At 39.7% G+C, this 71,865-nt stretch overlaps 4 protein-coding genes and 1 non-coding gene across 7 annotated transcripts; 3 read left to right on the top strand and 2 right to left on the bottom strand.

Annotated features, from left to right (window-relative positions):
* Positions 1-13,530: 13,530 nt before the first annotated feature.
* Positions 13,531-21,779, top strand: LOC141642673 (sphingosine kinase 1-like). 3 transcript variants are annotated; one of them, XM_074451535.1, is made up of 10 exons: positions 13,531-14,022; positions 15,643-15,765; positions 15,861-15,961; positions 17,439-17,511; positions 18,378-18,464; positions 18,553-18,630; positions 18,743-18,813; positions 19,682-19,972; positions 20,427-20,549; positions 21,292-21,779. In XM_074451535.1, exons 1-10 carry the CDS (start codon positions 13,686-13,688, stop codon positions 21,484-21,486), a joined length of 1,479 nt encoding a protein of 492 aa, XP_074307636.1. In that variant the 5' UTR covers positions 13,531-13,685; the 3' UTR covers positions 21,487-21,779. The 3 variants fall into 3 exon arrangements, with proteins under 3 accessions (XP_074307636.1, XP_074307637.1, XP_074307638.1); XM_074451536.1 differs by lacking the exon at positions 13,531-14,022 and adding an exon at positions 14,541-14,635; XM_074451537.1 differs by lacking the exons at positions 13,531-14,022; positions 15,643-15,765 and having other exon boundaries at positions 17,436-17,511.
* Positions 21,780-23,172: 1,393 nt separating this feature from the next.
* Positions 23,173-26,100, top strand: LOC141640714 (sphingosine kinase 1-like). The gene is made up of 10 exons (XM_074449398.1): positions 23,173-23,512; positions 23,958-24,080; positions 24,162-24,262; positions 24,334-24,406; positions 24,590-24,674; positions 24,768-24,847; positions 24,968-25,038; positions 25,144-25,440; positions 25,638-25,760; positions 25,906-26,100. The coding sequence occupies exons 1-10, from the start codon at positions 23,173-23,175 to the stop codon at positions 26,098-26,100; spliced, it is 1,488 nt and encodes a 495-aa protein (XP_074305499.1).
* A 4,010-nt stretch (positions 26,101-30,110) lies between these two features.
* On the top strand, positions 30,111-34,268 carry LOC141640715 (uncharacterized). Its single transcript, XM_074449399.1, has 3 exons — positions 30,111-31,227; positions 31,306-33,526; positions 33,647-34,268. Exons 1-3 carry the CDS (start codon positions 30,111-30,113, stop codon positions 34,266-34,268), a joined length of 3,960 nt encoding a protein of 1,319 aa, XP_074305500.1.
* A 905-nt stretch (positions 34,269-35,173) lies between these two features.
* LOC141642674 (vacuolar protein sorting-associated protein 28 homolog 1-like) lies at positions 35,174-36,630 on the bottom strand. Its single transcript, XM_074451538.1, has 2 exons — positions 36,498-36,630; positions 35,174-36,171 (listed from the first exon to the last, which is right to left on the bottom strand). Exon 2 carries the CDS (start codon positions 36,098-36,100, stop codon positions 35,468-35,470), a length of 633 nt encoding a protein of 210 aa, XP_074307639.1. The 5' UTR covers positions 36,101-36,171; positions 36,498-36,630; the 3' UTR covers positions 35,174-35,467.
* Positions 36,631-59,792: 23,162 nt separating this feature from the next.
* Positions 59,793-59,900, bottom strand: LOC141644513 (small nucleolar RNA R71). Its single transcript, XR_012544128.1, has one exon. It is a non-coding gene; the product is annotated as a small nucleolar RNA R71 (small nucleolar RNA).
* Between the last annotated feature and the right edge of the window lie 11,965 nt (positions 59,901-71,865).

The raw sequence follows: 71,865 nt of genomic DNA on the forward strand, positions 1-71,865 counted from the left end.
ATCATATTAGATTGCGGGCATGCTTCGCAAGTCGAGTTAGGAGAGTGATTTTGGTTACTTTTTGTCAAAAAGATCACTCGGTTCTTTCATTTGAGTGACTAGTGAAAACCGTGAGAGTCAGGCTTTGGTCTCCTTTTGGTTAAAGGTTTGATATTAGGTTGAATCTTGCGTGTGTCATGTCATTCTTGGGAGTATAGCTTCAAACTTCTTCTTTCCCGCCTAGAATTTGTTTCTTAGGCACCCCGTGTTGTCAGTTTTGGTTACTTGAGCTAGAATTAGGGAGACGACACCTTGGTAAAACCAGGAGATGACATCTTCCACTAATGACTTTCTTTGTTCGGTTTTTGAAAACAAAACGGCCGCTTAGATGAGGAAAGCGGTTTGACTTTTGGTGATGCATCTTATATGTTGATTCGTGCTTAAATGATTGGATGTGCCAAAATTTTCCGCAAGCCCCCACTTGCCTTGCATCGGGATACATACCTCATTGTGTTTCGGTGCAAGTTGAAGGGACGGAGAAGGCCCGTTAATTGCCTTTCATCGGATATTACTAGTTTAGATTGTCCTTTAACTTTACGGGTCTTAGCTTAATTAATGAACTTACTCGAGGACGAGTAAGGTTTAAGTGTGGGGAATTGATATCGTTCTAATTTAGGATGATTTATCCCCGTCTTATTCTCCTATTTAACTCAATTTTGCGTGCTTGAATGTTTAAATAGCTCATTTAAATGCTAATTTATACTCCCTCCTATTCACTATATTCTTCCATATTTCCTTATTCGGATTATTCGGGTTTTCTTCCCTATTTCCTTTTTTGGGTTAATTTGTGTGGTCCAAATTAAATTGCATGTGGGGTAGTGTGTTTTGTGTGGTCCAAATTCACTTTCTTATTTCTTGTGCAAAAAGGAAAGGGGAAGAATATAGCGAATATGAGGAAGTAATAATTAGGTGTCTTAGTCATATTTAATCGTATTTTTATTGTAATATTCGTATTGTTATTAATTTACTAATCTATAATTATTAGTCATATTAGTTATATTTAATTATTACTCTGGTTTTTATAATATTAGTATTAATATTATTTCATTGTTTGTAATTTGTAGGTGACACGAGAAAGCAAGGCGAAGCAAAGACGGAAAATGGTGATGCAAGCAAATCAAGACGGGTCAAATAACCCAAACAACAAGTGAAAGTCAAAGGTCAACCTCGACCTTTGACCTTCATCATCATCAACAACAACATCTTCACCATCAACCCGCACTCGCCATTCACCCGCATCACCATTGCACTTTCACCATTTCCATGTTCCTTTGTTTAAAAACCCGTATCAGCAGCAGCAACAACCCAAATTTACCACCACACGCACATCCACGACCACCGGCCACACCTCCATTGCCGCTCACCTCCTCAATCACCATCGATGAACCATCATTAAAGCAACAACAAAAAATTCCCCTACACATCGCCATTATCAAAGCTCAACCATCACCACCATCATCATCACTGTACTCGGCCACCATCTCCCCTGCTCCTCCGACAAGCAACCATGGCTTCCACCTACAGCAATAAACAACCTGCATCAAAGCAACAAACCCAGCAGCTACCATTCGTGCATCAGTGCATCACCAATTCGAGGACCACCGGAGCTCTGCCTCGAATCACCACCGTGCCCCACTGTCCCATCACCATGATCCGTCTTCAACAACCGAGCACCATCAGTGAAACCACCACCTCCTCGACATCAATCTCGCATCCCTGTTAGTTCGTGCTCTTTGTCGGCCAACCGGCAACCGAATACCACTACCGGTAGCCACACACTCTATTCTCCTCTTTTTTTGAAGTGATCGCTGCCGGCATAGCCACCGGCAGTCGACTCGCCGGTACGCAGAATACCTCAATCCATCTCACATCAATTTTGTGCTCCTGTACCGGTAAACCGTCTGCCGGCTCACCGGCACCCAACACACATCACCAACTTTTTCCCCTTTCTTGATATCCCTCGCTGCCGGTCCCTACCCCGGCCGCCGCCTCACCGGCAGGCACTCCCTTGTCTGCGTTTTTGCCTTTTTGGTTTTTTCCCCTTTCCCCTTTTGTTGTTTTGTTATGTTTTGAGTCAAAGTGTCGTTTGATCAGTTTTAGGTTTATTATTATAATTATTATTATTATTATTTTTTTATTATTATTATGAAGGATGCGCGCAGTTATTATTAATTGAAAAACAAAAGTTTACATGAAATTGGTGGGGAGCCGAGAAACAAGCTGGGCTCCCACACCCTTAGCAACAACAAAGCTAAGTCTTGTAAAAATGTAAGCGGCCACCCGAGCCCCCGCATCCTGAGATACCGAGAATTTATGGATCCGCTTGAGCAAAGCAACAGCATCCGAACCCAACTCCCCAAGTGATGAGAAAGAGAATGGAAGGAAACCATAACCCGCTGCCGCGCACAAATCCCCAAACTTAGCACACTTACGCTGAGCAGCATCAGCAACAACCCGGCCAGGCACAAAATTCGTCATCCCAGTCTGAGTCAAAGGAGAAGACCCGGTCAAGTCAACGCACACATCACGCCCCATGTCCCAAGAATAAAGCAGCAAATCCGCAGGACGAAGAGAACCCCCATGCCCGTCAACCAAACCAACATCAACTTCCTTTCCCGCAGAAATACCAGATCTATAGCAGATGTCGAAAAAAGTTTCACGGATGAGGTTATGCCGATGTTTAACGCCCACAGTACCAGTACAAGAAACAGCGTGGTCCCCAAAAACATCATCAGCCAAAACCCGAGAGCAAGCTGGACAGGGCCTAGAGACCGTGAATAACGGAACACCCAGACGATACCCAAGCACACTACGGTACGTCCTCCCGTTCATAGTCTGACCCAACCCCGAGATAAGAACCGCACGGAACCAATCATGGGAGTGGGAACTCTGCTGAGACTGCCACAAAGCAAGCTGGTGAGGTGTCAAAGAGAAAACAGACCCTGAGGCAGCAGCAACCGTCGCGAAATAAATGCCTGCCAATTTCTTCATAAGTTTGGGGGCAGCAATTTCACTAGGGTTACCTAAGATACCAGAGCCTATTTTTGTTATTGTTGTTATTATTATTGTTGTTGTTATTATTATTATTATTGTTATTATTATTATTATTATTATTATTATTATTATTATTATTATTATTATTATTATTATTAGACTAGTATAAAAAGACTAGACATTACAAAAAAAAAAAAAAAAAAAAAAATCTTACATTAGAAACTACATTAGATTAGAATAATTAGTCTCTCATACTCTCTCAATTAGATTAGAAAATTAGTCTCTCCATTATTGTAATAAGAATCCTAATTTTTCTTCCTTTAATCTCTCATGAATAAAAGTTGTAATCTCTCTTTAATTATCAATTTAATTCTTCTTTAATTTATTCATTTCCTCTATTCTCATTAGTTTACATTTAGATTATTGGGTTGTGATTGGAAGACAATAAGAGATTCATCTTCCTTATTTCAACCAAAGTTTCCATCTTTAATTAATGTTGGTATAATTCTCCTCTTAATTTCTCTTTCTTTCATTTGTTTACATGTTTATTGTTGTTTAATTACTTGTCTTTATATTATGCTTGTTCTTCCTATTTACATGATAAAGTTTCCATCTTTTGTTCTCAATTTCATAATCATGTTTGAGTAGTGTATTTTCTAGGATGATGGGGGATCTTATGTGGGTTATTTGTGGTTTGATTATTGGTTTTGATACAAGGGGGAGTCTTTGATTAAAAGCTTTGTTGTTGTGCACACCAAGTGTTTGTTGGAAGGCTTGAATGAGAATTTGAGTTCCTTCATCTTCTTTTGCATGCTTAGGTGAGAACTTAGGCTTGTGTCGAGTTGTGTGTGATAATAGCATGTTAGGGAGGGTTAGAGCGAGAGTTTGACTCGGCCTAGTCTAAGAGGATCGTCTTGCACCGAGAGGTGGAGACCTTCCTTGACCTTACTCTTAGGCTACCCTAGTTATAACCATAAGTCAATCATATCCTACACTAGTGAACCCAAATATCTTAGTTTCCTAATTTATTGAGTTAAATAATCTCTTTAGCCATCATTCGTCTACTTACTTGTTCGTAGTGTAGTTTTGGTGGTTAATTTATCATTTAATTCAACATTCGCTAGAACTAAACTAGGAAGCAAAACAATTAATCTAAGAACCATAATCACCGTCTCTAGGGTTCGACCCTCGCAATACTACAACGGTCAACCGTACATTTGCGGGGTTACAAATATGTCATTGCTTATCAAGTGTCCTTCCAAATCCGTCCATATTTATTGATTTTACGATTAATCCACCTTTCCATTTGCTTTTTAGTTAATGCACATTTAAATCTAACATTAAACCTAGAGTATCAATTTTGTAATGGATTTGTATAGTGTGGTGGTTTTGTATTGCCTTTTAATATAATTTATAGATTACATACTAATTTTTGAAATTTACACAACGGAAAATGCGCGCGGTGCCCTTGAACTTTGATGTTTTGCCCGAAATACCCAATTTTTTGATCCGGAAAAATCTAAGAGGCTATAACTCGTGTTTATGAGCTCAGAAAGTGACGATTTTTTTTCAAATTGATTATCTTTTCGAGAACTACGACTTGAAAAAAAAATTAAGTTTGGAATTCTTGACCAAGAGATATGGTCACTCAAAATTTGTTTGGTAAAAAAAAAGATTTGACGTACAAAAACTCCTAGCCATGGGATCCAAATATGACATTTTTTTTCAAATCGTAGTTCTCGGAAAGCTAATCGATTTGAAAAAAAATTATCACTTTCTGAACTCGTAGACACGAGTTATAGCTTCTTAAAGCTTTCCGGAACAAAAATTGGGTATTTCGGGCAAAATTCGAAACTTCAAAGGCACGCCGCGAAAGTGGTAAACAACCCCCTTAAGTTTATTTCAACGTGAGATTAAGTCCCATAAGTTTGTTTGGAGTAAACAACCCCCTTAACTTTGTTATAAATTAAAGTGACTTCAAGCCCCTTTTATTTTTCCAGCCAAAATCTCACCGGATTTTTCAATTTCTCACCAATTTATCATATCGGTGTACATATTAGGTATAAATTTCACTCCTTATTACTTTATACATGTAGATGTACCGCAATATTTATAGCGTCTTAAAAAATACATGATCATACTCTTGATATTAACAATCAAAATGCCGACTAAAATGCGTGAATGAAGAATAATTATGAATAATTCCAGTAATTGCGCACACTCAATAGTCGTACAACATATTTTTCCCTACCAACACCCTTGAATGATGCTAAGAATAATAGCTGCATCTTGAACAATTTAATTTGTAATTTTGGAGGGGAAGACCAATTTGGCAAACCATGGATTTGATCTTAGACTACCAGGTAAACAACTCGACAGTTTTTGAGGATCATCATCACCGCCCGTACTCGATGACAGGAGCACACAAATGAAAAAGTAAACGTATCCGAGAGAAATTTATACCTAATATGTACACCGATATGAGAAATTGTTGAGAATTTGAAAAATCCGGTGAGATTTTGACCGGAAAAATAAAAGTGCTTGATTTCACTTTATAGCAAAGTTAAGGGGTTATTTACTCCAAATCAAACTTAAGGGGCTTAATCTCACGTAGAAGTAAACTTAAAGGGGTTGTTTACCACTTTCGCGCACCGCGTGCATTTTCCCTTTACACAAACATGTTCTATATAAACAAATTAAACCACGGGATTGCTTTTAAATTTTTTATGCATACTAGTGTAACACCCGTGAAAAATCACGGGATTGTTTTAAATTTTTAAAAATTAAATTTATGTGCTAGATTTGTGAGACTAACGTACTACAGATTTAGTATTTATGTAATCATTATAAACATATACTTCGTGTTAATACGTCTATATATGCACATATATTGTGGTGCCCAAATTCTCAAGAGAGAAGACTCTAATGATAGTGAAATACCTCTCTCACAAGAGATAGTTATCATTTTTTGTTTAAGTTTATCTTTTTCTTTTTTAGTTAGCTTTTAATGTATTTTTTTTATGGAGCTTTTAATGTATTTATTGATTGTCTCTAGCTAATGTAGTGAAAGACAGTCTCTCAAGAGACGTACTATGATTTTGGCGTCCTAGCCCCAATTGACTTATCTATGTTTATTTCGATCACATCAATAAAGCTATTTACTTATAGACCATTTAGCATATGAGCTTAGATGTAGAAACACTTGGGTGCATAAAAGTTGCAAGCTATATTCAATATTAATAAAATAGTCTAGAATCAAAAGTGGAATACTCTTTCGAAAATTGATGCATTCACACAAATAACTCATCAGGAAGAGCCGAAGAGGTATGTTATCACTCTGTTGAAGGTGGAAAGAAGAATATTCATCCAATATATTTTGCCATTTGTCCGAGTTTTCATAGTGCGTAGTTGATTATCCTTTCGGGTAAGGACATACACTGGTTTTGAAGTGTCCTTCCATGGATTGGCATACAACACTTCACAGGTTAAGCCGTTAAGTAAACATGAAACTTTCCTGCCATCACACAAAAACTAATTACGATGAGTAAGATAATTGACTACAAATATTTAATTAAACTGTAATTTTAGTAAGCGAACAACAAGTTGTGAATTTTGTCGTATTCTCCTGCTATGAATCAAGACAAACAAAGCTAATCTCCTATACATTAGTTTCAAATGCATTGCTCTTATATCATTAGTTTCTTTTTAGTTGATTATAAACCCATATGCTAAAGTGGCATGCTGTAACACCCCGTAATTTCGGACCGTTAATATATTGCGGAAGTAATTTATTAATCAAGTAAAATTTGATATTAATGTATTTGAAGTAATAATAATTCAAAGAAATATAATTTTATTATATTTTGAAGTAAAGTATTTATTTTGATAGTTTCGAAATGTTTAAAAATAGTTTAAACCGTGTAAAAACTTTTTATTTCGAAATAAGGGCATATCGGGGAAAAATGACAACTCTTTTGAAAATTGGGCAAACGATTTTGGAAATGGGTCGTATGAGTATTCAATTTTCTTGTAATCTCGTGTTTAAGAACTTTGGTCTTGTCGGAATTTGCATTTGACAAGCGGTTCTAATTATTATCGACACGAGCCAAAACCGACTCGTAAAATCCCGACTAAAACCCGCTCCCTTCCTCTTTTCCTTTCCTTTCCCGCGGCACCTCCCTTCCCCTTCCTTTATTTCTGATTTTTCTTACCAAACACATCTCCTTGAACCATGTTAACATAAACACCATTTTCATCTTAAATCTTAAGCTTTTCTAAGCCAAATTCCACCATAATTTCTTCGTTTCTTGTCCGTTTTTCGCAAAATTTATATTTTCGGAATCCTCTCTTCGAGATCTACATCCTAGTATGTTTTAATTTCAGTTTTCTTGATGTTGATTTAAGACGAATTTGGGCAAATTTCGGTTTTTATACTTATTATTGTGTTTTTATTGTTTATTTAGGTGAAGATTTGGAAGACGAGTTTGGGGACTCGTATATTGTTGAAGATAGTGGCTAGTGTATATTAGGGTTTGGTATTCAAGGTGCTAATTGCTCATTTTCTAGCTTAAGGTAACATATTTCGAGTTACTCGACGAATAATCGTCACATTCTTTGCTTTTTGTATGTTTTTGTGATTTTTGTTTGAGTAGTAAATTTTCACATGATAAAATGGGTTGCATGCATGTCTAATGCTTGTCTTTTGTTAGTTTAAGTTAACATATTAGTATAGGAATGATTAATTAATGCTTCAGACGATGTTAAACTGAACAAAAATGGAGAAATGGAGGGTTGAGGGTGGCGGCCAGCAGGCCCGGCAGGCCCAGGCAAGCCCACGGCTGCCTTGGGGTTGGCCCGGGTTGGTCCGTTGCTTGTTTCGCGGTTTTTCATGCTTTGTTCATCGTTTTAGGTTCATTAATGTTATAGTTAGAATAAGTAACATATGGTTAAACCTTTGAAATGAACAATGTTAGTAGTAAAGATAATGAGGTTGGTAAAATTATGTTTATTTTGGTAGTTGCACATGTTAGGATAGATTATAACATGAAATTGTAATGAATAGGCTCAAAATGAATTTTATAGCAATAATTGCAATGTTTTGATGATTGTGCCGAAAACTGAGCCTTAGTCCCTTTGACTGATTCGATGTCAGTCAATTGTGTGATTGGTCACCGCAATTTAACCCGCACTGCCGCAGATCAGGGTTGCGGGTAAAAATTCGGTTGGATGAAATTTTATATGAATTGGACAATCGGCCTTTTTCTTGTTTTAGGCCATTTATTAAGTTTCAGTTCACATGTGTTGTTGGTTGAATTTAATAGTTTCTTATATTGTAGAAACGGCTCTAGATTCCCTGAAACCTTTAATATTGTTAATATTGCTAGAAATGGTATTGGAATTAAATACTTTTTGCAGGTTGTTGTGTTTGTCATAGATAGGTCTTTATAGTCTTTGACGAGTATATGTTCAGTGCTTAATAGCCTTTGTGTTCCTGACTTGGTGGGATTATATCCAAGTTGGGGCAAGACCTCGTTACTTATTTTGATAGTAAGTGGTCAGCTTAAGTACTAGCCAACCCTTTGGTGGACTCCTTAGGGTACTCACTTTGTTTTAGAAAAATTGTGGGTCTTGGGTGCGGTGGTGTGTATCCGCATGTCTAGGTCTGCGCAGATTTTAGGCTAGGGTTGTGTTGTGTCTTGGCCATGTTTTGATAGAACTTCTGAGCCAAGATACCGGTTCGATTACCTTCCCTACCTCGTGGTATAGACTCGAGTTACAGAGTGACTATTGACGGTGCTAAGAACTTATGCCTGTCTTTGATATATTGCCCTTTCTTGTATGGTGATTTTATGAATTGTAATAGGTGAGATGTAAGCCGGTTACAATTGATAAAGTTTGGATTACTATTTGTTATATGTTTCACATGATAGTTTAATTTGGTCAGTTTAGGGGTCATAGGTTAGAATACTTGATAATTAAATTGTTTATCATATTGTTTACATGTTACACTACATGTTACATTAAATATGACATTTCGTGGCTGGGAGGACTCGAAGTTACTCCCCACTGAATTGTGGCTTTCGTGTTTGTATAAAATGCGATTGACAGGTTGATGATGCTTAGTTGGGGTAAACGGACGAGCTAGTGAGCAAAAGAACCTTAGACCTAGTTTGGCTTTTTTTTGTAGTAAACCTTTTAACTTTTGGTTGTGTATATATTTTGAAGGGACATATGTCTCCCTCTTTTTCTTTGGGTTGTATCACTATAATTCCTTGTCTTTAGCATAGTTATGTAAATTAGTTTATTAGCTTTTGCAGGTTTTGGGCACTCTTAAGTTGGAGATGTTTGTGAATGGTTTAGGAAAGTTTTAAAAATTACAGGTTTTGTCTAGTTGAACCAATTACAAACATATCCTGTCAGTTTTTCTGTAGATTTTACGTGTTTATTTATCGCTAAATTTAAGGGTGTCACACATGCCCCCACAATAAATCAAATAATACTACTCCTAGGCTATAGTCCTATCTAATCTACCGGCAACTTGAACTTGAGTCTTGCAAATTCGTTTCATCGTTCAATTATATCCATCATAGTACCTTCTTTATTACAAAATAATACAATAATTACTACTCATCTTTCTACCATCACCAAAATCGAAGTTCTTCATCTTTTAATTACAATCATCAAAATCAAAACTCTCCACAAACCCCCAAAATCCCAGACTACTACTGCTCCAATTAAAAATCACAAATCATAACATTAATCCTCAAAATCGAAACTTAAGTATTAAACGTCTATTATGAATTGATTCAATAATTACTACATACTTCCAATCACAAATCAGTGAATCACAACATTAATTTAATTTTAGAACAAAGGTTTCGTAATTACCTCAAACAAAAGAAGCTCCGTCGACTGTCGACCGTCTTTAATGGAAGATTTTCAGTTGAAATGGCGACTATCAATCTGACAGCGAGATCGGGAATCGGGGAGGAAAAAATTGAAGATTCCGGAGTAATCAAAGTGCCTTCTTAATAGGAATTAGAATATGCCTTGATTTTCTTGAGAATAAATTCAGTAAGTTGCCTTCTTAATAGAAATTTCGAATATATTTCCCTATATTGTAGAGGTTATTAAGGAAATCAACGTTTTGTATGAAGCATATTTTTATTTTAAGAATTAATAGTAGGAGTATAATTATAATTATATACATCTAATTAATTTTATGGGGTTGCAAATTATTTGTTTCTCAAAACATTTTTTTTTTTGAATGGGGTTGCAATGGCTACCTGTTGCTACCAGGTACCTTCGCCCCTACCGACTTTTGGGGTTTGATTTCTTGGCTTTGAATATATAAAGCAAGCTCCAAGTTCCTCCATTGATGGTTTTCAATTGTAGTTTTCTCTGGGATTTCTATCTCCTCAAGGCTCAAGACATACTTGTTGAATTTTTCCAGTTTCCTCTTTTATAATATGAGATTTTTTTGAATTGTTATGAATTGAAATTTTGTTCTGAGAAGTTAATTGAGTTGCTGAGTTAATAATAATGGGGAGATGATGGGTGGAAGTTTTAGAGTCTTTTCTTTGTGAACCACGCTTCTTTTTTGAAAATTGTAATCTGTATGGTAAAGAGTGCAGACGGTGTAGCAGTGACTTGTGTATTGCAGACGCTTCTTTTTTTAAAATTGTAATTTATGGAAAATTGGGTTCAGAAAGCAATAATTTCACACGGCTGACATGACAGCTGACATGGCAATGGTGTTAGTTTTGATTGGCTGAGAAAAACTGAAATTGTGAGAGTGAAGTAGAGGCCTTGTAGAGTACTTTTATGAAATATGGTTGCGCCACGTCAGCGGTTTTACAAGATTCTTTTATATATAGAATGATGGACATATGGTATTAAGATTGTACACATAACCTTTCTAATTTGTTCCATTTTTATATTTATAAGAATTATTTAGCGATTATAATTCTCTTTTTAGTGGTAACATATATTAGTTGAGTCTATTCATCTGAATATAAAACAGTCCATGAAATTCACGAGTTCAAAACTAGTATTAAAAATTTCTCAAGAAATTTGCTAAATGTTACGAATTGAGTTAATAACACATTGACGAACGGAATTGACGAAGTATTTTTCAATTGATCTGAAACTAGTTTAGGCCCCGCGCAATAAATGCGCGGTATTTGTAGAGTTTTTATTTTTAGAAAAAAAAATTAACTATAAAACTATTCAAAAAATTGAGTAATAACATGAAATGTTTATATTTATAAACAAAATTAATGAAACTGTTTATAATTTTTTTATTAGCATTGTAGCATACAAAGAACGAATTTTTTATCACAAAAATCTTAGAGACAAATTTTAAATAAGAGATTATATCAAAATAAAAAAGTAAATAAGAGATTTTATCAAAATAAGAAGTGTCGTGCTTTTTAACATACGGATTTTACTCTTTCACATACGCCTTTTACAATTATACCCTTGTCATTTCCCCAACTTAATCAATTTTTGCAACTCCCTACCCTTCACCTCCCTCCGTACAACTGTACTCCAACGACCCGTGCTCTGGCCGACCTCGTTGCCTCCTTTCTCCGACTACCCTTGTTCGACCTCCATTCACTCCCCTCTTCCGCGCGCTCCTCCCCTTGTCCGGACCAACCCGCTCCGTCTGACGACCACCCCGTTCTTGTCCTTCTCCGACAACACCTCTCGTAACACAAAATTGCTGGTATTAGTAAGAGGAGCAACAAGTGTTATGACAATCCCTTGATTTTTTGAACTCAGCGTAATCGATGTTTGCCCATTACTATTTGATATCTTCAAGTCACCATTTTCTATCAATTTCGATGATTCCAATGACTCACAACTCACATCTCCTTATACTAAAAGAATAAGAGTTCTCCAAAATTTTCCCGCCTAAATGAATTTGGCTATAATTGGGCTTTTATTATATTATATCTGTAATTGGGCTTTTATTATATCATATCTGTAATTGAGATTTTATTATAGCATATCTCTTATTGAGCTTTCATTATATTATATTTATATCTGGATTATACTAAACTTTCCCTTTCCACTTATTAATACAAAATATTAATAATAAATTAACAACTAACAATTAAATTTCAAATTGAGTTAAATATCATTTTTATTATTATTTTCTTTAATGTTTCTATCTAAAATACCGCGCATTCGCGCGGGATCTATACTAGTTGCTAAACAATTGATAAACAAGTCACCACTTAATCTTATACTAGTATAGCAACCCGTGCTACAACACAGTAATTTTATAAGAGTTAATTCTAGAGATTTAGTGTATTAATATTATTTTAATAAATTGAATATGAATTTAATTTAATGTAAATGTACTTTTATATATAAAACTAACCATAAGAAATATTCCATATATGGGGCATAGTGATTGACGGCAATATTACTATTGATTGTGCAGAATATTGTAGTAGAAATATTCTATATATGGGTTGACTACAATATATTAGAAGGAAATATTTTAGAAGGGAATATTTTAGAAGGGAATATTTCGTATGGGGGAAAGATGAGCGGGAAACTTGAGCGGGAATAACACAAATGTGTTATTCTTTTAGTCTATAGGGGATGTTGATAGGTTTCAAGACGCGACTCGTATCAATTGGTAATTAGTTTAACTAATTAATAAACCCTAATTTTAACAAAACAAATTAATGATTGTTAAACAACAAAATTAATTCACTAATTGAAGAATTATAATCCATTAGTCAAGTTTTTGGAACAATTAGATTCGATTTTGGGGAAAAAATATATATATAAGAGTTAGTGTGTTTAGGTTTTAAGTAAAGGGTATGATGTGGAATGTTAATGGAAAAATATAGGTGAAAGAGTAAATTTCGTAGGTGAAAAAGTAACTCCGAATAAGAAATATAGTTTAGGCGGAAAAACTTGAAACTTTTTCTACTTTTTTTTTTTTGGAAAAAACCCGAAGGCCTTTTATAAAGACGATAAATCAAACAAAACAACAGAGTTCGCGATCGGTGGTAAAACGTTAGACCACTCGAATCGACCCAAAGACCTAGGAACGACATGAGCTAGAGCATGCGCTACGGTATTGTTTACACGACTCGTAAAAGACCACAAAACAGAATTAAAAGAAGACGAAAGTAAAATAATGTCTTGAATAACAAGAGAAAAAAATGCTCCTTCCCGACTTTTGCTTCCTAATAGCTTCGATCACTTGAAGGCAATCACTCTCCATAACAATGTTGAGGCAACCCATTCGCAACGCTTCCTTCAAACCTTCGAGCACCGCCACCGCCTCCACAACATGAGCCTCCCAAGTCCGTTCGTCCACCAGCGTCAACCCCCATAGGACCTGACCCCCCGTATCCCGACATACCACCCCGCAACTTTTTATACTCTTTTAGTAAATAGGGGATTCCGAATGAATAAAGGACCTGAAAAATCAAATAATATGAGGTGGACCCACACGGCCACATCCTCCGTCACCAACTTAAGTTTCTCCACCTAACTTGGACAAACAAACAAAACTAAACTATCCCTCGCATTCCCACCTCCTCCTTCCTAACTTCCTCTACCTCCTCAAATCCAACTATTAACCTTCCCCCTCACGCGCCACTCTCCGCGCGTACTTCACAACCATGAATCAACCACAACTGGAAAATCCGACGATAATACTCTCGGATGACGTCACCACTAACGGAAACCTAACGCCGTTAATCTTCTTCTCAGACGGGACTCTCCGGTGGTCCGACGCCGCCGGCGAGAAACGCTTAATCCTTGAAAAGGAAGTTTTAGGTGTTTCAATGGAAGATTCTAGAATTACACTGAGATGTGTAGTTGAACATGGCGGGAATGGCGGAATTCTCTGTTGCGCGACTACCTCAGCTATGGTGAGGAAGAGCTTCGTGTTTCAGTTACCTGAAGATTCCGTTGTCATTTGGTTTACTAAACTTCGAGAATTTCTTGATTCTCTAGGTAATTATTCAAATCATTGTTTTTTACTCCCTAATAATTACTGTATGATTTATAGGTAGTTCTAAATAGATCATATGAATCAATTGGATGAAGGTGAGATCTTTTAAAAGCTCGTCGTTTTTGTCGTAATTTCCTGTGATTATAACTATGGTCAACGGTTTCCATTTTCAACTGTGATCAGCTATTCTTTAGTTCTGAATTAGGATGCATTTAACATAAAATGACTCGGTGAACTGGCAACACTTTTTTGGGGGTGTACATGAGTACATCCAACTCCTTGTTCATTGCTATGCAGTTTGCGAGGCCTTTGAGGCATTTGAGAAATGTTATTGTTACTATTGCCTCATTGGTCCGCTGTTTTCTGCCATGTTTTTTTTTTTTTTGATCCAATTGAATAACGGTGTTACTTCTGATTATGTGAATTATTAGGATAAAGGTGAGATCTTTTACAAATATATGGTCTTATTTCTCTTTTTTTGTTGTTATTTCTTGTGATTGTCACTATGGTCACCTATCTTCACGATTCTTTGGTGCGGAACTATGATGGATTGAAGGAAAATGAATTGCTAAATTGGCGGCGCTTGCTACTATTATGAAGTGGCCGTCATTCAATGTAATTTTCATTTTGGCTGTGTCTATCCAAAGTCCAAACTCTTTCTCTTATAGTCCAAAATCTATAATGTACTCATTAATGCCAATATATATGTTTGTTTTACATGGTTAAGTAATGCTGAAATTAGTTCAGTATGATAATCTGTTGATCAATCTGTAGCACAAGATTGTTTGATGTTTTGATCACTGATATACATGTTTTAGTTTTTAGTGATCTCATATTTTTGCTTTACAAGTACTACATTCATAACTTTTGATACAAGTACCAAAGGTCGATCGCAACCTGAAAAGGGAATTCTCTGAACAGGATTATCTGTTTATAATTGTTAGCGGCTCAGTTTAAAAAAGTGCGCCTTGAGCGCGCCTTGGATGAGCCACTAGCCAAACGCCTCGGTCCATTTTACCGCCTTTTAGACAAGGCTCGCCTAACAACACTAACTTGTATGCACTTTCCATATCTTTTAGACAAGCTCACAGTTTCTTTTCTCCATTATCCCTAACTTTACTCCTTGACATGTTATCCAACTTGAAAACTCCTAAAAAGGCTATTGTTGCCAAAATTATATTTGGAAATTAGAAATTTGTTATCAAAAATAGGGTGCCTTGTGTCAAAAAGGCGCGCGCCTTCGCCTTGCGCTTTGCGCCTCGTCGCCTTGGTACCTTAGCGCCTTGGTGTGCCTTGCGCATTTTTAAACTAAGGATAGCGGATCGGGGTTGCTGACTGTTGAACTTGAGTTCATTACCTAGAAGAAGTGGCAGGTCTTGAAAATTTCGTTTACAGTGCTCTTGATGAAAATATTGAAGTTCTATTATAAATGTCATGGATTCAAAAAATTTTTAGCACAAAAATTTAGACAAAATACCAAAACTTAGTTTCTCGGAGCCCGCCAGGTTGAGGATTGATCCACTAATGTCTGAAACATATATTAACATGAACTGAGACTTAAGAACTTGTTTGTCGGGTTTGATTTAGATGAAGTGTTGATGTTGTTGCTTATCTGGATGTAGGTCGACCAAAAAGGCTCCTTGTTTTGGTAAATCCGTATGGTGGGCAGAGAACTGCACTGAATATATTTGTCGATATCGTAAAGCCATTGCTTAAGGATGCTGACACTGAAATTACACTCCAAGGTTCACTCACTTTGTAGTCCGTGCATGTAAGTATATGCCCTGCTGCCTAGAGTTATTCGGACTTACAGTTTTTGCTGGTTCTTGCAATGTTATAGAAACAAAATATCAGCTGCACGCTAAGGAGATTGCTTTTGAACTGGATCTTACCATGTATGATGGAGTTGTTTGTGTCAGTGGTGACGGCATCTTAGTTGAGGTATCGTTTTGTTTATTCATTCATGATAGTATTGTACTACTAGATGTACTTATCTTTCTCATGTTCATACGCATGCAATACTCCCTCAATTCATTTGGAGTCACTACATTTTCTTTTTTTGGATCATTCAAATTAGTTACTACATTTTTACTTTGGGCAAAAAATAACCCAGAAAAGTACTCTTGTGTGTAAGTGTGGGCCGCATTATTCTCACATATTTTCCATCTCCTAGAACTTTGTTCCTGAAGCAAATGTAGTGAATTCAAGTGAATGGAGGGAGTAACTATTAAGGTGGGTGTTAGGGTTTGGATGGTAGTTGTTTGTGAGCGGATCATGTGTTGTCTGTCATTTTGTTAGTATGCTGGTAACTTGTTAATTGTTACCCTAAAGCCTAAAGGCATGTGAATAAATATCTAGTTGCTTATATATTGATATTCCTAGTCACCAAAAAAAATATATATTGAATTATTGGTATTCCTAGTCTGTACTAGTTTGAATCAAATTTTAGCCCAGTACATGTTCCATGTACTATACGGAGTTCCGAATTTATCACAGGAAAGATTTACCCTCTTTGATGATGATTCTCGACGTTCTTGATGTTTTCAGTAAAGGTCTTTGCAAGCCTAAATAAAAGCATTTACACATACACAGGACTTGGATTCTATGATTTATCCAATTGCATCTTCATTGAAGTTCAGCTTAAGCAACGAATTGCACTATAACGTGTTGACTGTTGAGAGCATTTGCTGACTTCAAATTAATTTTCCTGGTCACTTTACTCGAGAGGGAAAAAAAACCTGTGTTTTCCGTGGCAATTACACTACCCCAGACTCAATTTCTTAACCACTGAACCAAGATTCTGTTTAGTATATATTTGTTAGAACTTCAATGGCGTGCTTGTAGCTGGAGAAGCACATCTTGTGAATGGCACAAGTTCAATGAGTTATGAATCGGCCAATCTTATGGACTCAAAACCTATGTTGTTTAGACTTGCGTACTTGGTTCAGGCACGGGTATATGTCAAGTATTGGACAGTCCATGACTCAAATTTTGAGACACAGGGACTCTATCCTAAAACAAGTATACAAGGATCAGGAACCATTCTTAAGCAGAAAATTTAGAGGTTTGAAATATATAGAGTTTGTACTTTGTAATGTGAAATAGAGAGATTTATGTGACATAAAGCTTAAAATTGTTTAATTTTATCCTATATGATGCATATACACATCTCTTCCTCTACTTCCATCATGTAATATTATCTTTTCGTAGAAGTGTTGGATTGGTAAGTATCCGATAAAGATTCCATGCCATTATCCTTAAGTGTTGCGTTGGACAAGGGTGAGGCCCCAAAATTAAATAATCGAAATAATATAGCTCATAAACACACGTCTGTTTCTTTAACTCCAAAAAATCAGCCATTAAGAACTCTGATTTTAGACTGCCACATCCAATTAATAAGTATTATATTTTTTAGTAGGTGATAAATGGCTTACTGCAAAGAGATGACTGGAAAACTGCGATTAAGATGCCTCTTGGAGTGATCCCTGCAGGTATTTCACTGCCAATTTTTACGAATGTATTACTAAATCAAGAAGAATTAGAGTTTTGTATGATATTGCTCGAATTTGTGTATGAATTCTAGAGGTGGTTTTGTATTTTCTAACCTCTGAGTGGAAGGGTTCTTTCTTTTTTTATTTGTAGGGACTTGTAGGACATTCTGGATGGTACCATAAAACATTTTTGTGTTCTTGGTCTCGTCTGGAAGTGTAGACGTATCATAGTTTCACAATTTTTGCCTATTTTTTGGTCTAAATTACCCCTCTTTATAGTTTAATTCTGAACTTTGTTTTTCTTTGTTTTCTATTTCTTGACGTATAATATTGACGATTCTGATAAATTTGTCTTGTGAGGAGGCGGCTATTATCTCATTGTTGGTTAAAGAGCAAGAAGGCTAACAAATTATATGACGATAGTAATTAGTTGAAATGATCTTTTTCATTAGACTTCAAACTCGAGGGTTTCAGGCGCTTTTTGTAAGAGAAAATAATAGAAGAGTTGTTCTGAATCATAGTCATATCCATATGTGTAATGTGTTTGTTATTTCCTAATGTACTTTTTGAGAAGTGTCTTTAATTTCTTTCAATTGCGTTTTGCGAAACTACTTCTGATGCAAATGAACAAACTGTCCAAGTAAAATTAGGAGAGAGGAAAAGAAACGGAGATTATTATTGTACCGCAAGACCTTTTGGGCTGGGTTTCTTAAATATTGTGCCACCTTTTATTTGGAAAGAACCATAGGCAGTAGGTTCCAGCCAATGCGAATTTGTCACTTGGATATGTACAACACATTTGCATGCATTCGGCTTAACCCTGTCATAATTGTATCCTTTACTTTTTGAACCATTGTTATATATAGGTACTGGAAATGGGGTAGCTAAATCTCTCTTGGATTTGGTTGGTGAACCTTGTTCAGCGTCTTATGCTACACTCGCCATTCTTCGAGGTTAAGCATAGCCCTGCTTGAAGCAGCTTGCATTTGAATTAACTTCTTATTCTTCATTTAAGAAACTGAATTTTATTTTCTATGACAGGGCACAAACGGTCACTTGATGTTACTACGGTATCACAAGGGAAGACTAGGTTTTTTAGCGTCTTGATGCTTGCGTGGGGTATGCTTCTTGTTACCACACTAATCTGAATGCGATTCATTCTGTTATGAAAATTTCTCCTTATCTGTGAAGTTGTTTTTTTCCCCACTTTCTTGATTGTTCTGTTGTCTAGGTCTTGTGGCTGACATAGACATTGAATCAGAGAAATGGAGGTGGATGGGCAGTGCTCGTTTGGACCTGTATGTAAGTTAACTTTATTTTCTTTATCTCTTATTGCATTATTTTTTTTTTCATTTTTTTCATTTGCAACTCCTCTTTGACATTTGCATATCATCATGTTTAAAGTGATACCATCCTATACTCCTATAGTAAGACGTTACTCGTCAACCCTAAGACTTGAATCGTCACCCTGTCCTCTTGTAGGTTTATCATCTTTTAAGTTTTTATCTTTTGACAAGCCTATCGTAAAGGACTACTTAGTGCCTACAACTTGTGTTTGACAAGCATTTTCATAGCCTCATTCCTTGTATTTTTTTCTCTCTGTTTTATCATGATTGAGAAAATAAAAATGAGATCACTGCGGTTATGTTTGCCGTTTGGTAAGATGCTATCACAACTATGTTGTATGAATCATTGAATTTCATTTGTGGAGGTGGGATGGAAATGAGGAGGATAAAGGGGAGTGATAAGTGTGGAGAAATTGCTCAAATTTAACCTTCCCACATTAATGTATTCAATTCAACTTCTTTCCCTTGGGTGTGCGTGCATCCTTTCTGCCTGTTGTTTTCTACCTTATCTTTTCAAATGAGATTCATTATGGTGCAATTTTTTTATAAGTTCACTGACTAAAGCCTTTTTTTTTTATCAAGTTACCTTTGCATGCAAGAAGATTGGTGGTGGCTTTTTGTCTTTTCTTTTAGAGTTATCCTATGCCCTTTTCATCCTATAGTCCTGCTGTTATTGATGCGAAGTTTAATCTTTGATGAATTTGTTCCCCTGCTAACGAGGGTACAGTGCTACATTAAAAAAAAATATATATACATATAAATTGTGATGGAGTTTTTTGTATACATATTGTATCATTTACGTGATTAATGTATTATTTCCACAGGCGATCAAAAGAATTCTTCATCTAAGAAAATATAATGGACGTATTCATTTTGTCCCTGCATCTGAATCTGAAGACTATGCAAGAAAAATAAGTCAAGCTGTATCAGTTGAAGAATTGCCATTCTGCAGTTCAAGTAATATGCATGTTGGTTCTCAGGAAAACGGCTATGTTGGGCCTAATTTAAACTTGGAGAAGTTGAATTGGAGGACCATTGAGGGTCCATTTATTTCAGTTTGGATCCATAACGTTCCCTGGGGTAGTGATGATGCAATGCCAGCTCCCAATGCCAAGGTAAGGATCTATGGGAATACAATCTAAGTTAGAGTCCGGTGTTGTCTTCTTGCCTCGTTGTTTAGCTCTTTATGGAGAGCATAAATTGTTACTGTTGGTCTGTGAAATAACTCATGTGAATACATCTGAGGGTCACTGTAAGGATCCATGTTTAGATTTGCCTTTAGATTTATTGGAGATGGATGTGTAGTCTATGTGAGTCATGTCTCTTATTTGAACTCAAACACCCATCCTCTCAAATACAGTGTAACAAAAAGTCACAAAGGAAGGTCTACTGCTTTTATTGGTTTTTAGCAATGTTGATTTGACACAAATTTCAACAACACCGAAGTAAATTGTAATTAATTTTGTGGCTGAAACTCTGAAAGAGAATTTCTTCACCGCTCTGTAAATTTCAACAACAGTTTCTTAACATTTGTAGTTGCCAATTGTTCATAAGGTGCTTGATGTGTAGTTTTCAGATGGGTATGTAGATGTAGTGATCTTCAAAGATGGCTCAAAATTGGGTTTGCTATCGTTGATGACGGAACTGGGAAGTGGAAACCATGTCAAGTCACCTCATGTCTTGTACTTCAAGGTAAGCTCATTTTGCTTTGTGCGTACATAGTTTGCACTATACTTATTTATTTCATCTTTGATTCTTATCTCTCGGGTGTTGACAAAAATACCACGTCGGTAACAGAAAAGTAAAAATTTCCCCCTCGTCCCACACTCAACCCAGGCTTTATGACATTCTCATCGCCCCCCATGTTTGCAGCACATCGAGGTTGTCGACCAAAGCACAAATGACCCATAAAAAAAGTACGAAAATAGTTTTGATTGACTACTAGGTCATAGTTCACGAAGTGTCGATAGTTTTGTTATCAATTTTGATTTATTCCAGCTTACTTTAAGGCCAAAAAAATAACAAATCTTTGTTTCTATTGGAAATAGAAATTAAACTTATATTCTACGTTTATAAACGCAGAGAGGTTGGTTGTCTCCTGAATCCTGATTGCCCATATTATGAAATTGCATCCTAAAAAGTCTGTTGTCTGCTAGTTCATAATTTATGAAGCATAAATAATTAACTTGGCCGTTATGATTTAAGCCGTTATATTTCAGATTTCTAAAAAAGCGGATCTTTTGCTCTACTGCAATTCAATAGAGAAGAAACATAATATTCTAAGATCTATAGCCTGGCCAATGCCGAACTGAATCCAAATACCCTTTTGACATTCATGGAAGACCTTATGTCCTTATGCAAGGAACCAATAAACTCTGCAGCACTTGCAGAGTTGCAGTAACACCTATTCAATCTGTTTGACATCAATTTTCAGGTCAAGGCATTCATTTTGGAGCCAGGCACACGCACTACTGACTCGACAAAGGGAGGAATCATAGATTGCGATGGGGAGGTGCTGGCGAGAGGTAGTGGTGCATACAAGTGCCATGAAGACTCATTGATGTCATATGACAAGATGCAATTGACAGTTGATCAAGGACTAGCTACCCTTTTTTCACCTCCAACATAAGCAAATCGGCTTCTTCTCTTGTGATTTTTATTCTAAAGTATTTTGACCTTTGCCTAGTGAGTCTATGACATTTTTGCTATTGTTAGGGAGTGCAAGGTTATGTGCATATATTACAGTAGTCCCACAGGAAAGCATTCGAGTTATGGTATGGTACATATCTCCACTTATGTCTACAGATGTGATTCATTTCGATGGTGTAATTTGTGTCCATAACAACACAGTTGTAAACTTGTAACATGAATAATCAGTACAGTTGCTCAATTCATTATTACAGGTTGTTCTGGTGTCAGAAACTGTGCAGTTAATGGTGCAATGCCTCAGCCTTCAGTTATTTTTGATAACCCTCCTTTGCAAATGTTTTAAGAGTTCAGGACTGAATAGTTGGGTTTATATCATCTGGAATTATGACGTAATCTCTCGAGTTAAAACATCGGTGATAACTGATAAGTGATAACTAATAACCTTGATTTCTCTCATGCAACAAGTCAGACTCGATTTGGCTTATATCCGAACACAACAACCTAGATATAACCGAATCAAGTTGATTATATCCATTTATCCAACCCTAATACTCAGCACCAAATAATGTCAAAATTATGGAACGCTAAGGAGGTTGTCGTTTTGTCTTTCGATTTTCCAATGTTAAAGATAAGGAGCGTTTAATCAAAGGGCAGCCATGACACTTCGACAAATTTCGTTTGGGCTTTTAATGAACCATTGGAGGGTAAGTTACCTAATACTCTTGGTTCATCTTGTTCCAATTTGGGCATGAATATACAACCTGCATGCATGTATTTGGGCGTACGAATGAAGCGAACCTTGGCCACAATTGGGTAGATTTGTTTAAGCAGATAATAGCCCTCGCCCAAAACTTGAGAGAGGAATTCGTCTTCGTATTCTACATGATATTCGGAAGCCCTTGAAATCGAGTGTCATCATTAAGATGTGGAATGGAATTGCTACAAGCTTCAACGTTAAATATGAATGTATGCCTACTTTTTGGTACGGGTGCGGGATACTTGGTCATGGGGAGAAGGATTGCGACAAAGCACCATACGAGCTAGAAATAAGGATAAAACGTGCGCAACACACTAAGTTATATACTGTTCCAATTGTGTCGTAAAGTTGCGTTACCATAGATAGTATAAGTTATGTTCATGTTTATATTAAATTAAATCCGTGTTTACTTTTCATAAACATGATTGGTAATCGAATGTGTTGGTGAGATCAGTGAGAGACGTGCTGTGGGAAATATTCAAACAAAGATCATCTCCAGTACTCCAACCTCTCCACTACTTTCCAGTGCATTTTAAAGGTCCGGATTTTATTTCAGAACGATCTAACAGTCCACTATATTAAAAAGGTGTTAAGGGAATAATAATTTTATATTGTTGTATTAGAGAAAATGGAAAGAAATGAAGAGAAGAGGTAATGGAGAGGATACATCCTCATAATATTACTAGTCAAATCAACAACATTCCAAGTAGTAGGATTTAAAATGTCCAAGAAGGATACGTGAGCTCCAACAACGTCACCATCTTTACCTAAAACATGGACAAACTAACTCAAACAAATTAACTAACCATCATTCCATTCCCTCCATCTCCTCAAAAAGTCTAATCCAACCCAACTTTCCCGCCATTTTTGAGCGCGTGTTTCACAATCGCCAACCCGAATCACAAAACCATGAACCATCCACCCTTTAAAAATCCGACAATAATACTCTCGGACGACGTCACCACTAACGGAACTCTAACGCCGTTAACCTTTTTCTCTGACGGAACTCTGAGGTGGACTGATGCCACAGGCGAGAAGAGGTTGATATTAGAGAAGGAGGTTCTCGGCGTTTCAATGGAAGGTTGTACAATTATTCTACGATCATGTACTGTTGAACAGGGTGGTAGTGGTGGGATCCTCTGTTTGACCACTACCCAAGTTATGGTGAGGAAGATCTTCGTTTTTCAGCTACCTCAAGACTCCGTTACTGTCTGGTTTCGTAAAATTCGTGAATTTCTTAATTCTCTTGGTAAATACTGCCCTCGTTGCTTTTGATAATTACGACTACTAATTTACTATGCTCAAATCTTTCAATTGTATAACAGAGTCAATCTTTTTTTTTTTTTTTTTTTGAAGAGGGGGTTGAGTCCCCCTTCGGGCCCATGCGTTCCCGCACCACCACAGGGACCATGTAAGCCACCCTTCGGGGGTTGCAGTGGCCAAGTGATCATCGTCCCAGCTGGTAGTCAAACCCGGGGGACATCTCAACTTCCGCATATTTGCTCAGTAATTTAGAGCTGAAAAACGGGTCAATTGGGTCCAGTCTAGCGTCGGGTCAGGGCATATTAGGCTCAGCGCAAAATGTTATCGGGTTGTTTCAAGTACGGGTCATTTATCTCAATTTGATGCGATCAAGTTTGTTTGAGGGGTTCAATGCAGTTGAAATGTTAATGTTGTTGATTATATGGATGTAGGGCGACCAAAAAGGCTTCTTATTTTGGTAAATCCGTATGGCGGACAGAAAACTGCAATGAATATATTGGTTGATATTGTGAAGCCGTTGCTTGAGGATGCTGAAACTGAGTTCAAAATCGAAGGTTTGCACTTTGTAGTCCTTCCCTGTACACAAGTATATGTGACTGTGACTTACAGTTTTTGTTGTCTGTGGCAATGTTTAGAAACCAAATACCAGCTGCATGCGAAGCAGATTGCTTCTGAATTGGATCTTACCATGTATGATGGAATTGTTTGTGTCAGTGGTGACGGCGTCTTAGTTGAGGTATCCTTTCTTCGTTCAACTCCAAAAGAATACCCCATCAAGAGTTCTTAATAGTGTGTATCTTTTTGCAGGTGATAAATGGCTTACTGCAAAGAGATGACTGGAAAACTGCAATCAAGATGCCTCTTGGACCAATCCCGGCAGGTATCTTTACTTCATTTTGCGAATGCACCAGTAGATTAAGTGAATGTGAATTTGTCACATACATGATACATGTGCAGCACGCATTTGAAATAAATAAATATTTTGTCTTCTCGCTCATGTTTTCATACTGCTTACCACAGTGATTACTGTATTCCTTCCATGTTGAACCATTGCTGTATATAGGTACTGGAAATGGGGTGGCTAAATCTGTCTTGGATTCAGTCGGTGAACCTTGCTCTGCTACTAATGCTACACTCGCCATTCTTCGAGATTAACCATAGCCTTTATCGGAGCACCTTTGTATTTGCATTAGCTTCCTCCCTCCTACTTGTCATTTAACAATCTGAATATTTTCAATGACAGGCCACAAACGGTCGCTTGATGTTACTACTATATCGCAAGGGAAGACGAGGTTTTTTAGTGTCTTGATGCTTGCTTGGGGTATGCTTCTTGTCAAAAACACTTAACTGAAATCAATTTGAACTGTGGCAAAATTATCCTTACTTGCCAAGAAGTTATTTATTTATTTTTTAGTTTTTTTGATTGCTCGGTTTCCATTAGGTCTTGTGGCTGACATAGACATAGAATCAGAGAAATGGAGGTGGATGGGCAGTGCTCGTTTGGACCTGTATGTAAGTTAACTAACTATATCTGTCTTCATCTTTTTTCGGTGTTGCTCAATCATGCATTCAATATACTATATGTTTTACTCAATCATGTACACGACACTTTGACAGGCAATCCAAAGAATACTCAACCTGAGGAAATATAATGGGCGTATTCATTTCGTCCCTGCATCTGGATTTGAAGAGTATGCAAGAAAAATAAGTGAAGAAGCTGTATCATCAGCTAAAGATTTGGCATTCTGTAGTTCAAGTAATATCGATGATGGTGCTCATGAAAAAGGGTATGTTGGACCTGATCTAAACTTGGAGAAGTTAGATTGGAGGACCATTGAAGGTCCTTTTATTTCAGTTTGGATCCATAACGTCCCTTGGGGTAGCGAAAGCGCAATGCCGGCTCCTGATGCCAAGGTAAGGAGATTCTATGCCATATTGCCATACAAGCTCAGTCACAGCCTTGTTGTACTCCTAATGTTGGAAGCTCAGTCACATAAGATCGTTTAGGATAATAAATATATACATCTCACAATAAGATAATCATGAGATGAGACCATCTCGTATGAGAATTAATGAAAAACAAAAATTATACTGTAATATTTTCTGTGTAGTTTTCAGATGGGTTTGTGGATGTGGTTCTCGTAAAAGATGGCTCAAAATTGGGATTGTTATCTTTGATGACGGAACACAGCAATGGAAATCACGTCAAGTCACCTCATGTCTTGTACTTTAAGGTAAACATACATAATAATATTCTAAGATTTATAATCATAGTCGATTCCCCGACTGAATCCATATAACCAACCATGTTGACATAGACGACGATATGCAAGGAACAGCTAAAGTTAACGTCTCTTGCTGTTTGGTATGAAATTGCAGGTGAAAGCTTTCATTTTGGAGCCAGGAACGCGCACCAGTGAGTCGACAAAAGAAGGTATTATAGACAGTGATGGGGAGGTATTGGCTAGAGGTAAGGGTGCATACAAGTGCAATCAAAAAACATTGATGTCATATGACAAAATGGTATTAACAGTTGATCAAGCTCTCGCTACCCTTTTTTCACCTCCAACATAAACCCAATTTCACTCTTTGTTTTATCACAATTTATTCTATGTATTTTCTGCATTGCATCCCACATTTTTGCAATTGTTAACGAGTGCAAGGTTACGTGCATCACAAGTAGCACAACTTTCCGACAGAAAAGCGTATTCCTCCAAAGACTACAGATTTGATTCATTTTAATTGTGAAGTTTGTGACTTTGTGTCCATCATTACTTTTGCTTATTTAATGACAATGATGGGTTTGTTCCGATGCCACAATCTTGGCATTGTGACGATGCAATGCTTAGACTTGAGCTTTTTGCTTGGATAGGAATTTGGAGGGAAAGAGAGAATGATTAGAGGGTGACAACTTTTTTAGTTTGGGTAGTAAAATGAGGAGCCCATTTTCTCTCCATTTCCTAAGAAGAAATGGAGAGACAAGTTCCTATTAATGGTCTGGATCGCATTTTGGCGACATCTAACGGTTCTAAATTTACGCATAAAAATAAAGAAAAATGAGACTGATAAGGGTAATTATTATTTAAATAGATTGTGAGAGGAAATGGGGAAAAATGATCCATTTCCCAAAATGAGGGTCACAGAATTGGGAGGAGGGATCATCCTCAAGTTATAGATCTAACAATCGGTTGTAATTATAACCATAACCAGATTGTCTTTAAAATCGAAATTGTAACCTTAACCTTCTACCTAACAAAGTATCTCTCTACTTTTTAGAGAGAGATTTTTCTCTCGTTTTGAGAGTTTTTCTTTTCAATTACTAAACCTCTACAACTTCATTTCTCTGTCTTTAACACTTGTTCGTATACGTATCAAACTTGCTTTAATATTATGCTCTTTCTTTTGGTTTACCCAAAATCTAATCATTGACAAACATCCCTTTCTAATGGTTCAAACCTTTTCGTTCCCTTGATATCTGACAACCCTTTCTCTCCTTTTTCTTTCTTCTTTCTCTATCCTTTCTCTTTAAATTCTCTTTCTCTATTTGTCTTCACCACCATCTTTTCTTTTCTTTCTCTCACAAAACTCTTCCTTTGTTTCTTCTTAAAAAAAAAAAAAGAAAAAAAAAAAAAAAGATGGAAAACAACTTTAATTTTTATAACGAGGAAATCAATCCAACTCTTGAAGATATCTTTCATGACATAAATTTTCGTACTGAGGTTACGGATAATCCGGGACTCCTCAACGAATGGAGGTTTCCCAGAAGTGGATGTGTCGTCTCACCTAATGCTAATGACTTGGGTGACAATATGGCATATTGGAATAAGTGTTTGCTAGGTTATATTGTGGATTATAGGCTTCTTAAGGCTTATAATGTTAATAGGATCGTTGAAGATAATTGGGCTACTCGAGGCTATGTCAATGTTAAAAGAATGGGTGATATATACATCATCCACTTCTCTAACATGCAGGATCTTGAAGATGTCCTTGAAAGAAGTATCCTGGTTGTTGATGGGGCGTTGATGGTTCTTAGACGTTGGCAACCTGGTATGGTTCCCCGAACAATTCGTTTTCCTACTGCAAGGATTTGGGTTCGCATTTGTGGTCTTCCCTTTGAATATCTCAACTTGAACATGGCAAATGTTATTGCTCAAATGTTTGGGGATGGTTCTATTGTTGAAGGGTTTGATAACATACCGGATCATGATTATCTTCGTCTTCGCATTACAGTACGTCTTGGAGAACCCCTTAACCCGGGTTTCTTTCTTGCATGCAGCCATAATAAATTTTTGTGGATTCAGTGTAAGTATGAAGAAGTGTTTAAGTATTGCACACGTTGTGGCAGAATTGGTCACAAGGTTTCTCAGTGTGTGGAGCGGATCCAAGATATTGTTTCTTCCATTAATAGTTCGCTGGAAAGGGTTATTGATCGTGGGTTCGCTGTTTTCCAGACTAGATACCAGTTTACTATGTTCAACTTAAATCTTTGCGCTCTACCATCGACTACCAAATATGTTACTTCTAAAGTCAGGTTAGGTGTTCACAGAGGATCAACGGTTAGGGCGGATCATTATAGTGAGCAAGTTATTGATTTCGACCTGGGCTTGGTTGATGGTGGTCGTATGTATCCTGGCATGGAATTTGCTGTCACAGCTCTTCCCTTTGCTAGTCCGGTGATTTATGAAAGTTCAGAGGCATTTAATGAATATATGCATGCTGAAAATACTGGCCCTAATGCTGATGCGGCTATGGATACAGATCAGCCGACTAACAATCTATCAGTGGAGGCAATGGATGTTGGTAATGTGGGTGCTCCTGAAAATTTTCCTTCCAATGTTGAAGGTGAGCAAAATAGAAATGCCCTACCGAATTTTAACATGCAGGCTAGTGGTGAAGTTCCCCAAAGTGGTCATGCACTGGGTTTTGGTACCATGCAAGGGAATAATGAGCTGCATGGGAATGTTACTGGCTATGAGGTCATGCATGAGATAGGTAGTACCTCTGTTAATGATTTTTCTCAGCATCTTGATCATCAGCTGCCTGATTCTAACATGCATGAAGCTAATTTAGCGGAAAATACTGATCAGCTACCTGTCCTTAACTCGTCGACTACTGATACTCCTATAAGAGTGGATCTTCGTGGGGATGTTGATTTTGTTCCTGTTCCCAATCATATGCACTTATCAACAGTTCCTGAGGATTACCCGGTTCCACTTATGACTCATAAAGAATTTCAACAACCTTCAACAATGATAAATATGAATACTGCTGACGGTATTACAGATCACTCTCACAGTTCTCGTAGTGAAGAGGGGCCTATTGAGGAAACGATTGTACCGGTGGATCTCAACAGCATTGTGGTTCTTTGGGTCAATATTTATACTAATAATGGACCTACAACAGTCACTGACCCGGTTGTTACTTCTGATGGTTTGCTCCATGATGTTATTGCTCCGTTTGCGGACGATTCTATTAATCACTCTCCAATTGCTCAAGCAGGTCCTCCTGCCCAGTCAGATGCTATGCATGGTATGGGTTCTGGTCTTCAGACTCAGAATAATTTCAGGGAGTCCCCTGTGGCAGGTCATTTGAACTCTCATGGTGAAAACAACAATGCATCTCAAGGGCAGCCTCACATAGGGGTAGGGTTTCAAGGTGATCCTTATATAGCATATATGGGACATGGAGAGTTTCAATATGATTATAATGAAGATGAATTTGTTCAAGGTTCTATTGCTTCTCGGGGTGAGGCTCGTACTCATATTGCCTTTCGTGATGATGATGCAAGAGGCTATAATCAATATCTTGATGCGCCAGATTCTATGCATATGTTCTTTTCTGATCCTGATAATGGCAATAATCCTGATAATGAGTTTGTTAATTCTGATCCTTTTGCTACTTCTAATGGCTTTCTGTCTTCTGAGACTGACAGAAGTACCCCAGAGTGGCCTTTCTTTGATTCTTCTTCTTCACCTTCTACTTATGTGCCTTTTTCTAATTCTCTATCGACTGAGACAGGTTTCTTTCAGGATGCTACAGATGACCCAAATGTCCTAATTAATAATCACGATGATTCTGAAGGAACGGAGACCATAAACCCTATCACTGGTGATCCGATTGAAGTTCCTCCCCGGGTGTCCTGTGATATTTTGTCTCAAGTAGCTTCTCGTAATGATATGCTGAATAATCCTTCTACCTTATCTGCTATCTTGGTCCTCCTGTCTTGGGAAGAGGAAAGAATATGCAACTTTTGTATCAAACTCTTAAGTCTTCTGGTATTCGGTCTCCTGAGGCACCTAAACGTCGTGCTTTTTCTGATCCCGGAGTTTCTACCTGCTTTTCTCCGGAGTTGTATAATTATGATGCAGATTATGATGTTCTAACCAACACAAGCAAGAAGGCTAGGTTTTTTAATTCGCTGGAGGTTGGTGACTCTTCAAGGATGGGGGAGGTGGTTTCCATCTTTCTATCACCAGTGATGACATGATAGTTTCCAGTTCTGATTCTGATAAATCAGAGGATGCAGCTGCTTTGGACAATGACGGTCTTGCGAGGATTGGCCATAATCAATCCTCTCCCACGTCATGAAGGCTATTGCTTGGAATTGTAGGGGTCTAAATAATCCGCTCGCCCCTACAATTGTTAAACTAAGAGCGTTGATTAGTAATGATAATAGTTATGACCTAGTTTTTATTTCAGAAACCAAATGTAATGTTTCTGTAGTTTCTTCTGTTTTCCGCCATTATGGCTTTCTTAATGCGGTGGGTGTAGATGCCCTAGATACCAAAGGTGGTTTATGGGTCGGATGGAGGTCTCCTTTTGACATTGAATGTATTGCTAAAAGCCCTAACTATGTAATTCTCAGGATTAATGAATGTAGTAGTAAGTTCTGGTACTTTTGCTGTGTGAATGGTGCGCCGGAAAAGGCTAACCGTATGGATGTCTGGTTGGATTTAGAGGAGCACATTAGCAGATTGGACTCCTACTTCGTTATGTTAGGAGATTTTAATCAAATCGAATTCAAAGAGGACAAAATTGGTGGCTCTTCAGGGACCCCCTTTGGTGCACAAGCTTTCTCTGAATGGATGGTTAGAAACTCTCTTATGGAACTTGCTTATAAAGGTCCAAAGTTTACTTGGTGCAATAATAGGAAGGGGAAGGCAAGAATTTATGAAAGATTGGATAAAGGTTTAGTTTCTTCAAATTGGCTACTTCATTTTCCTAATACTGGAATTAAGCACCTTCCTATTCAAGGATCTGATCATGCACCAATTATTATGGATACTGAATTTTTTGGTAAAGGTCGTAAAAGAAGCTTAAAAATGGAAGCTTGGTCATTCGCTTATACCGAATGCTTTGATCTTGTTAAGAAAGAATGGAGTATCACTGATAATGGATCGTTTTCATACAAGCTTATGAAGAAACTGAAACGTATTCGATTTACAATTATCAATTGGACTGTTAATAAACGAAAAGAATGGAATAAGCAATGGTCTGATTTTGATGAAATTCTAGGAAATGAGTTGGAAGATATCTTCAAAGGTAAAGACGAAATAAACTATGAATCTATTCATGAAAACTATTTGGACTTTAATAGAGTAGTTGCCTTATTTTGGAAGCAACGAGCAAAGAACAACTGGATAAGAGATGGGGATGCTTGCACAAAGTTTTTCTTCAATACTGTCATGACCAGACGAAATCGTAACTTTATTGCTGGGATAAAAAATTCTTAAGATGAATGGGAATTTGATGATAGTAATGTCCGTGGTCTTTTTTAAGACTACTTTAAGGATGTATATGGAGCAAATTTGGCTACTGAGTCCTTTGACTCTTTCTCTAATACTTCAGCAAGTTTATTTAGTAAGATATCATTCCGCTTGAACTATGATCAACAAGATACTTTATCTAAACCCTATACGAGGAAGGAGGTACGAAAGGCAGTTTTTCAACTTGGATCACTGAAATCTCCTGGCCCTGATGGTATTCCTGCTCTCTTTTATCAAAAATACCGGTACCATATTAAAAATGAGGTCACTGATGCGGTTTTATCTATGCTTACGAGTGGGCATATTTTGAAGACTTTCAATCATACGTCTATTGTTCTAATTCCGAAAATCAAAGGACCTGAGAAAGTAGAGCAATATCGGCCAATTAGTTTGTGTAATGTCGTCATGAAGATTGTGACCAAATGCATCTCCAATAGGTTGCGTCCAATTATGCCCTTTTTGGTAGGCGATTTTCAAAATGGATTTATTCCTGGACGAAATATCAGTGACAATGTCCTCATTTCACATGAGCTTTTTCAGCATATAACGAGGAAAACTAAAGGTAAGAAAGGTCTTTTAGCTCTAAAGATTGACATGAGTAAGGCTTATGATCGTCTAAGCTGGAATTTTATTCATAATACTCTTATCCATATGAATTTCCCACCGGCTATGGTCTCCTTAATTATGAATTGCATCACTACTGTTTCCTACGATATCATGATTAATGGGAGTGCTGGGAAGACTTTCAGACCTCGAACAGGCCTACGTCAAGGAGATCCTATCTCCCCATATATTTTTGCCCTATGCACGGAGGTTCTATCACAAATGCTACAGTCTGCTCAACGGAAGCAAGAATTACGTGGAATTAAATTATGTTTGTCGGCTCCTGCAGTTTCTCATCTGCTGTTTGCAGATGACTCTATCTTCTTTATTGAGGCGACCTCGCAATCTTGTCAAGCTCTCAAGAACATTCTTCGTTCTTACTGTCAGGCTTCTGGTCAACAAATTAATAAAGATAAGTCAGCTATTTCCTTTAGTCCTAATTGTACTCTTCGGATGACACGTTTATGCATGAAGATTCTGAACGTCTCTGGTAATAAGGCAATGGGTAAGTACTTGGGCTTACCCACTGATTTTGGTGCGAATAAAAAAGATATATTTGCACTACTTATTGAGAAGGTTCGCTCAAGAATTCTTAGCTGGAATAACAACTTCTTATCACCTGCTGGACGGTTAACTCTCATTTCCTCTGTATTATTTTCGCTGTCTATTTATTCTCTATCGGCTTTCAAAACGCCGGTAAGTGTGAATATAAAGATTGATTCTTTATTATCACATTTCTGGTGGAGTGGTACAAGTAATCGGAGTTGCCTTCATTGGTGTAGTAAGTTGTTCATTCACAGATCAAAGTCTAATGGAGGATTGGGTATTCGGAATATTGGATGTTTGAATCAAAGTCTCTTGGCTAAGGTGGGCTGGAGAATTCTTCATCAACCTACCAGCTTGATTGGGCGTACTTTAGGCTCTAAATATAGGTTGACTCCTACCAATATTATGGCTCCTTTGGGAATAAGGAATGCCTCCTTATCTTGGGGAGCAAGGGGAATACTGTGGGATATTGATTTGCTGCGTTCTTCCTTGTCCTGGGCTATAGGTTTTCCTTCCACTCTTGATGTTTGGCATGACAAATGGATAAGGGGCGCTTCACTTGGACAGCTCCTTCAGCTAAATGCATCTGATTTAGCTCAAAAGCCATCTATGAGTGTATGTCAATTGCAAAATGAATTTGGGGAGTGGAATATGGAATCTGTTCTCGCTGTCTGTGATCAGTCTGTTGCTCCTGCTATTTTGTCAATTACTTCACCAACTGAAGATACCCACGATAGTCTGTTCTGGACGGCCACCAGAAATGGCATTTACTCTGTTAAAACTGGCTATTCAATCGCTTTAAATAATCTCTGGTTGCAGAAAGCCTCAGATACTGACCTACACCGTATGGAGCCTTACGTCTACAATTTCTGTAAAACACGTCTATGGTCTCTTCCTGTCCATGAAAAATGGAAGCTTTTTCTCTGGAAAATTTTATCTAAAACCCTTCCTGTTGGAGAGGAAGGGATGAAGAGAAGTCTGGATTGGAACTACTCCTGCAGTCTTTGTTTGGATGATTCATGTCTGGAAACATTGACTCATCTCTTTCGTGACTGTTCCCTTTCGTCAAGAATTTGGGCTGCTTTGTTTCTGGGTATCCGTGAACAGATGGGGCACAACATTTCTATCCAGGCTTGGATTATTAACTAGATTAATTTCCTTTTCCAAAAATCTGATTATATTACAACTGTTCCTATTTTCATCAGTACACTTTGGCGTATTTGGTGCATTAGAAATAGTCATAAGTTCAATGGTGTTGCTCCTGATCTTGCTCTTTCTATGAACCAAATTATGGATGAAGCTTCTATGGTTACTTCCTGCATAAATCATCGCCTTCCTACCAAATTAAATTTGGACTTACTGACTTCTGATGACCTATCTGCATCTACAAATATTCGCAATTACTTTCCTGTTTTTCTCATTGGTCACACCCTTTGTTCGAATTATGTTCGCCTGAAGTGTGATGCTTCTTGGAAACAAGGGTTCAAGGCTGCAGCTGGCTGGCTTATTCAGTATGCCAATGGTGAAGTTTTTCGACAGGATTCGGCTAGGTTCTGGGCCTCTTCTCCTCTCCACGCTGAATCTATGGCTCTTCTTTATGCTATTAAAGATGCCATCAGTCATGGGTTTCAACACATTGATGCCACGACGGATTGTCTTCAGTTAGTTCTTCAAGTTACAGGGAATATGGACGTCTCTCACGATGCTAAGCTTATTATTCGCTCTATTATTAATTTAATTTCTACTACGCATTGTATCTCGATAAGTTATTGTCCTCGTCAGCTGAATAGGATTGCCCACTCCATTGCACGTTTTGCCATGGATTGAGGGATTCTATTATGTGCTTTCCTCTACAAAAAAAAAAAAAAAAAAAAAAAAAAAAAAAAAAAAAAAACAAATTGTCTTTCATTTAGTTCCTTTATAAAATTATTCCCTCGCCTCAAGCATTTGTTTGCATTTGATTAAAATACTTGAAAGAACAAAAAAAAGGCAAACAAATGATTGGAACCATTTGATTAAAATACTTGAAAGAACAAAAAAAAGCAAACAAATGATTGGAACCAAGGGAGTACAAAACTCATGTACAATATTAACGAGTTTATTTACAGAGTTACTCAGCTAGCTTTGATCCCAAGTAAAATTGCTGCGCTAACTTTGAACTGAGTAACTTTATAAATGATTTCAGCAACATCCATTCGGTTGTAGGTCTTTATTTCTGATCCTTGTACATGACGAATTATATCCGCTACAAATAATTAAAAAAATTAATAGGGAAAACTCTCTCCCTCCACATAAATATCAATCCCAACACCGCAGATCAAACGCAGTTCAACAGTACCCCAGTACTCCAGTTACCGGAGAAATTCTACGACTATAACAAGCTTCACAAATCACAATTCTAGTGTGAACAATTATTATTTTCAGCTAAAAGGCTGACTCACTTTGTAGCCAAACAAGGTTTTCTTCTAAGATATGGAAGAGACCAAATGCCATACAAGGGTAATGTTGTTATACAAGAAATAAGGTTACGTTTGTGCGGGAGAGTAAATAACATGTTGTTCCAATTGTGTCGTAAAATTGTGCCAAGAAGAGGGTACTTGGTCAGCTGATAGATGATGCGACTACATAAACAAATCCGTATTTTGTTCAAGGGGAGGTACGCCTAGCAGTTTTCCGTTAATAAGGGAGTAATGATCCGACCCAACAGTTTTCTACTGATAGAGTGATAGGATACCCCCACTAAAAATGCATAATCATATATTGAACTTAAAAAAATTTACCGTCACAGCGGAATTACAGGCTAGACCATAATTAGTAAGAAAGTGTGTTCAACGTGAGGTTAATAAGGGATACTAGCTACAAAAAAAAACGACATATTTCTTTCGCCTGGTATCATAAGACTCATAAGAAATAGAAGATGCATTTTGGCCATCCAATGAAGAAGGCAGCAACCAAGGGGCAATTATATACAAGAACCAAGCATGGAAAGTTGAGAAACATGAAATCGCAAGCTCATCCTGAAAGAACTAATTCCCGGCATGGGGCAAAGCTGCCATGAAAGAATTATACGAAGACTCCAAATCAAAGTGAAGCTGCCTCGCTTGCTGCTCAGTCAATTCATCAGAAGCTCCCATCTTGGATAACCGACCAATCCAATCTTTCATCTTTGTCTTCCCCTCAAAATCCGGAGGCAATATACTAAGCTTGTTCAACGAAGACGACAGGTCCGACAACAAGGGAAAAACTTGATCAACAGCAACCATATTCAATTTCAACGAATCCATAGCCGTGATAAAGTTCTGAACGCACTCCGCCACCACAGCTGCCGAGGCAGAGCTAGTTACCGAGGCAGTTGCCCTGTGTTCTACAGTAGCAGGCACCCCAGATACAAGCAATCTATTAATCGCAGCAGGGCAATCCATCTTATATACATCCGCAAATCTCTCAATACTAGGGACAGTGTCCTTCAATGTGGAAGATAGGGTTTTGAAATGGGCAATAAGTTTATGGCATTCGGTTTCGTAATTGGAAGGGGTGATTATATCCCTAATGTAAGCCTTTTCTAGCTTCTCAGTAGCCTTGATTATGGCATATAATTCTGCAAAATTCTCATACATTTCTCGTTCACGCTTGTCATTCCATAATTTTACTACTTCCATCTTGTTTTTTAGGGTTAGTTTTTTTAAAAGAACTGAGGGTAAAAATTGGAGAAGGGATGGGACACGCGCAGCTGAAGAATACAATCAAACACAAAAATAAAAGGTCAGACTAATATTATAATCAAAACCCATGAATAATTAACAAAAATTAATGCAATTACACAACATATTCACATAAACATGAACATGAAAGCATAATAAAGAGATTCATTTGGGGAAAAAGAAATTGAAGAAAACCCATGTGGATAAACCAAAAATAAGATGATAAAAGCACAAAATTAAGAGCCAAATCATAGTAAAAATAAAATAAAAGGGAAGAAGAAAAAAGAGGTAAGTAATGAAACAGAAGAGGAGAAAAAAGAGAAGAGAAATAGAAGAGGGAGTGAAATAGACTTACAAAAGGGAGAGAGGGTATTGTATTGTACTCTGTATATTTGTATTGTATTGGGAAAAGGGGAGAAGTTGTTAAGTTGATTAAGCAGCAGCAGGTGAAATAGAAATAGAGAAGATGGGTCGAGTACAGAGAGGTTGCGTATGCTATTCAACCTATTTTATATTTATATTATATGATTACATCATACTCCATAGAGCAAGTACGTCCTACTTTCATAGTCCCATGTCTCGAGGAATTCCGTCTGTTCTTTTTCAATTAAAATCTTGGACTCTCTTTTTTCTTTTAACAAATTCTCGTTTATGACGGTTATATCATTCATAATCTTATAATGGGTTAAATTAATTCTACTTATAGATAAAAATAAGTTATTAGTGATTTCCTAGATACTCCTACTCCTGTATTATCTACCTATGTCGGTAAGATACTTGACCTGTAACAAGTTTGTGACGAATATATCCCGTAAAAAAGGAGACTTATTGTTTTTATTTTATTTTTGGTTATAAGAAGTGGGGTCCAACCCAAAACAAAGAAACGGAAACAATTAAGACTTGTCGACCGCGACGATTCACAAATAGGATTATACATCCAGTTGTATGTAGAGCATTGTACAACCAAGGTATAAGAATCCGAGCTTATACGTATTTTTTGTTGAACTAATTCAAAGTTCATATTTTTAATATGTAATTGAATTAGTTCAGATACTTTCTAATAAAGCTCATATTCTTTAACATAAAGTTCGGATACTTTATTACAAAGTTCGGATTCTATACCGTACAATTGATACAACTGGTTGTATAATTCATGAATTGGGGACAATCCTCGGCCAAGCCACACCACCAATATCCTGCTACATTAACCGAATTAATTAAGTCGGTAAAATATTTGGTTCCCAGATGACCGTTTGTTGAGCTTGCTCTACCCCCGCATTCGCCAACCAATCTGCACAATTGTTAGCTTCTCTGTATAGATTTGTCTTTTTATTTTATTTTTGGTTTTTTAAGATTTGGTGATTTTTTATAGGATAAATCTTTTATTTGTAAAATTTCACTTTTCCAAATTTGGTGAAGAAATTGTATCCTTGAGCAATTATTAAATACTTGTATAATACTCCCCTCAATCTACATCAAAGGTAACAAATCTAACAATTGCTTTTGAGTGATCTTCGAGAGGATACTTTAACCGTATTTTTCTTCATATATACATGCTTCTTTTGTATAATAAATAAAATTTAATGTAACTTTTTCATAACAATTGTGTGTGTATGTGTATAAGTTCCATCTTTCAAAGTTCCATAATTTTAAGAAAAAATTACAAATAACCACCATGTATTTGCGTATTTTTACAAGTAATCACCATGTATTTCCGTTGATGAGTCCATTTTATATACACTTTAACCCCATAATTTAGCTCTATTTTACACGCTAATTTGCACTAATCTTAGTGTTATTGAGCTAATATTTCATTCTAGTTGTATTTGCATGGTTTGTCATATTTTGTAAGTATTTGAGCTTTTAGGAGCATAATTCTACATATTTTGCAAACACTAGAAGCAAGGCTAAATAGAAGAGCATGATGGACCAACCAAGAGATGTTGCATGGATTTGCATGGTAAAAGTTATGGACTAAAATGAAGAAATGCAAAACAAAGCCAAATAAAAGTCAAGCCCAAAATGCAAAGTCCACAAATGCTACTTAGGATGCTCAACTTAGTATGCTCTTTGGAAGGTCTTAATGTGCCTATTAACACATTCAACCGGAGATTAAAGAGGCATTTAGGAGTTGCATTGAGATTCCTCGAGCATTTAATCAATGAATTAAGAAAACAAACTCGGATAACCACGCCCTCGATCGGGGCTGGCAACCCCGATCGGTAGGGCTGAGCAAAACCGTATACCCGATGCGGTTTTGAAAACCGTATCGGGTATACGGTTTTTAAATTCACAATTTTGTCGATACGGATCCGACCCGGTTTAACCGTATACCCGGTTTTCGTATACCCGATTTTTTCGTATATCCGGTTTTCGTATACCCGGATACGGATTTCACTTGTTTGTTATTCAATTTATTGCATACGCGATAAAACAGGTACACCCTAACTTAAATTAATAATAGGTTACATATTAAAATAATCAAAATTTCAATATTCATTATACAAATGTATTAGGGAAAAAGAAAGTGGACAAGTTAAAGTGATTTTGGTTAAATTATTTAGTTTTTGTAAGATATTTTTGGTTTTTTTTATTTATTTTCAAAAACCGTATCAGAAACCAAATACCCGGATTCGTTTTTGGCCGACCCGGATACGATACGGTTTTTTGAAAACCGTATCGTGTATACGGAAATCCATATCGTATATACGGAAATACGTTTAATTGAAACCATATACCGTATCGTATCCGTATATTAAAAACGTTCCGTATATTTTTGCTCACCCCTACCGATCGGGGTTTACCCCCTCTTGAATTCTTACGTTATGCCCCTATTTTCTTATAAATAGATGTCTTAATCCGTCATTAGGGATATCTTCTTACATCTTATTTTACGTCTCTAACAGCCTTAAGCACAAAATTCTCTCTTAGTTTTCATCTTTATTTTTATTATTGTTAAGCTTTTAGTTGATGTTAAACATTTGGTTCTAATTTATTCAAGCATTTGGTTCTCCTTTGTTCTTCCTTGCAATTCAAGTTCTAATTCCTTATTTCGGTAATCTAATTATTCTTTATCTAGTTTACATTTCCATTTAGTTATCACATAATTTTATCATTAGTACTTTTATTATATCACATAGTTTAATCTTATATTTTATGTTTTATCATTTATTATCATTTCTGTAATCATGTTTTTTAGCATTTCATTCAACATAATTTATAATTTACAATTTAATATGAGTAGCTAAATTCCCTTAGTCTAGGGGCTAGGGAAGCCATGTAAAATCAAATATGTAAAATGATAAATTAGGTTGATATAATATTGTCTAATTGTTTATATCACATGTTTGCGCCACACTGTTTAATCTTTGGTTATTGGTCGTAATCGTAGATTAAGTTTATTAATTCATTCTATAAGTTGAGAGGTACGGAATCGGATTAGACTAAGCATGTGTAGTAGGACGACCTAGTCATAAACGAGAGTTTCTCTAGGACCTGGTCTATGGTTGACACTAATATCGTAAAGTGGGTGTCTCTAAGCCTAAACAATTGACAATGTTAATATACCGAGTTTAGCATGAACATATATTTACATTTGCATGTGTGACCCGACTCCCCTAGACTCCTTTTATCATATAGTTTACACCTTTATAATTTATATTTGCTAATCATCAAACCAACCAACAAACCAAACCAAACCAAACGTAATCGACCTTGATAGAAATCTTTCCATAGCATTTCATAACGCACTTCTCGTCTCCTTGTGTTCGACCCCTATTACTACATTAATTTGTGTCTAGGGTAATTATCTTTGCATAGGTGTGCGATAGCCTATCAAATTTTGGCGCTGTTGCCGGGGAGCATGGTTTTATTGCGTACTGATTTGTCGATTTTTATCGTGTTTTCTATTTGTCTTGAGGAACACTTGTTCCTTGAGACCGTTTTTGGAAAGAAGTGAAAGAAGCTGTTTCTCCCGTACAAGTTAAAAGTGCTAGAAAGTCTTACTTAGACGATCTAGAAGCTCTTGAAGAGGAGGAGGTTTCAAGTTCATCATCTCCACCACCACCACCATCTCCAACTAAAAAAATGGTGAAACTTTACGATCACTAAAAGCTCACCGCGACCATGCTTCCGGCCGGTATCACAACTACTCAAATTACCGCGCCGAAATTCGAGATCAAGCCAGCTTTCATTAGCCTTGTGGAGAGGAAGCAATTTGGGGGAAGTCTTTTGGAGGATCCCAATTTGCATGTGCAAAATTTTTGCGATTATTGCTTCATGATCCGACAAACCGGCGTCACCCAAGCCCAAATAAGGGAAATACTTTTTCCTTTCTCTTTGAAGGACAAGGCAAAGCTTTGGATCAAAAGCCTTGACCGCACCGCTATGGGAATCACAAATTGGGAGACATTGGTGTGGACAGCGGGCCGCCCACGGGGGCGCTTGGTGAGAAACGGGACAAGCGTTTGCATTTTGTATGGAGTCGCCACCAATTTTTATGGGAAATTGGAACCGTTCGAATACCTCGTGTCATGTCAAGACACAAAGTAAAGACATGAACACTAAGCAATCGTTACCCTTAGCATTCTATGTCTAGAATGACTCTCGCGGATGCCAATGAACACGGGTGCTCACGGAGATCTGGAGTAAGGGGTGAGGGTACGTATTAGGAAGCTCTTTTGATCGAACACCTAATCCCGCCCGCCTCGATAGCGGCCTCTACTAATGATTAGGGAAGTTATTCGTACTCGATATATCGTCGGCTATATGCATGTAATGCAACATCCATAGATTAAACCTAACATGTGAGAATTTATACTAAGTCGGTTGACACGTAATTAGCACACAATTGGGTCGAAGTTGGATTTAATGCTCATTTACATGTGAAAGCATACAAACAATAAAAGAAATACAATAACTATAAATTACAACGATGAAAATTACAATAATTACAATGGAATAGGCGATTTATGTCGAAAATACCGTTAAAACGGATGATTTGAGAAAAAGAGAAATAAAAGAATAAAATTAAATAAATTAACGAACATGAATTAGAAGGTGATAATACGGATATTAGTTAATTAATACGTAGCCTAATTAATTACGTCAAGGCAGAAAAGGAGTTCAGAGGCAGAACTCATCCTGGAACAGGCGCAGCAGGACTGCGTCTTTTGGAATAGGCGCAGCAGACGCTGCGTCTGTTCCTTGGCTCAGTTCTGGCTGTGAAGCCGTATTTGCAAGCCGTTAATGTTAATTGGTGATTTAATGATGGATTAAAATTATTTACTCGGATGAAAGTGATTAACAGGTTATTTAACATATGAATGGGTCATAAAACAGCAAAACATGAATGAGACGGATGCAAACGGATTAATTACATGACGGAATAATGATAGAAGTGATAAATATTAATGAGTCCTCTATTGAAATCAATTAACTAGTCTAAACATGATGATATATGACGAATATGCGAATAAACAGATGTAAAATATATCAAAGACGAATCCCAGAAACCCAATATGAACAAATTGAATCTCTACAACCCGGAATTGAATTTAATGACGAAAACCCGCAAATATGAATTACTTGGGATTTACGTCGGATTTATGATGAATAAAACATGAGAACAAATGATGAATCATATGATACAATATACATGTGAATTATCAGTGACGGTTATATCAAAGAATTAACGGACGAACAAATAACAAATAAAAAAAAAGCGAATTACAGAGGACGAGGAAGAAGAAAAGAAGCGAGAATCTGCTGGCGGCCTCACGAAGAGGCGCAGCAGGCTGCGCTCCTTCGAAAGGCGCAGCAGCGATTCTTTGCGTCTTTTCTCGACGTCTGTCTACTGGAAATCCGCAAAACAGAGTTTTAAAGCACGGTTTTAGAAATCGGTTCTAATGGTGTTCTCGACATAAATCTTACAATGGATGATCATAAATAAATAAATACAATAAATAAAGAGAATTATACACCCTCAGACTTACATGTTGACGAAACGAGATGAACTAAGATATCGATTAGTGAATGCTCGACGCGAATGCAAAGAGAGTGCCCTCGTAAGAGGAAAACGATTGATTAATTAAAGTTGATTGAGTGTAGTTGGTCAAATTGGTCGGTCATGCAACGGAGAGGCTGGTACCCGGAAAGATCCGAGCTTACGTGGTCGGAAGTCCAAGCACGTAGGCGCCAATTAGTAAGAACGAAGTCTAGAATGCAAAGGGAGAAGAGAAGGGCGGACACTCGCGTGAGAAATATGAGGAGCGAAGGCTCCTATTTATACTAATCACGTGAAGGGAATAGGGTTTCGGAGACTCTTTAGAAGTGAATCTCGGAAAGATATGAAAAAGATACGTAAATCATGCAAAGAAGGGCCCGGGAAAAGGCGCAGCAGCCACTGCGTCTCTTGGAAGAGGCGCAGCACCTGCTGCGTCTATTCCCAGGAGGTTTCCCTGCTGAAGAAAGATTTCCGCGTTTGAGTTATGGTAGGACGGAAATAATTCGATTATCTTATGAATATTACGGGATATTATTTGCCAAAAGATAAAATTTGTGAAATATGGAATAGAAACATCCGGAATATTCCAGAACATTCTGACTCGGGATTTAACAGTTATCAGAAATGGAGACGGTTTTTGACCGGACTCGAATGTACTCTAATTACTCGCCAAAACGACCGTATCAGGACGTAGATGACAACTAAGAGGTAGACATTAATATTTGAGCAAACACTTGACGATAATCTTACGAACTGTCACAAATCGCTCCGCGTATCAAACATGCGGCCCAATCATCACCGGGTGGTTTGCGGGAGGTGCAGAAATGAGGTATCTACAGAGCCCCCACTTTGACTGAGGCTTGGACAAGGCGAAAGTCAAAGTATAGCCATCAGGTCAATCGAAGATTACAACCTGACGACTATGGCGACGCGAGGCGGCTCAAGGGGTCGGAACCAAGGACCTGTCGTCGGGAACATTTTAGAGTCTGTCGACTATCGGGGAGGGTCGTTTAAAGTCCATTAGACTACGTAAGGAGGCTCGCCAGCCATAAGAAGAGACCATACCGAGATACCCCGGGTGAAGCGGGATCGAAGACGCTTCGGCAAAACTCTTTGGTCCGAAGATAACTTGGTGCTCGAAGGCATTAGGGTCTGAGGGAACTTTGGTCGAACTCGCGGGGAAACAAGAAATATTGAAAGCAGCAGGACGTCAGTAGAAACTGTTGGGGAATCCGCTTGCGTCGGTCTCAAGCGAACTTCTGGCAAAACTTAAGGTTGAATCTGCTTGCGTCGGTCTCAAACAAACTCTTGCTGGGGAATATTTTGACGACTAGGAACATCTTGATCGTCGTGGGAGAAATCTTGAGTGAGCGATCTTGCAAAAATACTACTGCGCTACTGGATATAATGATCTTGAGCAATACGCAAAATCTCTGCTGCGCGGGATAAAATGCGGGCCGGAACGAAAGAAAATCATCGAAACGGACCAAAAGAATATAACAGCGTTGAAGAAGAGGCGCACCAAAGATGGGCCCACGAATAATGAACTCATAACGAATTTTTGAAAATCCGTATGGAGGGAACACAAGGAAGAGGCGCAGCAAGAGCTGCGTCTCTTGGAAGAGGCGCAGCGCCTGCTGCGTCTTTTCCCCAATTTGGCTATTTCTGCGTAAAAACGCGAACTCAGAAGGATTGTGTTTCGTTATTTCGAAACATAATTCTTGCATTTCTCTCTCAAATCTTCACCATTTCTATCAAGGTTTGATTCAAAAGCTTGCTTTAAACATGACTAATCGAGGTACGTATCTTAATCTTGCATTAATCTCCTGCATTTGTCGAATTTTGAGCCGCGAGATTTAGGGTTTTCGACCCTTTTGATCGAAAATTTGGGGCTTTTCCCCCAAATGGATTTGCTTTGCCAAATTGATGCTAGAAATGGATAGTAGGTGATGTTAGGAACATAACCATGTGTTTGCTTCGAATTTTCATCGGGTTTTGAGCCTTTGAATGAATTTTGAGACGGTTTTCTGACTAGACCAGTAAATTGCTTCGAAAATAGCCTTAGGATTGCCCATTTGCGATGAAACTTGTTATTTGGGATCCTTGGATGATGGGTAAACTTTATACCATCTCGGAATTTTGGTTTGTGACAACTTTTTCAGGACACCTTTTAGGGCATAATCGCCGTTATAACGAAATGCTGCCGAATTTTCGACTCGAACCCGGAACTAGGCTTTGAACTGGACTTGACTTGACCCAATTTATCACATGAGTGATCGGGTTGGCGGGAATATGGCCAAAGATGGCCAGAAAGGGGGCGATTTCAGGGCCTTGAGGGCTCGAAAACCCCTTAACAAAGGCTTATCGTCGTATGACGCGGCCTGAATTTGCTTTAACGTTGCAGGTGATGAGGCTTCTACTTCTGGGAGAGCTCCCATGGAGATAGACGTTGTTACGGTTGAGGAGGCTTTAGAGCAGGCCTTCACCGCTGCGGTGATGGCTGCTGGAGACGAGACTCACGAGGAGGAGGCTGCCGAGGAGGAGGAGGCCCCGAGACGGGCTAACGTCGGGCGAGGAGGTCGACAGCTGAGAGGAGCTCCTGCGTGGGCTGAGACCTGGGAGCGTAGGCACCTTGTGTGGGCTGCAGAGGGTCACCTGTCCTATAGGACGGTGAAGAGCTTGGTAAATAAGAATTCACTACTCATTACCTATTCCCTTTCATTCTTTTTGTCCAAAGTTCTTTCGAATTTCATTCAAAACTAAAGATAGCTTTGTTTCAAATCATAATAGGAGGCCGGGAACATCAGGTCATTCTCGGGTTACACGACAGCGATGGAGCACTACGAGCGGCTGTCGGCGGAGGAGAGGGCCATGATCGAGCGTGGAGCGTTCGGTCCTCTGGTTCAGGTCTGGAGGGATATCGTGAAGAGGAAGTTGCGGGCCAACCTTAGCCTGGTCCGCGCTTTCTTGGATCGATTCTGGGATACGACTTCCACGTTTCACCTATCTTTCGGTGAGGTGGGAGTTACCGGAGGATTACGGCATGATTTCTCGTGGTGTCCGCCGTGTGGGACCGAGGAGATGGTGTGGCCGGAGAGCGCCATGAGGGCGGATTCGGCCGAGGCGAGGAGATTGATCGGGTGGAACTTATCGCCGAAGGTGTTGCGATCGGGTTTGGTACCCGCACCTACGTCCGAGACTACTTTGCGGGGAAGACCCCGGGCCGGTGACGATCGATGGGAGGGAGACAGCTCCTCCTCCTGTACAACTGGTGAGCAGAGGGCTCGTCCGTGGCTTTGGCGGTTCTGTCTTCGATTTACCTCGGAGACAAGGGCGAGAGGCTATCGACGAAGCTTCTTCCCTTTCTTTCGACCCGAGTTCCCTAGGGCGCTGGGACCGGGTCTTCTGGTTTTGCGGTCCTCATCCGCTTTATGAGGGCCATGGTTCGTCCGGAGTTGATGGAGAAGGGGACTTCTCCCGGCGCTGTCGGACCTGGACTACTGTTGGAGGTATGAACCTTCCTTTTTCAGATCAAAGCAAGTTCCTTTCTTTATCAAATCACGAAAGATCGTCAATGATTATTCTGTTTTACAGGCGTGGGTGTACTCTTACTTCCCGAGTCTCGCGCCCAAGAGGACGGAGCCGCTGGAGAGGGCTTATCCCGTTGTGAGGGATTGGGTCATGTGCCGGACGAAGAGCAAGCGTTCTTCTCACAATGTCTACCGGCGGGACGTGAACGCTCTTCAGCTGAGCAACGTGAGTATCCCATTTGTATTTATTCATACTTCTTGTACTTTGCTTTTAATTGATCATAGGAATGACCTTTGCCTTTATATTGTCGCAGTGGGTGCCCAGACCTTGGGCGGAGTACGCTAGAGCGCCTCCTTTTGTCGCTGAGGTCCTTCGACCTAGGAGCCCGAGTAGGCTGCTGTTGTGGACGTCGATGGGTCCTGTGTGGTATCTGGGCGAGCGGTTGGCTCGTCAGTGCTCTCGGGACGCGTTGACGGTTCCCATCGATCCTCCCAGGACGATGTTTAGGGAGCCTTCTGAGGCTGAGAGGGAGGCGGACTTGGCTGGTGCCAGTGGCGACGACCTTCTTCTGCCTGGCGAGGACTACTCGGCGTTCCTTTACGGGAGGTTGGCGTACTGGCCGGTAGTGGTGAGTATCTTTTACTTTCGTTTGATTTGATTTTAGCGGATTTGCGACGAAAGATCGTCAGTTAACGAGAGCTATTTGTCTTTGCAGGAGGTTGAGGCGGCGGGCATCGAGCCTCAAGAGTACCCCGAGACCCTTGAGTACACTGACGCGACCGGGAGGACGACGATCTCCGAGTTGCGTGACTTTAACGTAGCTGTGACGGATGTTGGCCTAGACGACTGGCAGCATCTGATTCGGAGGGTAAGCTTCCTGTTTATATAACTTTTGTGTAAGAACACATTTGATTGAACTTGTTCAATTTGCTGAGAATTTCTTTTGAAAATGCAGGTTGCGCCATCCCGGTTCGTGGCACTATGGAGGGTGGCCAACCGGCTGCGAGCTACTGCCATCGAGGCACTCGTCGGTGGTCGAGGTCGTCAGGTATGAACCTCATTTGATTTCTTTTGATTTTTGGTTTTTTTTTATTTTTGATCTTGCTTGAATTGATTGACATGAGCCAATTTCTTGTTTACAGGGTGACCGCGAGCTGGAGCGAGAGTTGGCCCAGTCTCGGGAGGAGACGGCTCGCTTGTTGAGGGAGCTCGAGTTTCGGGATGCCGAGAATGCCGTTCTTGCGGCAAGAGTTGCCGAGTTGGAGGGCGCCCAGCAGTAGTTTTGTGTAGTTTTGTAGATTTGTACATTTTGGACATTTGATTTTGAACATATTTTGGACTTTGTTTGGGGCGCAAGCCCCCAGTTTGCTTGTACATTTGTATATATGATGGCCTGAGTGCCCTTGCTGCTGGGTTGTGTTGCTTGTACCTGCAGGTTAGTTCTTGAACAGGTTTGGTAGACAACGGTTTACGCCGTCATGCTGCCGAAATTTACATGGAAATCACACCAAAACATACATTTTATGCACATATGGTCTTAATTAGCGCAAAAATGAGACTCAAAAGGACACAAAAATGCAAAAAATTTGCCGGAAATGACCGGACGGTAGGGAGGGTTACCCCCTAAAAAAAAAGAAAAAAGAGAAATCTACAAGTGTAGAAATGAAAATGTTGAAATTCGTTAAAAATGAAAACAAAAGAAAATTATTTCCTAAAAATGAAATTTACTTCCTAAAAATGAAAAAAAAATGAAATTTATTTCCTAAGAATAAATAAATGAATTAAAATAATAATAAAAAGAAGAATTAAGTACGATGAAAATGGCGAAGGTGTCGACGTCGCCTCGAAATGCGTGCCCGCGAATTTAGGAAACTTGAAACATGGTAAACTGCTCGTATTTACCAAAATAAAATCCCGTAGGAATAGGAAATTATTCGTTATAGAATTAGGAAAGATACAAACGCGGAAATCGCAGAAAGTGAGCCTGGGGAAGAGCGCGCAGCATGAGCGCGTCCTTTGAATAGCGCAAGAGGCGCTGCGCCTGTTCCCAAGCCGGTCTTTTCTGGCGGATTTTTGGAAACAGCAATTAGTATAAATAGAAGCGTCGATGAAGCTTTAGATCATATAATTCTTCCGTCTCTTCTTCGTCTATCCACATAAAAACTCCCAAAATAAATTTTCAAGAGAAAATTGTCATCATGAATACTTTGGAGATCCGCTTGAAGGAATGGACTAATGAATTCTCGAATATTGAGAAGCACGAGATGGGTGCTCATAACCTTGGGTCTCTATTGAGTTTGAAACTCATTAAGGTTGTAAAACCGTTCTTGGATGCTTGCCTTGACTATTGGGACCCAAATTATCATGTTTTCGCGTTCCCGGTGGTGATATTTGTCCTTTTAGGAAGAAATTGCTGCTATTGGTGGGTGGGACCCCGAGCATTTACCTGCCATTCCTTCCACTTCACAAGGGTATAAGAGCAAATTCAGAGACCTGCTCGGATTGACTAGACTTGAGGTGGATCGCTTAGTTACCCCGAAAGGCGTGAGAATGCTGGACTTTGTAGACCGATTCATTAACAGGGCCGACCCTACTGTTTCCTATGTTGCCAGGAGGAGGGCATTTGGCTTTTGTTTGCTGCATGTGTATGTCTTCCACGGACACGTTGATGAAGATTTGCGAGGTGATCCCCGTCTTTTGGGTCTTATCGAGCAAATGGAGCTGCGCAGGAGCCCAGCTTGTTTATGCTTAGGGGAGATTATCTTGGGTTTGGATAATAGGAAATCCAACCACGATCTGCCACTTTTGGGGAGTCCCGTTATCTTACAGGTAAAAGACACCCCTTTTTTTTCTTTTCTTTCTCTTCGTTTTTTTTTTCTTTTTTTTTCTTTTTTCTTTCTTTTTTTTTCTTTTTTCTTTCTTTTGTTTTGGTGTCTAATACCTGCTTTTGGTAGGTTTGGCTTATGGAACGGCTCCGACTGCTCGAGCCCCTAGTTCATGCACTTTCCTATCATTCCCGTATGATTGCGATGAGGACGCGGTTGTACATGGTGGACTTCACCCGGGTCTGTGACTATTGGAAGAACAAGCTGAAGAACGATGATGGCCCGCTGATTAGGTGGGTCGTACCGTGGTGGCACCTCAAGTCTGTCATTGGAGTATCTTCTTTGGATCCCACTAGGTCTGTGCGCATTCCGGGATTGGAGTTCATGGTATGCATCTTTCCGGAAAGATTGATGAGGCAAGTTGGGCTGAAGCAGACTATCCCGAGGCTTGATACCGTTCCGCAGACTGCTGTAGCGCTTACCACCGAGAGCCGAATAGAGTGGGCCATTAAATGGGCCCAAAGAAACATATGGTTCTTGAGCTTCTCCGCCAATGCTTTGTGGGTGTCGGATTCCTATCTGAGGTGGAGAAAGGCTGCAACTTCGGAAGAACGCGAAAGACTGAGGAAACGCGAGCCTGTTGACTACAAGGTGCACGAAGGAGAGAAAGAGAAGGAGAAGCATCGACGAGAAGGAGAAGAAGAAGCTGGATTTCAGTCATTCATCCTTGAAGAAATCAAAGACTACTCTGTTGCGGAAATGGTGGTTGGCAAGAATGGAAGAGTCAGGCTTCGAGAAAGACCGTTGGTGATTAGGTCTGAAGTGGTGCAAGAGCGTCCGGCTCGAGGTCGTGACAAGAAATATGACAAGAATGACAAGGGCAAGGGGAAGATGGAGGAATAGCCCGAGTCCTTATTTATTATTTGATTATTATTATTATTGTTGTAATAAAAAGGAGGGATTTTTAGAATCCTAGCCTATTCTATTTTTATTATGTAACGTACTATTATTATTAGAAAGCGAATGGAATAAAAAAAGGTTAAATGGTTATGAAACCGTTGTGATTTTCTTTTATTATTCTTGTCGAATTTCAAATGCAATGCAAATGTCCTTCTATTTACATTTTAGATATAATGGGTTGAATCCCGTGAAGGATTGCCTACGTATTCACTTTAAAAAAGCGAAATCAAACCCTTGCGCGTAGTTCGAGTAAATGTAAAAGAATAATTGTTCGAAGCAAGAGCTTGTAATGAACATAGAAAATAAGCATGAGCTTTTGCTTGTTCTCAAGGTGCGAATTTAGTTTATTTGATGATATGAGGATGACAATCTTGTCAAAATGCAAGAGCATAGTGACACTAGCTTATTTCAGCCCGGCCAGGGGCCGTTTATTTAGTGCCACAAGAGCGACACATGGGTTTACGCGAGGCGCGTGTGTGGTCCTATTCTAGGCATAGTATCGTTTCAATTGGTCAAGGTTTGTGGGATTTGAAAACTCATTCCCATCTAGGTCTGTGATTCTAACCGCACCCCCTGGGAGTATGGATTTGACTAGATATGGTCCGACCCAATTAGGTTTGAATTTTCCCCTTGGGTCGACAGGTAAAAGAGCTCTAACCGATTTGAGTACTAAGTCTCCTTCTTTGATGTTTCTTGGCCTAACCCTTTTGTTGAAAGCTCGTTTGATACGGGCTTGATATGTTTGGACATTGTGTAAGGCGCGTAGCCTACGTTCATCCAGGAGGATGAGTTCTTCATATCTATCCCTCTTCCAATCGGCTTCAGGGATTTGACTTTCGAGTAGAATACGTAAGGATGGTATTTCTAGCTCGACTGGTTGTACGGCTTCCATGCCGTAGGTCAAATAGAAAGGAGTAGCCCCAGTGGGCGTTCTAACAGATGTACGGTACCCCCACAAAGCAAAGGGTATCTTGCTTGGCCAATCTCTATAGTTGTCAGTCATTTTCTTGAGAATTGTGACAACGTTCTTGTTTGCCGCTTCTACTGCGCCGTTAGTCTGTGGTCTATAGGGCGAAGAGTGGTGATGATTAATCTTATATTTGGCTAGCAATTGCTCGGTTTCGGCTTGGAAGTGTGACCCATTATCGCTGATGATCTCATGTGGGCAACCATATCGACAGATGATGTTGTTTTGTATGAATTTGGCCACATTTTTAGCCGTAAGACTAGTGTAGGAAGCCGCTTCTACCCACTTGGTGAAATAGTCGATTGCTACTAGAATGAAACAGTGACCTCCTGTTCCGGCTGGGGTTATTTTCCCGATTATGTCAATTCCCCATGCAGAGAATGGCCAAGGAGATGTCATCGTGTATAGCAACGAAGGAGGGACATGTTTTACATTCCCGAAGATTTGGCAATTGTGGCAATGTCTCACGTATTGATGCAATCGGATTCCATTGTGGTCCAATAAAACCCTAAGCGTGTGATTTTCTTTGCCATCATGGGCCCACTCATGTGAGGACCGCATTCTCCGTCGTGGACTTCTTCCATCACCTTTCGTGCCTGTGAATGATCGAGGCAACGTAGGACTACACCAAGAGGTGTTCTTTTGTATAATTCTCCTTGCATCAGAATGTATTGGGAAGCTAATAGGCGTATAGCACGTTGTCCCCTTTTGTCCATATCTGGTGGATAGGTACCATTAAGCTTGAAATTCAGGATTGCTTGGAACCAGGGTTCCTGTGCGATTTCCTCTTCATCGGTGATTTGATGGACATAAGTCGGCTCTGACCGTCGTTCGATACACAAGGGCATGTCTACCATGTGATCTGGCATATATATTAGAGATGCAAGTTTCGCAAGAGCGTCTGCAAATTGATTTTCCTCCCGAGGTAGGTGTAGGTATGTTACGTGATCAAAGAATTGAGCGACTTGGTCTATCCTAGCCTGATAGGGTGCGAGGCTTTCGCTTCGGATTTTCCAGGATCCTGTAACTTGGTTGATGATCAGCGATGAATCCCCATGTACTCGGAGGTTTTTGATACCTAAGCTTACTGCCGCTTGTAGCCCAATGAGACAAGCTTCGTATTCTGCGGCGTTGTTTGTCACCTCGAAGTCGAGTTTGACAGCAATCGGTGTATGCTCACCTTCAGGAGAAATGAGCAACACTCCTATTCCAAATCCTCTTAAGTTTGATGCTCCGTCAAAGTATAGGTCCCAGGAGTCTATGTCTGTTTGAAGTATATCCTCGTCGGGAAATGACCAAGTATCTATGGTTTGTGCGTCGTTGATAGGATTTTCTGCGAAGAATTCGGCGACGGCGAGACCTTTTATGACTTTCAGTGGAACATATTTGAGGTCGAATTCTGAGAGCATCAGAGTCCATCTTGCCAGACGTCCGTTGAGGACGGGTTTCTCGAAGAGGTATTTGACTGGATCCATTTTGGAGTATATCTTGACGGAGTAGCTAAGCATGTAGTGACGTAGCTTCTTCGTTGCCCACACAAGAGCGAGGCATGTCTTTTCGAGTTGCGAGTATTTGCACTCATACTCCAAAAACTTCTTACTTAGATAGTAAATAGCTCTTTCTTCGCTTCCTACAGTTTGAGCTAGCATGGCACCCATGGCGGTTTCAGTTACTGTGAGATATAAACCAAGAGGTTGATCTCGTTACGGTGGCATGAGCACTGGTGGTTTAGCCAATATCTCCTTGATTCGGTCAAACGCCTTTTGACAATCATCATCCCATATGGTGTGGTCTGTTTTCTTGAGTTTCTTGAAGATAGGCTCACAAATCATCGTGAGTTTCGATATGAATCGACTTATGTACTGTACTTTTCCCAGGAATCCTCTGACTTCTTTTTCTGTTTGGGGTTGTGGCATTTCGATCAGAGCTTTGATTTTTGAGGGATCTATTTCTATACCGCGTTGGCTAACGACATATCCCAGGAGTTTTCCGGATGTTACCCCGAATGTGCATTTCTGAGGATTGTGTCTCATGTTGTACTTTCGTAGCCTCGCGAAGAACTTGCGAAGGTTTGCAATATGTCCCTCTCTTTCCTTGGATTTGACGATCATGTCATCTACATATACCTCAACTTCTTTGTGCATCATGTCATGTAGGAGTGTAGTTGCGGTGCGTTGGTATGTAGCTCCGGCGTTAATCAATCCGAATGGCATTCTTTGTATATCAATATGTTCCCCATTGGGTGACGAATGCGGTCTTGTGCATATCTTCCATGGCCATCTTGATTTGGTTATAACCCGCATATCCATCCATGAAGGATAGTAATGCGTGGTCTGCAGTATTGTCCACCAATATGTCAATGTGAGGTAGAGGGAAGTCATCTTTCGGACTCGCTTTGTTCAAGTCCCTGAAGTCAACACAAACACGGATTCTCCCATCCTTTTTGGGCACGGGTACTATGTTAGCTACCCAGTCAGAGTACTCGGAAACTTTGATGAACCCGGCTTTGAATTGCTTGTCCACTTCTTCCTTAATCTTTAGAGCCCATTCTGTTCTCATTCGTCGAAGCTTCTGTTTCACAGGTTTGAAACCCGGCTTAATCGGAATTCTATGTTCGGCGATATCCCTGTCGATCTCTGGCATGTCTTTGTAGGACCAAGCGAAGACGTCTTTGAATTCATTTAGGAGGTCTATGAAATCGGCCCTTTCGGTAGAGCTCAAGGTAGTCCCTATCCTAAGTTCTTTGGGTTCTAGTTCGGTTCCAACATTGATGGGTTCGGTATCTTCTATTACTTGTCCCCCTTCCCCTTCTTGTAATATTTCTTTGGCTACGCAGGGAGGTATTTCGGTCAAGTCTGGGTCTTGGTCATCCTCAGTATCATCATAAACAGAATTGCACTCGAAAGAACACAGAGAGTAAGCAGAACCTGATTTATTCATATTAAGATTTGAGTAAAGTTGAAACAAAGAAGCCAACTGATCCATGGTCAGTGGCGGCAAAGGGACAGTAGTTGGGACATTTCCCGAACTACCGTGACTACTCGAGGCTAAGCTAGGGGAAACGAAGGGAGTGGGGATGACAACAGGAGTAGATTCTCTAATGACTCCTCTAGACTCTGACTCTGACTCCGACTCCGACTCCGACTCGAACTCGTCGTCTTCTGGTTCTCCTTTGAACATCTCTCCTTCTCCAGTAGTGAGCTTGAAGAGTCTTCCTTGGTTGTTGGTCCATTTGATAGATTTTCTCCGCCCTTTCTGCTGCTTTGTGTCGATTTCCGTGATCAACGCGGTGGGGTTGAAGCGATCGTCCTGTAGTATCATAGTAATGATCTCATCCTGCGCGGCCCTAATGAATCGATCTTCTCCAAACAATAGGCTAATAGCTTGTTCGTCGAAGCAAGGTGCTTGACGGGTTTTGACGGTAGGAACCGTTTCGGGAGGAATGAAGTAGCAATCGTGAAAGATCTCGATTCCGGCTAACTTCCTCTCAAGATAATGCCAAGGTTCGGGAAATCCATGAAAGGGTTCTGAACTTCCTTCTTGAACAAAGTACCCATTTAGAGTGGGAAGATATAGCCTCATTTGGACTCCCACGTGCTTGCGATTTTGGACTTGGGCAAGCATTTCGAGAACTTCTTCTTTTGTGGGTTTGTACCCTAGTCCAAGTGGTATCCTTGTCGAGTTGCCTTCCTTGTATGGTGCGAAGGTGTTCTTCCGAATTGGGTTTAAAGGCATTCCAGGGAAGTATCCCTGGGATTTGAGTATGTGGTTGACCACCAAGTTAGAGTAGGGATTATAGTATAAGGGTGCCAACTCACTTTCTATGACGTTTACACTTTGGAAGCCCCCAAGTTCGTATATGGGATCCGCAAGGACTTGATTGTTTGATTGCTTTTCGATTATGGCCTTGATGGGTGACGAAGTGATCGTCACTACTTTGCCATTTAGTGGAATCTTGATCTTTTGATGAAGGGTGGATGTTACCGCTTTGGAAGCATGAATCCAAGGCCTTCCCAGAAGTATATTGAATGAAGCTTCGATGTCCACTATTTGTAAGTTAACCTTCCGTTCGATTGGTCCCGTGGCTATGGTTAGGTTAACAAGTCCTACCACTTTTCGTCGCGTACCGTCATATGCACGAACACCTTGATTTGTAGGAGTCCAATCCGACTCTTTCATGCCTAGTTTGTATGCCGTTTTGAGGGGTATGACGTTGACCGCGGAGCCATCGTCTACCAAGGTCATTGGCACATTTTTCCTTAGACAAATGACAGTGATGTATAGAGCAAGGTTGTGACTAGCGCCAAAAGGTGGCAAGTCTTCATCCGAGAAAGTAATAGGATTACTTAGCTTAGGTGATTCTTGGAAGACCAAGTTGACTACATCTTCAGGAGTGGAGTTATGTGCTACATTCAATTTGGCCAAAGCTTGCAGTAAAGCTTGGCGGTGTGGAAATGAGCTTGCCACTAGTTGCGGACTGAAAGATCAGCCTTGGTTTTTGTAATTGCTTGAGCAAATGATCAGTGGGGTCATCTTCGTTATCATTTGGTGTGATGACGTTGGTTGGACCGTTTTGAGTAGTGCTTTGATATGGGCGACCCGAACGAGTTAGGTGATCCACATCTTGGTCTTCACCATTTTGGACTATTTCCTTGACTAAGGAGTTTTCAATGAGATATTCGTCTTCATCATCATCGGCCCAAACCCCATTGACTGCAGCTAGTTCCTTCATTCTCATGATATCACTTTCTAGTCGTATGATTTGATCGACTAGTTTATCAACCACGGTGACTACTTCTTGCATAGTGGCATTTTGAGAGAAGATCAATGGTACGCGTTCTTTAGGTATTGCGTTGGGATTGCGCAAGGTTGTTACCATGTTTTCTACTTCCCACACTTGTCTATCTACACTCCTTGCCCATGTGATGAAGTCGGAAATGGTAGGGGAGATAGTAGAGTAGAGCCTTTCTTTCTCAATTGCATGAATTTCATTTTCGGTGGGAGAAATGAGGTGTGAGCAATCTAAGGTAGATTCGTCACTTGTAATCACTAGAACTCCAAGAGGATTCTGAGTGTTGTTGGGCTTACCTCCTGGTGGAATTGGAAGTCGACCATCTTCAATCATATCTTCAAGCACGTGTTTCAACTTGTAGCATTTTTCTGTGTCGTGCCCTTTGCCCCTATGGTACTCACAGTATGAATTTTCATCCCAGAACTTGGATTTCTTTTCGGGTTCGGGAGTAGGTCCAATGGGTTGGAGTTTACCTTGTTTCATTAGCCTTTTTAGAGCGTTGGAGTACGTATCCCCGAGGTTTGTGAACTTCCTTGGTGGGGTAGTTTTCTTGGATGGCTCGAGAAGGTTAACCTCATCGGTCTTGCTAGTAGAGCCGTATGAACGACTTGTGGACCCTTGATATCCTCGACCTACCGTTTTGGACAAGAGTCTTTTACGGATGTCATCTTCAATTCGTGTCCCTAGTACGGTTAAGTCCTTGAAAGTCTTGATGTTTTGATATCTCAAATGACTGGCATAGATGGGTTTGAGATTATCCACGAACTTTTCCACAAGAGTAGCCTCATCCGGGCGTTCAACTAGTTGAGTACTAGTCTTCCTCCACCTACTTAGGAAGTCGGTGAATCCTTCTTTGTCATTTTGGGTAAGAACCTCTAGAGTACGCATGTTGACTTGGATCTCGGCATTATCCGCGTATTGTTTCGAGAACTCGATTGCGGCGTCCTCCCAAGTAGCGACCTTTTTGTGATCTAAAGTGTAGAACCATTGCTTTGGGATGGTGTCAAGAGATGAAGGAAAGATCCTTAAGAACATCTCAGGTTTGATGCCTTTGATAGACATGTAATCTTTGAAGGCGCGGATGTGGTTCAAAGGGTTCTCATGTCCTTTAAACTTAGGGATATCCGTCATGCTAAAGTTAGTTGGTAATTTGGAATTGACGGCTTCATACTTGCGATTGTTTTCCCTATAGATGTCATCCCCCTTAAGGTACATCAATTGCTCCTCTAGGTATTGGAGTCTTTTCTCAGCTGCGGTTGTCCCTATGATCCGGAGGTTTGTTTCATCACTTGATCCGGGCATCTTGGAAACTTGATAAGAGATCGGCGACGAATCAAAACACGATCGACCATTCTATCACACTTGCTAAAAGAGGAAAAGTCTTGACTCGTGAAGTGGGTGTGCGCCACTTGTGTTGAGTGAGTTTTGAAGAAAGACAAGGTCTTTGAAAATGTGTGTCCTAGTCAACTGTAGTGTAGTTGTAGGAGTGGACTCGAAGTGAGGTTTTGAAATGGGCTTGTGGCCCGAATTTTGACGCGACAAACGGACGGAGTTTTGACCGGATTTTGCGCTAATTAAAGGCCTATTTCGAAATTCTTGTTTGAAAATAAGGATTTTGATTTTTTTGAAAATTCGTCATGGTTTTGTTTAGAAGTGGTGATCACGTAAGGTTTACACATTTATACAAGCATTATAACGGGATGCTGAGTGCATTTAAAAGGGTTTTGGTTTAAAGGGTGGGTTGCCATACCGAACCATCAAACCCGAAGTCTGTGGAGAGGCTCGTGCCAAACAAGAGTAAGGCCGATTCCTAGTCCATTTCCTCAAGTAGTGAAAGTCCTTGATACAAACAAGAGTAAGCATCATGGTATGGATGACGTCAATCGCTATCCATCCTTAGGCCCAAATAAGAATTAGGACCGTTTAGACGGGACGATTGGTCGAATGGGTTGGGTTGGGCCTAGGAAGGCCGAATAAACAATCTAGGAAGATCGAGTTATGGAAACCGACAATTGTCTTGTACAAATTTATTCCCTAACCTTGTTCAAGTTTCACCCATGCTACACGTAAGTGTATGATCCCCAGCGGAGTCGCCAAACTGTGGACAGCGGGCCGCCCACGGGGGCGCTTGGTGAGAAACGGGACAAGCGTTTGCATTTTGTATGGAGTCGCCACCAATTTTTATGGGAAATTGGAACCGTTCGAATACCTCGTGTCATGTCAAGACACAAAGTAAAGACATGAACACTAAGCAATCGTTACCCTTAGCATTCTATGTCTAGAATGACTCTCGCGGATGCCAATGAACACGGGTGCTCACGGAGATCTGGAGTAAGGGGTGAGGGTACGTATTAGGAAGCTCTTTTGATCGAACACCTAATCTCGCCCGCCTCGATAGCGGCCTCTACTAATGATTAGGGAAGTTATTCGTACTCGATATATCGTCGGCTATATGCATGTAATGCAACATCCATAGATTAAACCTAACATGTGAGAATTTATACTAAGTCGGTTGACACGTAATTAGCACACAATTGGGTCGAAGTTGGATTTAATGCTCATTTACATGTGAAAGCATACAAACAATAAAAGAAATACAATAACTATAAATTACAACGATGAAAATTACAATAATTACAATGGAATAGGCGATTTATGTCGAAAATACCGCTAAAACGGATGATTTGAGAAAAAGAGAAATAAAAGAATAAAATTAAATAAATTAACGAACAGGAATTAGAAGGTGATAATACGGATATTAGTTAATTAATACGTAGCCTAATTAATTACGTCAAGGCGAAAAAGGAGTTCAGAGGCGTAACTCATCCGGAACAGCAGCAGATCTGCGTCTTTTGGAATAGGCGCAGCAGACGCTGCGTCTGTTCCTTGGCTCAGTTCTGGCTGTGAAGCCGTATTTGCAAGCCGTTAATGTTAATTGGTGATTTAATGATGGATTAAAATTATTTACTCGGATGAAAGTGATTAACAGGTTATTTAACATATGAATGGGTCATAAAACAGCAAAACATGAATGAGACGGATGCAAACGGATTAATTACATGACGGAATAATGATAGAAGTGATAAATATTAATGAGTCCTCTATTGAAATCAATTAACTAGTCTAAACATGATGATATATGACGAATATGCGAATAAACAGATGTAAAATATATCAAAGACGAATCCCAGAAACCCAATATGAACAAATTGAATCTCTACAACCCGGAATTGAATTTAATGACGAAAACCCGCAAATATGAATTACTTGGGATTTACGTCGGATTTATGATGAATAAAACATGAGAACGAATGATGAATCATATGATACAATATACATGTGAATTATCAGTGACGGTTATATCAAAGAATTAACGGACGAACAAATAACAAATAAAAAAGAAGCGAATTACAGAGGACGAGGAAGAAGAAAAGAAGCAGGAACTGCGGCAGCCTCACGAAGAGGCGCAGCAGGAACTGCGCTCCTTAGAAGAGGCGCAGCAGTTGCTGCGTCTTTTCTCGACGTCTGTCTACTGGAAATCCGCAAAACAGAGTTTTAAAGCACGGTTTTAGAAATCGGTTCTAATGGTGTTCTCGACATAAATCTTACAATGGATGATCATAAATAAATAAATACAATAAATAAATAGGATTATACACCCTCAGACTTACATATTGACGAAACGAGATGAACTAAGATATCGATTAGTGAATGCTCGACGCGAATGCAAAGAGAGTGCCCTCGTAAGAGGAAAACGATTGATTAATTAAAGTTGATTGAGTGTAGTTGGTCAAATTGGTCGGTCATGCAACGGAGAGGCTGGTACCCGGAAAGATCCGAGCTTACGTGGTCGGAAGTCCAAGCACGTAGGCGCCAATTAGTAAGAACGAAGTCTAGAATGCAAAGGGAGAAGAGAAGGGCGGACACTCGCGTGAGAAATATGAGGAGCGAAGGCTCCTATTTATACTAATCACGTGAAGGGAATAGGGTTTCGGAGACTCTTTGGAAGTGAATCTCGGAAAGATATGAAAAAGATACGTAAATCATGCAAAGAAGGGCCTGGGAAAAGGCGCAGCAGCCACTGCGTCTCTTGGAAGAGGCGCAGCACCTGCTGCGTCTATTCCCAGGAGGTTTCCTCCTGCTGAAGAAAGATTTCCGCGTTTGAGTTATGGTAGGACGGAAATAATTCGATTATCTTATGAATATTACGGGATATTATTTGCCAAAAGATAAAATTTGTGAAATATGGAATAGAAACATCCGGAACATTCCAGAACATTCTGACTCGGGATTTAACAGTTATCAGAAATGGAGACGGTTTTTGACCCGGACTCCGAATGTACTCTAATTACTGCCAAAACGACCGTATCAGGACGTAGATGACAACTAAGAGGTAGACATTAATATTTGAGCAAACACTTGACGATAATCTTACGAACTGTCACAAATCGCTCCGCGTATCAAACATGCGGCCCAATCATCACCGGGTGGTTTGCGGGAGGTGCAGAAATGAGGTATCTACAATTGGCTCTTGCTTTCTATCAAAAGTTTTTTCCACCGAAGAAAACTCAAACCTTAAGGATCCAAATCACCGGATTACGTCAACAAGCTCTTGAGAGCTTGTATGAGGCTTGAGAGAGGTACAAAGAGTTGCAAAGGCAATTCCCACATCATGGGTTGGATGATTGGTTTCTAGCTATAACGTACATTCTATAATGGATGTTGTGCCGAGTCCCGAAGGATTCTTAATTCCGTCAACAATGGGCGGTTTGATCAAATTGACATCGATTGCTCATGCCACGATCGAATCTATGGCGATCCATGACGCACAATATGTCAATTCCCGAAGTGTGCCCCTCAAAGGTAAAGAAGAATCCTCCGACAATCCCGTCTTACTAGCTCAAATTGCCCTACTCCAACAACAATTGGCAGAACGAAATGCTAGAGATTCCCTTCAACAACTCAATGCCGTGTCCTCTACTATTCAAATCATTGTTTATGGCGATTGCGGAGGTGCGGGTCATTACACCGCTCATTGCCAAGCTACTATTGAAGAGATAAATGTTTTTTAAGCTCTAAGACAAAGTTCTTATCCACCTGGTATATTTTCAAATACATATAACCCGAATTCAAGATTCCACTCCAATATGTCTTATTGAAGTAACAATGTGCTTAACCCTCAATCTCACCCCCCCCCCCCCCCCCCCCACAACAAAATGCCTATGTCCCTCAACAACAAAAGTATAATCCCCCATCGGGTTATCAAAACCAACAAAGGCCACCTCAACAAAACTACCAACAAAATCAAGGGCCACCGCCTCAAAATGGCCAACAAAAGAACCAAGGGGGAGGTAAACTTGAGGGCTTGATAGTACAAATGCAAAGGGAATTGTTGGCTCAAATCCAAAACAATGATCAATCTCACAATGCCGCAATCAAGATGTTGGAGCAACAAATGGCTGAACTAGCCTCATCTAGCTCTTTAAGGAAGACGGGTCAATTACCACCTCAAGGTGAGAAACCACGTGTGTAATACTACGGTTTTATGTGTTTATGGGTACTCTATCGAGTGGGGCTTACTCTGTCGAGTAAGTAGCTTTTTACGCAAAACAGTAGACTGCCTGTAGGGTACTCGATTGAGTAAGTTGGGGACTCGATCGAGTAAGGGGCATTCGATCGAGTAAGTCACTTACTCGATCGAGTAAGTGTGTTTTACGGGCTGAGTTTGACGAGTTTTTTTAATAATGCGAGATTTGATATAAAAGGGTTTTTTTTATTATTTCTTAAACATCTTTTCAACATCCTAAACTTTTCAAGAGACGATTAAAGGTTACGTGCTTTGCTTCTCTCGCATTATTGGCAAATCCCTAAGCTACGTTCGTCAGATCATCTTGTTCTTTACATCGTTGTGATCGTTGTATTGGGGTAACTTCCTTGTATAATTTATGTAGTGTTTCGTTGAGTTTCTTTAAAACCCTAATTGGGTAATGTAGGTGGTTTTGGGTGATTTCTATGGTTGTGGTGGTAATTGTATGTATGTATGTATGTTATAGGAGGAGGATTAGTTGAGGAAAGATTCTGATTAGCTTCTAGATCGTCTGTGGTGTTGCTATTCCAGGTAGGATTTCCCTACTCAGTATTGGTTACATAATGTGTTGGTGATTGTTGTTGTTGTTGATTAATTATAGTATTGGATTGGTTTTGGTGATTGTGATGGTATAATGTTGATTGGTTGTGCAACTGTCCGTGATCTTCGGGGTGCATCCCTGGCTGAGTGGAGTCACTTGTAGGAGTGGTTTCACGCCCTTGATTCGCGTTCTGTGGAAGCCGCCACAGAAGGGATGTGCACATTAATGAACATGGGTTTATCGCTCGGATGAGATGAGCGGGGCTTAGGTGGGAACGGCTGCGGTCCCCCACTGGCGGCGAGTAGTACTTGTTGCGATGGGTACTCTGGTAGGGCTACACACTTTAGTGTGTAGTTAGGTGTGTGGAGATGAGATGGAGTTGTGGAGATTTGGTTGTGCTGATTGAGTTGTTTGTGATACTGTTTCATTGTGGCTATTGTTTTTATGTAATTGTTAGGTTCATATACCTATTATTAGACTCCTCTAATAATGAACTAATTAACTTGTTAATTATTTGTTCTTTAGATCTAGTGCATGCATAACAAAATAAGAGATTTATAAGAAAAACAATGTCCCTTACATTGGTAGTTGGTTCGAAAATATGGGCACAAGTAAGGTCACCTTCATTCACTTGTTCTTGAGCTTAATATGATGGATGATCCTCCTAAGACTCCAAGTATAGAAGACACTCCAATAAGTTGCACCCAAGATTAATCCCAAAAATTCCTACTAATATTAACTAGATATGTAGTAGAAATATAACCTTAATAATACTAATATTTCTAGTATTACTACTTCTAGTAATAGATTGAGTGTATTAGTATTTGTGAGAGTTTTTAGCAATTTGCATGTCAGGGAAATATAGAGAGAAAACAAGCAAAAACTAGAAGAAGAAAAATGAGCAACAAATGCTCATTTAAAAGAGCCAAAACCGGTGGCCTCTTCCAAAGGTGGGAATCTTTTGCTTTTGTTTTTACTCTTTTGTATAGTCTAGGTAGAGTAGTGTAAGATATAGGTATGATTAAAGCTAGTGTGTTGTGTCACTATCACCCTTTAATCAAAACCAACAAAAAACAAAAGAGCATCTTTTGCTCTTCCATATGACCGAATTAATGGAGCCATTTTGGTCCATTTTTGCCTTTTGTTTTTTGTCCCACAAATGCTTATAAGTCATATGTTTAACTATCTTACATAATTAATTATTAATGTAATCATTTAACACTTAAACATTACAAATAATAATATAATATACACTCCACTATATGAGTAGTATACTACCATTATATCAACATATAATGGGTCTTATAATTACTAGTTAGTTAAAATTACAACTTCTTGTAACTTTAAATAACTAATTATCTCTACCTCAAAACTTATAAAATACCTCAACTAATTTAGTAATTTAACACTTAATTACTAAATTAAATCTTATTTAATCACATTACAATAAGACGTAAAATTGCACTCCCATAATTAAGGAATTAATTAATCTGCATCGCATACAATTAATTAAATATCTATTTGGGCTTCATCCTATAGGTGTGACCTAAAGGGATCAACTGACCACCACCGTCACACGACAGTAATGTCAAACTCTAGTTAGCCAATCACTACCGATTAATGACGGTCAGTCGACTATATAAAGAATCATCCCTCACGTATTCTTAGTATGAGATTTAATTATGATATTAAATCATGTGATCGCACTATTGTTGAGGACACATTTCCCAACAATAGTCAGTACTGGCCCCGTTTAATTATTTTAAAAACTGTGGTGATCCATTCGGGGATAGTGAGCAGTTGTTGAGCAGGTATGATGGCTTATGCGAGGGATAGCTGGGATGGAGTCACCACCTGTCGTAGAGTCTTCTGCTGTGTCTTGAACTAGTTGTTTTAGTCATTTGGATTTTGAGAAAATTTGTATTTCTTTATCAGTTTTGGATTTGAGTTGTATCACTTAAACTTTACTACTATTTAGGTACGTTTTGTTATCGTCCATTTGATTATCATTGTCCCGGGTAACCAATATGGTAGCATTCTTATACCTTAAGTGGTCCTGGTAAGGCACTTGTGTAGATACCTCATTTCTGCACCTCCCGCAAACCACCCGGTGATGATTGGGCCGCATGTTTGATACGCGGAACGATTTGTGACAGTTCGTAAGATTATCGTCAAGTGATTGCTCAAATATTAATGTCGACCTCTTAGTTGTCATCTACGTCCCGATACGGTCGTTTTGGCAGTAACTAGAGTACATTCGGAGTCCGGGTCACAAACCGTCTCCATTTTCTGATAACTGTTAAATCCCGAGTCGAATGTTCGGAATGTTAGGATATTTCTATTCCATATTTCACAAATTTTATCTTTTGGCAAATAATATCCCGTAATATTCATATAAGATATTAAGGAAATCAAATTATTTCCGTCCTACCATAACTCAAACGCGGAAATCTTTCTTCAGCAGGAGGAAACCTCCTGGGAATAGACGCGCAGTCAGTGCGCCTCTTCCAAGAGACGATGGGCTGCTGCGCCTCTTCCAAGAGACGCAGTGATGGCTGCGCGCCTCTTCCCAGTGCCCTTTTCGCATGTTTCACGTATCTTTTTCATATCTTTCCGAGATTCACTTCCAAAGAGTCTCCGAAACCCTAATTCCTTCACGTGATTAGTATAAATAGGAGCCTTCGCTCCTCATATTTCTCACGCGAGTATCCGCCCTTCTCTTCTCCCTTTGCATTCTAGACTTTGTTCTTACTTATTGGCGCCTACGTGCTTGAACTTCCGACCACGTAAGCTCGGATCTTTCCGGGTACCAGCCTCTCCGTTGCATGACCGACCAATTTGACCAACTACACAATAATCAATCTAATTAATCAATTTGTTTCAATCGTTTTCCTCTTACGAGGGCACTTTTCTTGCATTCGCGTCGAGCATCACTAATCGATATCAATGTTCTTCTCGTTTCGTCAACATGTAAGTCTGAGGGTGTATAATCCTTATCTATTTATTGCATTTATTTATCGTACCATTATTGTAAGGTTTACGTCGAAAATACCTCATTAAAACCGATTTCTAAAACCGTCTTTAAAACCTCTTTTTACGGATTTTCGAAGATCGACAGATCGAAAAAAGACGCAAGAATCGCTGCGCCTCTTGAAGGAGCGCGATTCTGCTGCGCCTCTTCGTGAGGGCTGCCGATTCTCGCTTCTTTTCTTCTTCCTTCGTCCTCTGTAATTCGTCTTTGATTATTTGTTTTCACTTGTTTTCTTTAATTCTCCGGTACAATAGTTTAATAATCACATGTATATAATTCATCATTCATTAATATGTTTTAATCATCATAAATTCGACTTAAATCCCCAATAATCCAATATTTGCGGGTTTTCGTCATTAAATTCAATTCCGGGTTGTAGAGATTCAATTTGTTCATATTGAGTTTCTGGAATTCATCTTTGATATAGTTTACATCTGTTTATTCACATGATCGTCGCATATTCGTCACTAATCCATCGTATCTAACCTAATCAATTGATTTCAGTAGAGGACTCATTAATGTTTTTTCACTTTTGTAATTATTCTATCCTGTATTTAATTCGCTTGCATCCGTCTCACTCATATTGTACTGTTTTTATGACCCATTCATATGTTAAATAATATATTAATCACTTTCATCTGAGTAAATAATTTAATCGATCTTTAAATTTACCAATTGACATTAACGGCTTGCAATTACGGCTTCACAGACAAAGAGGCCGAGCCAAGAAAGGGGACGCGGCGTCTGCTGCGCGCTATTCAAGGACGGCGACTCTGCGCTTTGTTCTGGCTGAGTTCGTCACGAACTCCGTTTCGCTTTGACTTAGTTTAATTAGTATACGTATTAACTAACTAATATCTGTAATATCGCTAATTTCTGTTCGTCTATTTATTTAATTCTTTCTTTCTTTTATTTCTTTTTCTCAAATTATCCGTTTTAAAGGTATTTTCGACATAAATCGCCTATTCCTTTGTAATTATTGTAATTTTCATTATTGTAATTTTCTTTTATTGTATTCCTTTTATCATTTGTATGTTTTTCACATGTAAATGAGCATTAAATCCTACCTCGACATTAATTGTTTGCTAACTAATTGTCAACCGACTTAGTTAAATTCTCACATGTTAGGATTAATCTATGGATGTTGCATTGCATGCATATAGCCGACGATATATCGAGTATGAATAACTTCCCTAATCATTAGTAGAGGCCGCTATCGAGGCGGGCGGGATTAGGTGTTCGATCAAAAGAGCTTCCTAATACGTACCCTCACCCCTTACTCCAGATCTCCGTGAGCACCCGTGTTCATTGGCATCCACGAGAGTCATTCTAGACATAGAATGCTAAGGGTAACGATTGCTTAGTGTTCATGTCTCTACTTTGTGTCTTGACATGACACGAGGTATTCGAACGGTTCCAATTTCCCATAAAAATTGGTGGCGACTCCATACAAAATGCAAACGCTTGTTTCGCTTCTCACCAAGCGCCCCCGTGGGCGGCCCGCTGTCCACAATTTGGCGACTCCGCTGGGGATAATACACTTACGTGTAGCAAGGGTGAAACTTGAACAAGGTTAGGGAATAATTTGTACAAGACAATTGTCGGTTTTCATAACTCGGTCTTCGTAGATCGTTTATTCGGCCTTCCTAGGCCCAACCCAACCCATTCGACCAATCGTCCCGTCTAAACGGTCCTAATTCTTATTTGGGCCTAAGGATGGATAGCGATTGACGTCATCCATACCATGATGCTTACTCTTGTTTGTATCAAGGGCCTTCACTACTTGAGGAAATGGACTAGGAATCGGCCTTACTCTTGTTTGGCACGAGCCTCTCCACAGACTTCGGGTTTGATGGTTCGGTATGGCAACCCACCCTTTAAACCAAAACCCTTCTAAATGCACTCAGCATCCCGTTATAATGCTTGTATAAATGTGTAAACCTTACGTGATCACCATTTCTAAACAAAACCATGACGAATTTTCAAAAAAAAATCAAAACCCTTTTTTCAAACAAGAATTTCGAAATAGGGCTTCTAATTAGCGCAAAATCCGGTCAAAACTTTGTCCGTTTGTCGTGTCAAAATCCGGGCCACAAACCCATTTCAAAACTTCACTTCGAGTCCACTCCTACAACTACACTACAGTTGACTAGGACACACATTTTCAAAGACCTTGTCTTTCCTCAAAACTCACTCAACACAAGTGGCACACACCCACTTCACGAGTCAAAACTTTTCCTCTTTTAGCAAGTGTGATAGAATGGTCGTTCGTGTTTTGATTCGTCGCCGATCTCTTATCCAGTTTCCAAGATGCCCGGATCAAGTGATGAAACAAATCTCCACCAACTTCAAGACGGTAATGATCGAATCCTCGCCGCGCTAGCCCAAATGCAAATTACCCAAGAACAAACATATGATCGCCTTGAGCTTATCGAGGGCCGTATCTTTTCCGTGGAGGGAAGGTTGCCTCCTCATGAAAGTGAAGTACTACGTAATTCCGATGATGAATCTAGAGATGAGAATCCTCTCATGGGGATGACTGCAGCTGAGAAAAGACTCCAATACCTAGAGGAGCAATTGATGTACCTTAAGGGGGATGACATTTATAGGGAAAACAATCGCAAGTATGAAGCCGTCAATTCCAAATTGCCAACTAACTTTAACATGACGGATATCCCTAAGTTCAAGGGACACGAGAACCCTTTGAACCACATCCGTGCCTTCAAGGATTAAATTTCTATCAAAGGCATCAAACCCGAGATGTTCTTCAGGATCTTTCCTTCATCTCTTGACACCATCCCGAAGCAATGGTTCTACACTCTAGATCACAAGAAGGTCGCTACTTGGGAAGACGCCGCAATCGAGTTCTCTAAGCAATATGCGGATAATGCCGAGATCCAAGTCAACATGCGTACTCTAGAGGTTCTTACCCAAAATGACAAAGAAGGATTCATCGACTTCCTAAGTAGGTGGAGAAAGACTAGCACTCAACTAGTTGAGCGCCCGGATGAGGCTACTCTTGTGGAAAAGTTTGTGGATAATCTCAAACCCATCTATGCCAATCATTTGAGATATCAAAACATCAAAACCTTCAAGGACTTGACCGTACTAGGGACACGAATTGAAGATGATATCCGTAAAGGACTCTTGTCCAAAACAGTAGGTAGAGGATATCAAGGGTCCACAAGTCGTTCATACGGCTCTACCAGTAAGACCGATGAGGTTAACCTTCTCGAGCCATCTAAGAAAACTACTCCACCAAGGAAATTCACAAACCTTGGGGATACTTACTCCAACGCTCTAAAAAGACTAATGAAGCAAGGTAAACTCCAACCCATTGGACCTACTCCCGAACCTGAAAGGAAGTCCAAGTTTTGGGATGAAAATTCATACTGTGAATATCATAGGGGCAAAGGGCACGACACAGAAAAATGCTTCAAGTTGAAACACGTGCTTCAAAATATGATTGAAGATGGTCGACTCCCAATACCACCGGGAGGTAAACCCAACAACACTCGGAATCCTCTTGGAGTTCTAGTGATTACAAGTGATGAATCTACCTTAGATTGCTCACACCTCATTTCTCCCATCGAAAATGATATCCATGCAATCGAGAATGAAGGGAACTACTCCACCATTCCTTCAACCATCACCATGAATCTCTTGCTTGGAGAAGATCGATTCATTAGGGCCGCGCATGATGAGATCATTACCATGATACTTCAAGACGATCGCTTCAACCCCACCGCGTTAATCACAGAAACTGACACAAAGCAGCAGAAAGGATGGAGAAAATCGATCAAATGGACCAACAATCAAGAAAGACTCTTCAAGCTCACCACTGGAGAAGGAGAGATGTTTGAAGGAGAACCAGAAGACGATGAGTTCGAGTCGGAGTCGGAGTCAGAGTCGGAGTCTAGAGAAGTCATTAGAGAGTCTACTTCTGTTGTCATCCCCACTCCCTTCGTTTCTCCTAGCTTAGCCTCGAGTAGTCACAGTAGTTCGGGAAATGCCCCAACTACTGTCCCTTTGCCGCCACTGACCATGGATCAGTTGGCTTCTTTGTTTCAACTTTACTCAAATCTTAATATGAATAAATCAGGTTCTGCTTACTCTTTGTGTTATCTTGAGTGCAATTCTGTTTACGATGTTACTGAGGATGACCAAGACCCAGACTTAACCGAAATACCTCCTTACGTAGCCAAAGAAATATTACAGGAGGGGGAAGGGGGACCAGTAATAGAGGACACCGAACCCATCAACGTAGGAACCGAACTAGAACCCAAAGAACTTAGGATAGGGACCACCTTGAGCTCTACCGAAAGGGCCGATTTCATAGACCTCCTAAACGAATTCAAAGACGTTTTCGCTTGGTCCTACAAAGACATGCCAGGAATCGACAGGGATATTGCCGAGCATAGGATTCCGATTAAGCCAGGTTTCAAACCTGTGAAACAGAAGCTTCGATGAATGAGAACAGAATGGGCTCTAAAGATCAAGGAAGAAGTGGACAAGCAATTCAAAGCCGGGTTTATCAAAGTTTCCGAGTATTCTGACTGGGTAGCTAACATAGTACCCGTACCAAAAAAGGATGGGAGAATCCGTGTTTGTGTTGACTTCAGAGACCTGAACAAAGCGAGTCCAAAAGATGACTTTCCTCTACCTCACATTGACATATTAGTGGACAATACTGCAGACCACGCGTTACTATCCTTCATGGATGGATATGCGGGTTATAACCAAATCAAGATGGCCATGGAAGATATGCATAAGACCGCATTCGTCACCCAATGGGGAACCTATTGCTATACAGTAATGCCGTTCGGATTGATCAACGCCGGAGCTACATACCAACGCACCGCAACTACACTCCTACATGACATGATGCACAAAGAAGTTGAGGTATACGTAGATGACATGATCGTCAAATCCAAGGAAAGAGAGGGACATATTGCAAACCTTCGCAAGTTCTTCGCAAGGCTACGAAAGTACAACATGAGGCTCAATCCTCAGAAATGCACATTTGGGGTAACATCTGGGAAACTCCTGGGATACGTCGTTAGCCAACGGGGTATAGAAATAAATCCTTCCAAAATCAAGGCTCTGATTGAAATGCCACAACCTCAAACAGAAAAAGAAGTTAGAGGATTCTTGGGAAAAGTATAATACATAAGTCGATTCATATCGAAACTTACGATGATTTGTGAGCCTATCTTCAAGAAACTCAAGAAAACAGACCACACCATGTGGGATGATGATTGTCAAAAGGCGTTTGACCGAATTAAGGAGATATTGGCTAAACCACCAGTGCTCATGCCGCCACAACGAGATCAACCTCTTGGTTTATATCTCACAGTAACTGAAACCGCAATGGGTGCTATGCTGGCTCAAACTGTAGGAAGTGAAGAGAGAGCTATTTACTATCTAAGTAAGAAGTTCTTGGAATATGAGTGCAAATACTCACAACTCGAAAAGACATGCCTCGCTCTTGTGTGGGCAACGAAGAAGCTGCGTCACTACATGCTTAGCTACTCCATCAAGATATACTCCAAAATGGATCCAGTCAAATACCTCTTCGAGAAACCCGTCCTTAACGGACGTCTGGCAAGATGGACCCTGATGCTCTCAGAATTCGACCTTAAATATGTGCCACTGAAATTATAAAAGGTCGCGCCGTCGCCGAATTCTTCGCAGAAAATCCTATCAATGACGCGCAAACCATAGATACTTGGTCATTTCCCGACGAGGATATACTTCAAACTGATATAGACTCCTGGGATCTATACTTTGATGGAGCATCAAACTTAAGAGGATTCGGAATAGGGGTGTTGCTCATTTCTCCTGAAGGTGAGCATACACCGATTGCTGTCAAACTCGACTTCGAGGTGACAAACAACGCTGCAGAATATGAAGCTTGTCTCATTGGACTACAAGCGGCAATAAGCTTAGGCATTAAAAACCTCCGAGTACATGGGGATTCATCGCTGATCATCAACCAAGTTACAGGATCTTGGAAAATCCGAAGTAAAAGCCTCGCACCCTATCAGGCTAGGATAGACCAAGTGGCTCAATTCTTTGATCACGTAACATACCTACACCTACCTCGAGAGGAGAATCAATTTGCAGACGCTCTTGCGAAACTTGCATCTTTGATAAACATGCCAGATCACATGTTGGAAATGCCTTTGTGCATCGAACGACGGTCAGAGCCGGCTTATGTCCACCAAATCACCGACGAAGAGGAAATCGCGCAGGAACCCTGGTTCCAAGCAATCCTGAATTTTAAGCTTAATGGTACCTATCCACCGGATATGGACAAGAGGGGACAACGTGATATCCGCCTATTAGCTTCCCAATACATTCTGATGCAAGGAGAATTATACAAAAGAACACCTCTTGGTGTAGTCCTACGTTGCCTTGATCATTCACAGGCACGAAAGGTGATGGAAGAAGTCCACGACGGAGAATGCGGTCCTCACATGAGTGGGCCCATGATGGAAAAGAAAATCACACGTTTGGGATATTATTGGACCACAATGGAATCTGATTGCATCAAATACGTGAGACATTGCCACAATTGTCAAATCTTCGGGAATGTACAACATGTCCCTCCTTCGTTGCTCTACACGATGACATCTCCTTGGCCATTTTCCGCATGGGGAATTGACATAATCGGAAAGATAACCCCGGCCGGAACAGGAGGTCACTGTTTCATTCTAGTGGCAATTGACTATTTCACCAAATGGGTAGAAGCGGCTTCCTACACTGGTCTTACAGCTAAAAATGTAGCAAAGTTCATACAAAACAACATCATCTGCCGATATGGTTGCCCACATGAGATCATTAGCGATAATGGGTCACACTTCCAAGCTGAAACCGAGCAATTGCTAGCCAAATACAAGATTAAGCACCACCACTCTTCGCCCTATAGACTACAGACTAACGGCGCGGTAGAGGCGGCAAACAAGAATGTTGTCACAATTCTCAAGAAAATGATTGACAACTACAGAGATTGGCCAAGCAAAATACCCTTTGCCTTATGGGGATACCGTACATCTGTCAGGACGCCCACTGGGGCTACTCCTTTCTATTTGACCTACGGCATGGAAGCCGTACAACCAGTCGAGCTAGAAATACCATCCCTGCGTATTCTACTAGAAAGTCAAATCCCGGAGGCCGATTGGAAGAGGGATAGGTATGAAGAACTCATCCTCCTGGATGAGCGTAGGCTGCGCGCCTTACATAATGTCCAAACATATCAACCACGTATCAAACGAGCTTTCAACAAAAGGGTTAGGCCAAGAAACATCAAAGAAGGAGACTTAGTACTCAAATCGGTTAGAGCTCTTTTACCTGTCGACCCAAGGGGAAAATTCAAACCTAATTGGGCCGGACCATTTCTAGTCAAATCCATACTCCCAGGGGGTGCGGTTAGAATCACGGACCTAGATGGGAACGAGTTTTCAAACCCCACAAACCTTGACC

Source organism: Silene latifolia, chromosome 2 (genome assembly GCF_048544455.1).
Source record: "Silene latifolia isolate original U9 population chromosome 2, ASM4854445v1, whole genome shotgun sequence".
NCBI lineage: Eukaryota > Viridiplantae > Streptophyta > Magnoliopsida > Caryophyllales > Caryophyllaceae > Silene > Silene latifolia.

What these genes read in the sequence shown, in the direction of transcription:
- LOC141642673 (XM_074451535.1), top strand. Translation starts at nt 13,686, where the DNA reads ATGAATCAACCACAACTGGAAAATCCGACGATAATACTCTCGGATGAC. An exon ending in GTGACGGCATCTTAGTTGAG is followed by an intron (nt 15,962 to 17,438) that starts GTATCGTTTTGT and finishes ATTTTTTAGTAG; the next exon opens with GTGATAAATGGCTTACTGCA. An exon ending in GTGCTCGTTTGGACCTGTAT is followed by an intron (nt 18,814 to 19,681) that starts GTAAGTTAACTT and finishes TTATTTCCACAG; the next exon opens with GCGATCAAAAGAATTCTTCA.
- LOC141640714 (XM_074449398.1), top strand. Translation starts at nt 23,173, where the DNA reads ATGAACCATCCACCCTTTAAAAATCCGACAATAATACTCTCGGACGAC. An exon ending in TGCCGGCTCCTGATGCCAAG is followed by an intron (nt 25,441 to 25,637) that starts GTAAGGAGATTC and finishes TTTTCTGTGTAG; the next exon opens with TTTTCAGATGGGTTTGTGGA. An exon ending in CTCATGTCTTGTACTTTAAG is followed by an intron (nt 25,761 to 25,905) that starts GTAAACATACAT and finishes ATGAAATTGCAG; the next exon opens with GTGAAAGCTTTCATTTTGGA.
- LOC141640715 (XM_074449399.1), top strand. Translation starts at nt 30,111, where the DNA reads ATGAAGGCTATTGCTTGGAATTGTAGGGGTCTAAATAATCCGCTCGCC. An exon ending in TGTCATGACCAGACGAAATC is followed by an intron (nt 31,228 to 31,305) that starts GTAACTTTATTG and finishes GTCTTTTTTAAG; the next exon opens with ACTACTTTAAGGATGTATAT. An exon ending in TCAAGAATTTGGGCTGCTTT is followed by an intron (nt 33,527 to 33,646) that starts GTTTCTGGGTAT and finishes TATTTTCATCAG; the next exon opens with TACACTTTGGCGTATTTGGT.
- LOC141642674 (XM_074451538.1), bottom strand. Translation starts at nt 36,100, where the DNA reads ATGGAAGTAGTAAAATTATGGAATGACAAGCGTGAACGAGAAATGTAT.